The 62,219-nt window shown below is 35.8% G+C and overlaps 3 protein-coding genes across 15 annotated transcripts in view; all 3 read right to left on the reverse strand.

Annotated features, from left to right (window-relative positions):
* The window catches only part of LOC121220376 (uncharacterized), a 4,601-nt gene extending 3,000 nt beyond the window's left edge, over positions 1–1,601 (reverse strand). The window contains exons 1-2 of the mRNA XM_041100074.1: positions 1,109–1,601; positions 25–988 (exon numbers count right to left, since the gene is read on the reverse strand). Coding sequence (XP_040956008.1) covers positions 25–988; positions 1,109–1,601 — 1,457 coding nt within the window. The remainder of the gene's footprint in view (positions 1–24; positions 989–1,108) is intronic.
* Positions 1,602–14,301: 12,700 nt separating this feature from the next.
* LOC121219947 (E3 ubiquitin-protein ligase WAV3) lies at positions 14,302–19,107 on the reverse strand. 4 transcript variants are annotated; one of them, XM_041098783.1, is made up of 3 exons: positions 18,557–19,081; positions 16,950–17,003; positions 14,302–16,564 (listed from the first exon to the last, which is right to left on the reverse strand). In XM_041098783.1, the coding sequence occupies exons 1-3, from the start codon at positions 18,818–18,820 to the stop codon at positions 14,663–14,665; spliced, it is 2,220 nt and encodes a 739-aa protein (XP_040954717.1). In that variant the 5' UTR covers positions 18,821–19,081; the 3' UTR covers positions 14,302–14,662. The 4 variants fall into 4 exon arrangements, with proteins under 4 accessions (XP_040954717.1, XP_040954718.1, XP_040954720.1 ...); XM_041098784.1 differs by lacking the exon at positions 16,950–17,003 and having other exon boundaries at positions 18,557–19,107; XM_041098786.1 differs by lacking the exon at positions 18,557–19,081 and having other exon boundaries at positions 16,779–17,003.
* Positions 19,108–28,186: 9,079 nt separating this feature from the next.
* On the reverse strand, positions 28,187–45,626 carry LOC107962768 (helicase protein MOM1). Of its 10 annotated transcripts, none has more exons than XM_041098789.1 (21): positions 45,515–45,626; positions 44,339–44,802; positions 43,825–44,116; positions 42,828–42,903; positions 42,029–42,174; positions 40,800–40,990; positions 40,433–40,563; positions 40,078–40,350; positions 39,376–39,513; positions 38,735–38,989; positions 38,294–38,434; positions 37,921–38,220; positions 37,227–37,400; positions 35,412–36,312; positions 35,095–35,318; positions 34,317–34,421; positions 30,577–32,676; positions 29,770–30,318; positions 29,469–29,694; positions 28,870–29,070; positions 28,187–28,792 (listed from the first exon to the last, which is right to left on the reverse strand). In XM_041098789.1, exons 2-21 carry the CDS (start codon positions 44,658–44,660, stop codon positions 28,347–28,349), a joined length of 7,191 nt encoding a protein of 2,396 aa, XP_040954723.1. In that variant the 5' UTR covers positions 44,661–44,802; positions 45,515–45,626; the 3' UTR covers positions 28,187–28,346. The 10 variants fall into 10 exon arrangements, with proteins under 10 accessions (XP_040954723.1, XP_040954722.1, XP_040954721.1 ...); XM_041098788.1 differs by lacking the exon at positions 45,515–45,626 and adding an exon at positions 45,214–45,468; XM_041098787.1 differs by lacking the exon at positions 45,515–45,626 and adding an exon at positions 45,265–45,438.
* Between the last annotated feature and the right edge of the window lie 16,593 nt (positions 45,627–62,219).

Genomic DNA, 62,219 nt, shown 5'->3' on the forward strand with positions numbered 1-62,219 from the left:
AGTGCTCTCATGTCATCAACTGACCCTGCCCAATCGCTATCAGAATAGCCTACGAGTTTCAGCTCCTTTGCCCTCCAAAACTTCACACCAGTATCGATGGTTCCTTTGACATACCTTAATACTCTTTTTGCTGCCTTCAGATGTGCCACATTACTGCAGTGCATAAACCTTGAAAGTAGACTAACAGCATAGACAATGTCTGGTCTAGTTGCTGTTAAATAAAGCAAACAACCAATTAAGCTTCTATATGCCTTCTCATCTACTCGATCATGTTCACTGGCACTTGATAATTTTTCTCCCAATGCAACTGGTGTAGTGACTGGTTTGCATTTCAACATGCAAAATTTTTCAAACACCTTGGAAGCAAATGTTTGCTGACTTATGAAAATGCCATCACTTCCTTGTTTTATCTCCATGCCAAGAAAGTAGGTCATCAGACCAAGGTCAGTCATCTCAAAGACATGTTGCATCTGTTTCTTGAAGTCTTCAATAAGTTGATCTTTGCAGCCAATAACCAACAGATCATCAACATACAAGGAAACAATTAACAAGGTCTCCTCCTGATCCTTCTTAACATAGAGTGTAGGCTCACTGATACTCTTTATGAACCCGAGCCTTGCTAAGTAGCCATCAATCCTCTCATACCAGGCCCTTGGAGCCTGTTTTAGACCATACAAAGCCTTTTTCAGCTTGTAGACCTTCTGTTCTTCACCAGTGACCTTAAAACCCTCAGGTTGCTCAATGAATATTTCTTCATTAAGAAAGCCATTTAGAAAGGCTGACTTAACATCCAGATGATGTACTTTCAAATGCTTTTGAGCTGCCAAAGCTAGCAGCAATCTGATAGTATCCAACCTTGCAACAGGTGCAAAGGTTTCAGAAAAATCAACCCCTTGCTGCTGACTATAACCTTTAACAACCAGTCTGGCCTTATGTCTATTAAGGGAGCCATTTGCATTGTTCTTAATTCTATAAACCCACTTTACACCTATAATTTTTCTGTTTTCAGGTCTGTTTACAAGCTCTCATGTATCATTTTTCTGAATCATTTTAAATTCAGCTTCCATAGCATCCTGCCAGCATTTTTCTTTTTCAGCTTCTTCAAAACATGAAGGCTCTAATATAGTTACTGCACATCTCTCATAGATGTCAGTTAATGTCCTGGTGCCTCGAACAGGTTGATCATCATAGCCATTTTCAGTTACTTCTTCATTTTCAGCTTGCTGCAGATCAACATCAATCTCTTCTCCATCAGGCAAATTTGCTTCAATTCCATCCCATTTCCAGCTACTTGCTTCACTGAATTTTACATCTCTGCTCACTACAACCTTCTTGGTCAGTGGATCAAAGACTCTGTATCCTTTCTTCACGTTGCTGTAGCCAACAAACACCCCAGGCATGGACCTCCTGTCCAACTTAGTTCTTCTCTCCTCAGGTACCAACACATAACATAGACAGCCAAATACCTTCAAATGAGAGACAGATGGTTTCTGTGCAAACCAGGCTTCAAAGGGAGTTTTTCCTTTGACTGCATTAGTTGGCAACCTATTCAACAGGTAAATAGCTGTATTCACAGCTTCAGCCCAAAAAACATTAGGCATTTTAGCCTCAAATAACAAACACCTAGCCATATCAAGGACTGTTCTGTTTTTCCTTTCACAAACACCATTTTACTGTGGTGTGTACACAGTAGTCAATTGGTGTTGAATTCCAGCATCATCACACAATTTTTGAAACTTCTGAGATACATACTCAGAACTATTGTCAGACCTCAAACATTTTAGTTTGCAATTTGCTTGGTTTTCAACCAAGGCTTTAAATTTGCAGAAGGAGTCATAAACATCTGACTTATGCTTCAAAAAATTTACCCAACAGAACCTTGAATAATCATCAATGAAGAGTACAAAGTACCTGCTGCCATTTAAGGAGGTAGTCTTCATTGGTCCACAGATGTCTGTATGAATAAGCTGAAGCTTCCCTTGTGCTCTCCATGCCTTGTTGACTGGAAAGGGTAATCTGGTTTGTTTGCCTAGCTGACAGACCTCACATACAGCATCCTTTGGCTCAATTTTGGACATATCACTGACCAAATCCATTTTGTGCAGCATGTTCAGTGAATTGTAGTTCACATGCCCCATCCTCCTGTGCCACAAGTCTGTCTCATCAGACTGAGATGCATATGCCTTGGCTTGCAGTTGATTCACATCCACAATGAAGGTTCTGTCTTGCATAGCCACTGTAGTCAACACTTCACCAGCAGCATTTTTGATCAAACAGTTTTTGCCTTCAAAAATCAGAGAGTAACCCTTCTCCAATAGCTGGCCAACACTTAGCAAATTTTGGTCAATGTCAGGTACATAGAGAACCTCTGAAATGGTTTTAGTACCTGACTTGGTGCTTATCAAGGCCTTGCCTTTCCCTTTTGCCTCCAGCAGCTCACCATTGCCAATTTTAACTTTAGACTTGAAGGTGGTGTCAAGCTCCTTAAATATACTCTTCTCAGAAGCCATATGGTGGGTACATCCACTGTCAATCAACCATATTTTACTAACTTTGCTCGAGCTTGCAAAGCATGATGCTGAAAAGACATGCTCTTCAGGTGATTCAACCTCTTCTGCAGCTTGAGCTTGGTTTTGAAATTGTGGTTGTGGTTTTGGCTTGCTCTTACAGACCTTTTCGATGTGGCCAAATTGCTTGCAGGCTCTACATTGAATGTCTGGTCTGTACCAGCAGTATTTCTCAAGATGAGTAGTCTTCTTGCAATGGACACAAGGTGGGAACTTCCTTTTGACAGGTTCTTTCTTCTTCTTCTCAGTCCAGGGCTTCTTGCCTTTGGCATTTAAGTTTGCACTTGAGCTTTCTCTGCTTCTAGCCTGAAAAGCTCCTTCATAGTGGTCCTCCTGCCTATTTGCCCTTCTCTGCTCTTGAGCATAAAGAGCATTTATAAGCTCTGTCAAAGGGATTATTGACAAGTCCCTTGAATCTTCCAGAGAAAAAATTTTTGCTTCATACTTCTCTGGCAAGGTTGTTATGACCTTCTTAACCACTCTTTGGTCACTGAATTCCTCCCCAAGCAGCCTTATATTGTTGACAGTAGTCATGATTCTGTCAGCATACTGCTTGATGGTTTCTGAGTCCTTCATTTTGAGATTTTCAAAATCTCTTCTCATGTTGATCAGTTGCTGTTGTCTGGTCTTGTCAGACCCCTGAAACTCCTCCTTGAGTTTGTCCCAGGCCTGCTTTGGAGTGTCACAAGCCATTATTCTTGTGAAAATAACATCAGAAACTCCACTTTGAAGGCACGACATAGCCTTATACTTCTTGGCACAGTCTTCATTGTGCTGCCTAATCTGGGCTATGGTCGGGTTGGCTCTTAATGGTGGTGGCTCAGTGTCATTGAGAACAACATTCCACAGGTCGTGTGCTTGCAGGTATGTTCTCATTTTCACTGCCCAGATGTTGTAATTTTCTCCAGCAAAGACAGGTGGAGGAGGTGGTGTAAAACTCATTTTTCAGCAAGCAAAACAACCTCTTCTTCTTTTGTTTCAAACACAATTTGCTTAGTGACAGTGTACAACCAAGGCCCTCAAAGACTGAAAGCTCTTGATACCATTTGTTGGATAAATGGCAGTAGCAAAGAAAGCAAAAACGAATGAAAGAAAAACAAAAGAAAAGAACTCAGCAAGAAAATTTGTAACTGAGAAGTCATCATAATTTCATTCAAACTTTGAATATATGATGGTTACAAAAGTATTTGACAGTTACCTACTAATTTAACTGCTCTTACTTACCAAAAAAAATATAGCAACTTGTATACAAAAGAAAGCTGGCATACCAGCTATTACATCAGTCAATCTTTCCTACTAACTTAGCTAACTCATTACAAAGATTTAGGCTAAGTTCCATAGGAACAAATATTCAAAAAAGTAATTTTATAACTGAACCAACTCTATTTCTTTGCTACAAAACAGTATAGCAGCTAAAATTGTACAATTTGCTGCTGTTGGTCTTTTGACCAATTTGTTGCTGTTGGTTCTTTGTTGCGATGCAGGCCACGGCTTCAACACATTTGTATCCTTTGTGAACAGGACTATAGCCAAGAAACACACAAGGCCTAGAACAGTATTGTAACTTATGAGTATTAAAGGGTCTGAGGTATGGATAGCACCTACAGCCAAACACCTTTAAATGCATGTAGCTAGGTATAGATTTATGTAACACATCATAGGGTGACCTACCAGTGAGAACAAGTGTGGGAAGTCTGTTGATAAGATAAACAACACTGATAAAAGCATGAGCCCAAAAGATGCATAGGCATACTAGCCTAAGCCAGTAATGTTAGACCAGTATCAACTATATGTCTGTGTTTCCTCTCCACCAAGCCATTTTGTTCAGAGGTATAAGGACAAGAGAGCCAATGATGAATCCCCAACTGAGAGAGTACCTTTGGAAAAGAACGAAATTCTCCACCCCAATCAGTTTGAAGAACCTTTATTTGACATCCAAATTGAACTTCAACAAATTTCTGTAGATGAAGAAATTTGTCCAAGGCCTTAGACTTGTATTTTATAAGATACATCCAAGTGTACCTAAAATATACATCAATAAAAGAGACATAATAAAAATTGCCTTCAGATGCCACAGGAAAAAAACCCCACAGATCAGGAACAATGAGTTCAAAAGGAGCTGAATAAACAATAGTAGAGGTAAAAAAATGGAAGCTTATGAAACTTTCCAAGTTGACATGCTGGACAAACTGAATTCAACTTACAATTTTTTGAAACAACATTACACTTTTGAAGAACTACAGTGACAGTTTTATTACAAGGGTGACCAAAGCGTTTGTGCCACAAATCAAAGACCGAACTAGTAGAAATAGGAGACCCTAGACAAGTAGTGTGAGCAGTAGTTGGAGAAGAAAAAGTGTTGAAACTTTAAGTGCCTGACAGGTCAAACTGGTACAAGCCATTATGAATGCGGCTCACCAACAAGATGGTCTTTGTCTTGATATCCTTCACAAAGCAATGGAAAGGATGAAATTCAAAATAAACTTGATTGTCATTAGCAAATTATGCAACAGACATTAAGTTTTTTGCAGATTCGTGGAACATGCAACATATTTTTCAAATGAAAAACTCTATTTGAACTTGTAAAGAAGGAGGAGCCAATATGAGCCACTGGTACAGACACATCATTTTTCATGAAAAGCCTATAATTACTTATATATTGTGCTGCCTCCTGCAAGTTATCCAGGTTATTGGTAACATGGTTGGATGCTCCTGAGTCCGGATGCCATACTTTTATGTTCAGGGAACTTATGGGAAACTGTCCTTTTGTGGAGACAGTATTAGCTTGCAAACCAAGACTTTGCACGGTATTCCTTTGGGAACAAAAATGAGAACTTCCACATGATAAATTTGAAGAATCTTGAAAATGATGACAGTGCACCTGCATTGTCTGATTAGAAACCCCTTCAAAGGACCCATCAAATCGATAGTAACAGTTCTATACCATGTGACCAATCCTACCACACAACTGGCATTGAGGTTTGTTATGGAAAAACCTTCTCCCCCAGCCTCGGCCTCGAAATGCCCTAGAACCACCACCTATGTAGGGTGGTCTAAAACCTCTGTCAAACTGGTTAACACTTCTATCATCAGTACCACTTTGTTGAGCAATATTAGCTTGTAACGGCATACTAGAAACAAAATCTTGTTGTCGAGCTTCACAATCAGTAAGTATCTCAGGAAGAAGATTAAGAGGAACACTCATTGCTGAAGCCATAACTCAAATTGACTCATACTCCACTGGCAGACCAGCAAGAATGATGATAATCTATTCTTGCTCAGAAATAGCATTACCTGTAGCCATTAAGGTGTCACATAAACCCTTAATTTTGCCAAGTATTCTTTAATAGTTAATTACCCTTTCTTTTGATAATACAAAGAATGCCTCTGAGTAGAAACTGTCATAGTGGATTTGGTAGCAAACCGCCAGACAACTGTGTTCTACACATCAAAACTTGATCGAGCACCAGTAAGATGCAGCAAGATATCATCACAAATAGTGGATAATAACCAAAAAGCTAACAACTTGTCTTGTTGCTTATGAAACAAGAAATCAGGGTTAGCAACAAAGTTTCCATCTCTGTCAACAATAGACTGTGGAGGAACACTAATAGTTCCAAGAAAAAATTCATGTAGCCCATACCCCTCAAGAATTAACAGAACATGTTGTTTTCATAAAAGAAAGTTGTTCTCACCTAATTTCACCGTATCATGTTTGGGAAATTTTTGAATCTTTCTTAAAGAATCACGACCAGGATCGGGAGAAGAACCAGCTACAGGTGTAGCCGTGTTAATTGACTGATGATTCTCGTCATCATTGCTAGAAATCGCTTCTGTCGCTATGGTAGAAACACAAAGAAGACTAAAAAAAGACTTAAGGCTTAGATACCATAATGAGAAATATATAATACATTTAAGTGAACAAAACTGATTGAATATTATTGATAATGCAGAGTACAAAACCATAATATTTATCACACAATGTATTAACAGATAACTAATTATAACTACCTTAACTACCAAGCTCTAACTACTAACTGTCATAACAGTTTTCATTCATTAACAGAAATATTAACGAAATTCCTGTAACTTATCATGTCTTATCAATTGGCTCTACAATCCCGCTACCGGCAGGTATTTCCGTAAACCATGGTCAGCATCTTCAATCGAGTTACCACATTGGGTACACGATGGATCAGTTGTTAAATGGCGTCGTACCCTCACAGCATTGGTAAGCAACTTATCCTTGGCAACGAACCAAAGAAAAGTCTTAATTCGTTGTAAACCACTATATTTCCATATTATTCTCCAAGCTATATTCTGCTTAGACATAGCCTCTCCACTTAGCGTTTCATAAGTTGATTTAGTTGAAAAATGTCTTCTTTTTTTCTAGCGCCAACCAGGGATATCATCGATGTCATCCTTAATTGGCGGCCTTATTGTAGTAATACGCATTACTGCTTCCTCAGGGAGCAATTGCCGAATTTTAGACAAATTCTATTTCCCATTAGCATTTAGCATTTGTACCATTGACACATGAATATTTTCCAATAAATGCGATTACAAGCAAAGGTTCCTCAGTTCACCTTGATCCGAGACCCAATAATCTCTCCAGAAATCTATAATCCTTCCATTGCCTATATTCAATACGACCCATTCTTTAATAAATCCCCAAACATGACCCAATCATCTCTATAATCGTGAACAATTAGCCCTGCGCAACACAGTAGGAATAGTCCTTGCCCACTTATGTTTACTATAGAGTACATGCACCCACAATTGATCGGGCTTGAGAGTTAAATTAAAACTGATTCTAGTCAAGAAAGCTTCATTTTTTCAACACATTCTTTTCACTCCAAGGCCACCACATAAAATAGGTCGACAAACATCCTCACATTTAACCAAACTAAGTTTTCGTTTATCATCTGTGTTGCCCTAAATAAATTGACGAATGACTTTTTCTTTTTCCAAACACACCTCTTTAGGAAAATGAGTCGTTTGCAAGGTATAAATGGGAATAGCCGACAAAATAGCTTTAGCCAATGTAATTCTACCTACAAGAGGAAGGGCTTTAGCCTTTCACCCTAATAACTTTTGCCTCATCATAGTAATAACATGCTAAAAAGTAGGCTTCATAACTTGTCAATGAAATAGAAGAACTCCCAAGTACTTCTCCAAATCCATAACTAAAGTATATCCTATCTCAATACAGATGGCGCCTTTCAAACGTAAAGGGACATTCTTTGATAAATAAATCCTTGTTTTTTCATTACTAATCATGTGACCAGAATATTTACAAAACATTCCAAGCACCCTCTTCAAAATATCCATTTGCTCTATTGTTGCTTTAGCAAAAAGAATCAAACCATCGACACAAAAATAGATGCAATAGGCCCTGCCCATTTTGCGCAAGCTTAATCGGCCTTCATGCCCCATCATTCACTAATCTCTCTATACATAAGAAAAAAATATAAGGAGAAAGAGGGTCATCTTGTTGAATACCTCTTGTTGGCTTCAACCCGTTAGATTGTCATTCCACAGAAGTCGCATGGTCGAAGAGCTAATGCAATGCATAATCGCATGACGTAACGATGAAGGTATGCTAATATCTCTCAAAAGTGCCTTCAATCAAGCATATCATATGTTTAATATTATCTTTAATGCTACGCCTCCAAGCAAAACTTGATCGATTCAAAAGAACCCAGCTTGACAAAAATGGTTTCAATCTATGTACAATAACCTTCGTTACAATCTTATATAACATTGTACAGAGGCAAATAGTTCGGAATCATCTTTCTTGGGAATTAATACTAATAAATTCTGACCATCCAAATTACCACCCGCAGTAATATTTCGTACAAAGTGTCACACACTTTTGCCCACCACATCCCTGTTCTTTTGATAAAAGAAAGCCTGAAAACCATCTATTATTGGAGCCTTCAAAGGAATCATATCAAAAATAGCCTGTTTAATCTTGTCATTCGATATAGTAGTGCACAACCCCTCTAGATTTTCATGGGAGAAATGATAAAATTTCCCATACACTGGATACTGACAAATAGCATTCTGATACTTTATGAAGAGCCGGTAAAAATAATCAATAGCATGTTGTTGTAAAAGTAATTGATCATAACACCACCGACCATCCTCTAACTTCAAAGCATTTATCCTATTAAATCATCTCCTGTTAATGGTAGTAAGATGAAAAAAACTGGTGTTACAATCCCCATCAGTTAGCCATTTACTTTTGGACTTTTGGTACCATAAACTCTCTTTTTGCGCAAGAAGAGAGTTTTGGTACTCAAAACCTATACGCCGCACAACTCCATCTGCTTTGAGACCATTTACTCGAGTTTCTAACAACGCAACAACATTTCGCCCTAGCCCAACATTAGCAGCACATTGAACATTTCAAATCATATATGTAACACCCCAAACCTGGCCTAGACGTTATGGTCGAATCTGGTAATGTTACGATAAAAGATTTTGAAAACGGAGCCATTACGATAAATCATACCAACTTATAACTCATGTTTGCTTATGTTTGTTGTCAAAAACATTATGAATTATTTCTTTTGCCAAAACACAATTATGAATTATTTCTTTTGCCAAAACACAATTTACAGCGAAAGTCTAATAAAACCGTTATATTTTTTGGAAATCCAATTCGTAATTTTCAGAAAAACCTTTTCTTTGAGTAAAACCGTTGTTTCCATAAACGTTTTCTTAAACCATGCGAATAAACAAGCAAACAAAACCAAAACCAAAAGTTTAAAAATCGTCCAGTCTAGAAAGTCCCAGAAATTACAAAATCTCAATTAAGTCCGAAATTTAAATAAAAAACCATAATTACTAAGTATAATCAGTTCTTGAACGAGTGGTCACCGCTGAGTCTCCGTCGCACCAATCCGCCTAAGTCTGAGGATTACCTGAACAGAACAAACAAACAGATGTGAGTTTTCCTAAACTCAATGTGTAACCCAACAGACATAGAAATGCTATACATACAGAAATCACATGCACAGTTAAATTCAGATTCAGATTCGAACTCATGTCCATTTTAGATACAGATAATAGTTACAGATTTGTAGATAAGATATACAGAATCCTACCCCCATCCTCTACACATCATGTGGGGTTAAAAACACTCACCCATCCCTACACACTATATCGTGCCATTACGACACATATCAAATAAAGTGCAGCCAAGCTACCAAAATATAGGCGAAGGTTGTCTTTTAGAACACTTCCTCCATATATGCAATCCCACCCCAAAAAAAGATATAGAACACGGATACAGATATAACATGTTTATCATGCTTGTGTACAGATATCAGATATACACATATAGCAGAATAGCCAGATATGCATAGAAGTGTCCTACTCAGAGCATACTATCAGAAAATCAGATCACAAAACCTAGGATTTGGTTAGCCCTTACCGACCTTACGGTAGGCCCACAATCGATCAGAGTGATCCGTAAGACCCTAAGGAAAATTTTAAAAATATGGGCTCATATGCCTGTGTCGCTTGCTCGTGTGGGCCCACACGCCCAGATTTGACCTTACCCGTGTGGCCCACACAGCCTGGCCCAAAATCCACACGATCGTGTGGTATGTCTGTGTGGGCCCACACGCCCAATTTGGCCTAACCCGTGTGGCCCACACGGCCACACCCACATTACCACAAGGTCGTGTCTTGCGCACGGTCGTGTCTTGCACACTGTCACCCACATGGCCTGCCACACGCCCGCGTGGCGTCAACAATAGACAATTTCGGCTCTCGTCAAAGCCTCGTTTTTTGCAATTTGGGAACACACCTGTTACGGTTTTATTGTGAAACTAGCCTCGAGACCACAACACCTAAAAACAGAATCCCAAAGTCCTATTAACATCCGATTTACAAAAACAACCAAAACTAAATCGAGCAACGTTCCACACTTACCATCGCAAAACGACTACACACGAAAGTTAAACCATCGGAGCGCAAACTAAAGATTCACCGTCTTCACCTACACAATCGATCGCAGAGTTTAGATTTCCTACAACAACCGTACGCTACTACAACGAAGAGAATTGAGAGGCTTACCGAAATCGCGCGAAGAACAATAATAGTGAACAAGAAAATTGAAAGGAACGGAGAAACAGGGATTTCGCCAAAAAAAGGAATAACAAAAATAAAATTACAGAAAGATAGAGAGGAAACAAAAATTGACATTAATTTTGGAAGAATGGAGAAACTAATTAAAATTCAGAAAAAAAGAACAGAAAATAAGAAGATATGCCAACATAATCCCTATATTATCTCCCTCAGAATTTTAACTCAACCGAAACTCTATCAGACAACCAAGCAAAAATATCAATCACGCTTGCACCAGGATTCAAACACAAGACCCCTAACCCACCAACTCCCTTACCACTCGAACCAACAAACTCATTCTTATATAAAATAGCATTCAACCTTATATAAGCCCACTCAACAAGAGTAAAGCTAGAATTAAAAAAAATAACAAAATTTGACAAGGTGATACTTGAACCCAAGACCTCACACACAGCTAACCACTAAAATAAATATCCATTTGTGTTAGATATTTACAAAAACAGTAAGCTGGGCTTTAAAATCTACTTCACTAAAACAAGCAGAAAGAGAAAAGGAAAAAAACCTTTCACTGATCACTACTAATCCCCCATCCCCAATTTCGGTTCACCCTCTATAACAGGAGCGATACCCTCGACCACCTGATTCTCCTTAGTACTGGAATAGTTGGCCGACTTTTGCACAGCCACCTCCTCTAAATTAGCCGTCTCACGATTTACTTACGAAGCCTGGACTTCCAGATGTCGAGTCATAGCATCCACCCAGTCAGCAAGCATGGGTCTAGCTGGACTTGCACTCTCCGATCTTTTACGCACCTTCACTTCCTTTTTTGTTATCTCTTTCATGCTCATGCCACGAGTTCTGTTCTGGGGACTGAAATTTTGTCTTTCAATTTCCACGTGCCTATTTCCCATTATCTCCTCATCACTCTCAATTATATTTCATTGCCCCGATCCTTAACTAAGTGACCCAATGAATTCTTAGCTTTTGACCCTCCTGCTTTAAATTCCAATGGCCTAGCCATGGCCCCCACCACCATTGATTCCTTACTGATATTAGAAACTGATCCATGCATAGGTTCTTTCTCCTAGTTAAAACTCGACTTATTACGTAAATCATGCATGGAAGCCACATTTTGTTAGTTCTTTTTTCTATTTTTGGTGATACTCTTTTGTTTTTGGTAAATTTGTTGCTTTGACTGTTAACTATTTCTGTGCCATGAACGAGAAGGGTGAAGAACTGAATTATAGAGGGTTTTTTATTTTCAATCAACATCTATACCTATATTTTAAAAGAATGTCCAAATAACCTTCCTGTGGCACACACCCACCCTTTATTCTTTTCATTTTATAAAAAATGATTAATTTTTAGTCTTATTTTTTTAATTTGCTTTCTAATATAATTTTGTTTTTATATTTTTATAATTTTATGAATTAATTCAAATAATTAATATCATTAGCTTTTCAACTAAACTATTACATGGTTATATATATTTGAAAGCGGATTTTTAAATATATAAAGTTGAGAGATTAAATTCTTAAAAATAAAAGTTGGAGGACTAAGTTACATGTGTAAAGATTTAGAGTCATGGATATTTGAACCAGTTAGGATACGAAGAAAAGCATCAGACTAATTGAACTACAAACCAATACGAGTTGGTAAAATTAGGCTAAAAAATTGATTAAATTGTTTTCAAAATATTTTTATTTTTTATGGTTTTAATGATTCATTTAATCAAATCATATGAACCAGGTCTAATCTGTATTAATATATATTACTTTTATTGCTATTCTATTTGAAGCTCTCTTTTTTCCTTTTTTGAAGCTTTGGTTAGGCAAGAAATGGGACACCAAGCAAATTGCATGGTCCATGCGGGCATATCATGGAAAGAAAACATTAACACTTACATAGACGTGGCCTAAATACATGGCTGTGAACCTGTTGTTTACCATGTGGCTAACTATAATACGTATGCGACCGCACTCATGTGTTTGCCTCTTCGCTTAAGGTGTAGATGATCACTTATTATGGTAATTCATATTTTATAATATTAGGTCCAAATAGAACAATAGATTTCAAATCGTTGGAGGAATTGTAGAATTTGTGATAAAATATTGGAAAATATTTGATATATTGTGAGTGAAGATTTTAAATTTCAAGATTAAGAGTTTGATATATATTTTATAAAAATATAATATTTTTTAAGGTTGTTTCTGGAAATGAAAAAAATATATTAAATATTAATTTTACTATTATTAAAATATCGATACTCTAATTGAATTTTTAAAAACGCTATATAAAATCATGTTAACATTATAAAAATATATATATTTAAAACTTATAAAAAGAAATGTAAATTTTGTAAAAATGAGTAGTAAATTTTAATTTCCAAATAACTTATATACTATTCTATTTTATAATTTTTTTAAAAACTTTTTATAGTATTTTAATAATTTATAAAAATTTCAATAACCTTTTAATAACAAAATCACTATTTTTTTAAGATGTTCATAGATCGAACTGGATTGGATTCAAGCCAAGCTTAAGCATGGCATCTCATACAAGTTCAACCATCATTATACTTCAAACTCAAACCAAAACTAAAGACTCCAAATTTCAAAATAACAAATATTTTCTATAAAAAATTTATATTTATAATAATTTTATGTATTTTTATTATTTTAATAATTTCATATAATTTTCTAGATTTTTTTCTATAATTTCTAAAATTCTTTCAATTTTTTCATAATATATTATAAATTTTGTAACTTTTTATATTCTTTTTGTAATTTTCTTAATTTCTAAAATTTTATAATATATTAGTTTTTTCATAATATATTAATAAATTTTTATAAGCTATATAATTTCTAATTAGTTTTTCTATAATTTTTCTATATTTTATGTTTATTATAATATTACTAATGTTTAGGCTTTAATAACTAAAAATTTATTAAACTCTTTTAAAATAATTAAAAAATTTAAATCATCCATGTCCGTTATCAAGCTAGTTGCTATATCATCATTTTTCCTACATCAGCCACCACTTGACAGCTCGTCGGAGCTTCAACGGGCTCAATTAATTGTTAATTTTTCATTAAGATCTTAACTAATTTTTAATATTCTATAAGAAAATCCTTTTTTTCATTTAAAATTTTGACTTCGTTCAAAATAAGGTGGAATGTTTTAAAAAAATAAGACTAAAGATGTAAAAATAATTTTTTTATATAATTTAAAATTTGTATTTATCAAAGAGTAATATACTAAACAAATTCTATAACTCAAATTTAGCACTCCTATTTGTTAGTTAATTTTTATTGATTTATCAAATAATTTTCTAATATTAATTTAATACTTAAAAAAAATCTTTCGATTTACATGTTTTATCGTCCAATGCCTGAAGATACAACATAAGAGTAAATAAGGAAAAGTATAATCATTTGATTGAGGATTTGAACTTGGGGGTTATCAACTTACATAAAATCAGTTCTAGTATGTAGTTAGATGATTTCATCAACAGGTTTGAAACTTGGGAATTGGGATAACAGAAACTTTATATTGAGCACATAATTAGGAATCAGAATGAGTAATATCAATGCCAAGTTCACCTAATAATCTCAAGAATTAACCAAACCCTATATGCTTCAAAAGCAGGATTATACCATTCCATTATCATATATTTAAGTGAAGAATTCATCCCAAGTTTTCCACAATTACATGCCTATACCTTCTTTAACAATGCCCCCATTATCAACATATGTAAACACCTAACTCCTTTCTCTCACCTGCATTTTATCTCCTCTTTGATCAGACATTTCAATTACCTCCAGTTTTTATTAATTTACATCTCAGAACAACAACATATACCCACCACTATCTCTTACTCCCCTTTTATACCTTACTACCCCATGCCATAAAAATGAAAAACAAAAAAGTTCACAAAAGCAAAAAGATATTGAATGTAGGGTCGAGGGATGGTTTTTGAACATTTTGCTGATGATTTACCTTGCCTCTGGATGGGCTGGAAATGACTGAGTTTGTCGAAGCTTTCGTTGTGGAGGGTTGCCAAAGAACATGGTCTGAGAACGCGTCACCATGTCTGTCATTGTAGGGGTCTGATATGCTTGAACAAGGCTTGTACTATTGGTGGAATCACCACGTGCAGTTGCTCTTTGCCAGGAATGCGAGCTCAAACCCGACAACACATAAGCCCTACCAGATGACTCGTAAACTCGACGGTTTGCCATCCTGTCTTGCATCTCCTTTAGTTCAGCACATAGTGCAATGCATAACCTGTCACCAGCATGTGCAGAAATGGTTTCGGATAAAGCCCTGCGGCAACTCTCTAGTAGTGAGACAGCAGCAGTTAGATCACCATGTTCAGCAGCAGATCTAGCCTCAGCCATAGCCTCAGCAGCGCGGAGCCTGTTTCGTTGCCTGTCTACTTCCATTGACACTACTGTTTGTCCAATTATTGTGGGCCTCTGGATCTTTACTTCATTGGCTTCTTCCAAGGACACTATTTCTTTTGATATGGGGTCTCTGTAAATACATTGAACTTCCAGCAATGACATCTCATCACAGGATTCGTCAATTGGAACATTGACCGTCACCAAAAAATCTCTTTCTTCTTCAGCATACAAGTCTCCTGCATCAATAGAACCTGTTTTGGCATCAGCTGCCATGCTAGTTCGATAACTCCCTGCCTTTATCGAATTAATTACCAAATTTGGGTGAGTGCACTGGAATTTAAGACACGCCTCCTGCACTACCACACTTAGAAGCCCTCCAATGCATTGTGCAAAAGCATCTTGGATCACACCTTCAGCTTCAATAAAAGAAAATGTACCCCCAGATATATCAGAAATCGAATGCATTGAAGAAGCATCGTGATCAGCACCAAACCCAAAGGCATGCACAGGGATACAGGGACCTTCAGGGAGAAGTGATCTGTAATCTGTTCGGGAATGAGCTCCGCTAGGACTTGTAACAGTATAGGTATCCTGCCCATCCGATAACAAAATAATGCTTCCAACTGGGTTCTTCCACTTTCGATCTCCTATTACCTTGGCAGCTTTCCTAAGCCCTTCAGCAATATTTGTCCCACCATTTGAAGTAAGAGAGTTAACAGCCTGCAATGCTTCCTGTCGGCCTGTTTCAGTCATCCGGCGAAGAGGAAAGAGGCGACGGGCTGTGGCGGAGAATGCAATAACAGACAGCCGGTCAGAGGGCCCAAGATGCTGTATAACAAACCCCATAGCTCGTTTTAGTAACGCAATCTTGGTACCAGCCATGCTTCCACTAACATCAAGAACTGTGACAAGGTCAACTTGTGCCCGAGAATTTTGAGTTGTAGGGGAAAACATAGTTTCACTTCTTCCCCCACTTGGATGGGGAGCCTTCAGATGGATTAATATGGCAAAATTATTATGACAGGTTGCTCTTGGAATGGCAGAAACTTCAGGATATGTTTTAACTTCTATTGCTCCAATAGAGTTGTTCTTAGTAGCATCATTGGCAAAGACATTTTCTTCAGTTGTCTCATGCTGCAGATCTAGTACTTCGTCATCATCAAAAGTACCTGGCTCAGAAGTATGAAAGAGTGAAGAAATCTGCCTAGTTGGATCCAACCGAGGGGAAGGTAGCCGCCGTACCACAGTTGTCCACGCATCATCCCGGGGCCAGTCTGCTGGGTTGATTCTAGACCTTCCATTGGGAAGATCTGAAGCAGGACTCTGAAAGGGGATTTCCTTCCATTTTCCTCTGCAAACCGGACAAATCTGATTCCCATGTTTTACATTCGAAGTTATACAGTGGAAGTGGAAAGAATGGGAGCATTCTGCAGTGAAAATTGCATGACCTTGGCCTGGTTTCATGGCTGTCAAGCATATCGAACAGGTTCTCTGCAGTTTCGAAGAACAGGCAAGTGAGAAAACAACACGACCAAGTCTGAAATACATTTCAGTAGCTAAAACACCTGCTATATTAAAATGACAGATACAACTTTAACATGTACGCTCTTAATAACATTTAATTCACCATAATGTGTGTTAAACCTGGAAGCTGGATTAACAACCAAAAACTAAAGGAATAGTCAAAGATCAAATATTGCCTCACATGAAACATAATCACAGCAGCAGCTGCAAGCAGTATATAAGAAAATCAAACATCTCCAGTATTCAAGGTAAAATAAATCAAGTGCCTGACAGCACAAAGATGTTTGTGAATTTAGTATAAAGGGTGCAGAGAAAATGAAAAATTCCCAGGATATCACTTCAAGTCCTTAACTAATAACCATAGGCACTCATCAAAAGCAGAATTCTTATTCCCCGAAGTGCTACACTGCAAGGAAAAGGACAAAAGAGAGCAAGTTGCAATTCAGAGGCATCAAAGTTGGCGTACATTTTCTAGTTTTAAAAGGAATTTAATTTCTCTATTAGGGTTTAAATCCATATCACTTCCAAACTAGCATCTAACAATTAGTATTGTCATTGCATGGTATAATATACCTATTGTTTCTGAAAAAAAAAATTTAATTGTCAGTACAGTGCACATCACTAACTCTTTCTGTCATCGTACAGCACTATTATTGAGATTGGAGCATGAGAAGAAGAAATATAATGCTACCTATCTACCTGATAAAGCCTACTTGATTTTAATAGGGTTAACTGCAATAAAATGGCTGAGAAACTAAAGACAAGAATTCACAAAAGTAGGTCAATGTTAAATGGTCAAAGCACTATAAAGGACAGTTTCACAAAAACCAAAGGGATGTCTTTTGAGAAACATGCAATTAATGAATAATTTTTCTTGAATTTAGTACAAATAATCTATTAAATCCAAAAGAAAGTTACTGCCAGTTAAGCAAGCTCAACGATCCCCTCAAACTAATGATGACCCTTTCAATAAAATAACCCAAAAAGAAAAAAAATCCAAAGTTCATCAAAAGATGTGGAAATGATGGGGTTTGCCCCAGAATTTTCACTATTAAATTTTTTATTTCCCACTAGTCTTTTTTTTTTTTTTCTTGTTGAAGCTTAAATAGAGCAAAAGCTCAGAATTGAATTAATCCACTGCCTGCTTTCATTAACATGAAAAGGAGAGAAGGGAACGTTTTTTGTGGAGTAGTGCAGTTATGATGTTATGATGACCAGACAAAGCACTTACCCATCAAGGTGAAGGAGAAAGAAAAAGAAAGAGTACAGCTTACAGTAGGGTATTGTATTCACTTTTCTAATAAGCCAAAGGGCAATGGTCCTCAAAGAGACTAGTCCACTTACCCCACATGGCCTCTATATGGACTTATGGGAGAGTTGAAAACAACACAACAACAAATACCCATCTTCAGAAATTTCAGAATCTTCACACTATCAGACACTCCTCCCCCCCCCCCTTCCCTACCACTCCAACCCCACATGATAACAAGCCTTGGAAGTTGAAACCAGGTAGATAGATTATAATTTTTTTAATATATATAGGTAAAAATGAAACATATACAGTCTGTAAAAATAAATTGAAACTAGTCAACATAGATAGTAGTTCTTAATATTGTACATACTTTCATAGTTCATATATTGAATCAATAAAAAAAAAGGGAATACAACTGAGAGTAGGACTAATTTCTGTATTAAAAAAAATGTAAGCACATAATCATTTCAAATAAATCCCACTACCAAGGATTAAAAAGGATGAAGTATTAAGATTAAGACCATCCAGGGAAAACCAAATAAGCTAATCACTAGCAACCAGAATATCCTCTAAGATCCATCCAGGGAAAAAAGCATTAAGACCAACCAAGTTCAGAAGATGGGAAAATTTGTAACTTTATCCTCATTCAGAAGTTTTTTTATAAAAAAAAAGTCAAATTTAGTAAAAAAGAAAGTAAAAATGCAAACCTTGGAAGATTTTGGGCTGGATTTAGAAACCCGGAAGCCAGAAGAGGAAGGGGTGGGAGTTGTAGGGCGGCAATCGTTGCCTGAAGGAGAAACTGGAGATAGAGGAACGGCATCTGTAGAAAACCTAGAAGCAACATTAGCAATGGATGTTGAAGACGCAGATGATGATGATGATGGTAATGAATCTTCAAGCTTTTGATGAGGTACATATAAACACATGTTCATGCCAAGAGCCAACTTTGCTTTCCTCCATTTACTTCCCATGATAGGAAGATTAAAAACCAAAAAAGAAAAAAAATATTGGGTTTTGTTCTTGTTTTTAAGGCTCGGAAAACCCAGAGATATGGTTAAGAAGGCAAAAACAGAATATTTTTTTGGCTAAATTTGCAACAAGGAACATAAAAGAAACATTTATTTGAAACCGTGACCTATGAGGTGTAAATAGATAAGGTTTGCAGTGAAGTGCAACCAAGCTAACAGAGATGAGAGAGAAATCCCTTTTTTTTCCTTCGGGGATGGAAGGGTTATTGATTTTTTTAAATATCAATTAAATATACCTGGGGTTTTTTTAACTATATTTAATTAAGTTTTTCTTTCTCCACTATAAAATAATTATATTTTAAATTGATAATTCTTTTAAAAAATTTAATATGTTAACCATTTTTCTAAGAATGTATTTAGCAGTTATGATATATGGTGAGAGTTAGATTTTATTTTGTCTTTTTTATTAAAAAAGTTGATAAATTAGTGTTTATACAATAGATCAAAAAGTATTATTAAAATTTATTTGTCTTGTTGAAAACTAGTGTGGCTGACGGAAGTGACATATGACGTGTCACATGTGTCTCATTGTGACATATAATGATTAATTTTTAATAGTAGAAATTGATGTAATTTTGAATAGAAAAATTAGTTTACCTTTTTATCTAATGTATATAATTCAATTAACCTATTTTGTAAGTAGGGAGGGAAAATGCAATTTAACTCCTGAGAGGACTTCATAATATTTTTATTAATTTTTTATATTATATAACTATATCCTGTACTACAGTGATATTCTTTAATGGTCCAATAAGCAGTCATTTTCAAATAAAGAAGAAATGGTGTTTTACTGCTTTGTCTTTGGTTGAATTCACCATTGAAGAGAGGTAGATGATTAGTCAAAACACCATTGCCACACTTCTAAAATCAGTGTATTTGACCAATTCATTTATTTTCAGCAAATCATTTTTTTAAAAAGGAAGTTTAAATGTTGAGTATTTAACATTTCCTTCTAGTTGGAGATTATCATATATAATTATGCAATCCTAATCCATAATTTAAATGGAAGTAATGCGAAAATTGAAGAAAGGAACCTAAATGCTTAGAAAAAGTTGATTTGAGGAAAGGGTCATTATCATGAATGAATATCCAAATAGACTTTGGACCCTCACTCCAACTGCAAATCACAGGGCATAACCCTAGGTTTGACATCAAGTTGGGTTTTATGGACCCTATTTTCCACCTATATGTATTTTTCTCAAATAACTTAGAATTAAAAACTTTCACTTCCAGCATATTTAAAACTTAATTTATACAATTATTTTTAAAAATTGAAATATTTAGAATATTGCGATTAAAGTGGTGAGTGAGAGACCCCACCAGCTTAGCCGACCGAGTAACATCTGAGCTCTCATTACCATTGTTGCAAATTTTTACAAGTTTAAGTAAGCAATTTCTTTTAGAGGTGAATATAATTAATTAAGAGGTTTGGGAGCTTAAGTGTAGTTTACAATAAATATCAAATTTATATATGGATTTTATTTTAACGTGTAATTTGATACATAAATTTTAATTTTTTTATTCAATTATACATATTTTAATATATAAATACATACATTTTTCATGGTAGATTAATATAATAGTTTGTATATGTAATATATAAATATAAAATAGTATTAATTTAATAATGTTGTTAGTGATTTCAAAATTTATATATCATATTACACATTACAACAACAACAACGTCCTTCTATGCCAATATTTTAATATAAGAAAGTACGGTTGAATTTTATTGTCAAACTTTCTGTTGCAGCATAAACCTTTAACAAGTTGTTATGACAAACAAAGTAATTTATTGTGTGGTAAATTATAAAATTAGTCCTCAATTATTAACATGTTTCTATTATGGTCGTTCAATTATAAAAATTTTTAACTTAGCCACTAATAGTTTTTATCATTTCTATTTTGGTCACTCTCCATTAAATAGTTAATGAAAGTGATGATGTGGTCTTTTTCTAACTTCTATAATACCACATTTAGTCATCAATACTTGCACATTCTATGAATTTGATCCTGATTCTAAATAATTCAATAATTTTAACTATCTACATTTATAAATTCTATCAATTTAATCGTTACGCACATATAATTATATTTAAAAACATATAATTCATTCTCTAAGTGTGCATAGATTGGCTTAAATGAATAGTTGTACTAGGAAGATTGTTTAATAAACTCATTCTTTGAGCTAGGCTTGTAGATGTAGGATTGTTTAATCTGAATTGCGTCAAAAAACTTGGTCTCTCACTATCCTCAACTCTCTTAGCATATCACTTTAGTCAAAGACTCTGTTACAACATCTAATTCGACAAAAAACTTTAATAAAAAAATCATGTGATTTTCCAATTGGTATCAAAGCAAACTTTAAACGCACTTGAAGAAGATCCTAAGCTTAGTTAGTATTATGAAAGCTATGAAGGAAGGTAGCTCAATTACTCGCACATTGTTACTAATCGGTTCGTCAAATTACACATATTGGAAGGCTAGTATGAAGGCTTTCAACATATAGGTGAAAGGACTTGGATTGCTGTATAAGAAGGGTGGACTCACCCAACTGTCACTACTACTAATTATACCATACTTCCCAAAAAAAAAAAGCAAGAAAAGCGAAATGCAATATTCAATTGAGTGAATATTGAATAGTTTAAGATCATCTCTATATGTGAGCCAACTAAAGAAGTTTGGACAATCTTTCAAAATCAACATGAAAGAAATATTGTTATTTATATAAGTTATACTATACATTGATCATAGTAATAGGAATGATCATAAAGCAATAAAAAAGAAAAATAAGAACACGTAGATTTTACATAAAAAAAATTTTATTGGAAAAACCATTAGTAGAGGAGAAAAAATTCATTAATGCTGAAACACAACAATATAAAAGGTTTGTGGCTATACACAATTTTTAAAAGGCTAAACAACCCGTCTAATAAAAGAAGTATAGTTTTATACGGATTCAACTTATGTGGCAAGATTTGTATCGTGGGAGCGGACCCCCGATCGAGTTTAGTGGTGGATGGGGATCTATGGTGGGCTACGGCTTCAGACTTTCACCCCCACAGATCCCCAATTTTGCCTCTCTATTTTATTTTTTTAACAAATAAGTTATACTTGTAACTTTTTAAACTAGATCAAACGGAATCCGAGTCACACATTTACTCCTTTTTACTTTGTTAGATGATTTTTTTTTTCTTTTGCTGATAATTATCTTGAGATATAATCTGGTTTCCTTTACTTATTTGATGATGTATGGGTTTGCGTGTGCTCTCATTCACTGTAGGGTTTTGTCAAACTTTCTGTTATAACATAAACCTTAACAAGTTATAACAGTCAAAAGTATTTTATCGTGACTTGCAATTTTTTAAACATGTTAATTAAATGTCGAGTTACATATGGGACTGGTGTCAAGTGGTAAGAACTAAGAAGGCTGCAGACAATTGTGGTCATAATATTTTTAATGATGGCTTTGGAGAGTGGGAGTGTGGATGAAGTAGATGAAAATGTCAGTGCTAATATTCTTTGAGTGTTTGATTGTGACAGATTTTCCAATACTGGACGGGGTAATCAATTGAGGAAATAGAAAATCAAGTTTTGACTTCCAGGGAAAGAAATCAAAGAAAGGTGTTGTTTCAACCTCCAAATCTGATCGCACTGTGAACCGTTTTTTTACTCAAAATAATCCAAAAAATAATTTATTATATAAATGACCCTAATTTAAAAATAATTATTTAAATAATTTAAAATGAACAATAAAATTAAATTATGAGGACTAAATTGTCAGCACCACTATTTTTTTTGTTAAAAAAATAATTTTTGAAGTTTTGGGCACTAAATGGCCAACACTTATATTTTTTTTTGTACTGACACACTAATGTCGGTACCTCCTTATCTGATTAAAAAAAAAATTTGGGTGTTAGGTGCCAGCCAACAAAAGCCCAAACACACCCAACAAAAGGGATGAGAATATTACAACATTAACCCTTCCTTGTTTTCTCATCTTTTTTATTTCCCAAGTTTAATTACATATTTTATATTTTAAAATAATATTAGACTGCTTATATAAAATATGTAATCAAGCTTGGGAAATAAAAAAAAGATGGGAAAACAAGGAGGGGTTAATGTTGCAATATTTCTATCTCTTTTTGTTGGGTGAGTTTGGGCTTTTATTGGCCGCACCTGATACCCTAAAAAATATAATTTTTTTAATTAGATAAATGTGTGCCAGTTATTAGTGTGCCAACACTCAAAAAATTTTGAAAAAAAATAAATAGGTGTCGGTCATCTAGTGTCTAAAACCTCAAAAATTATTTTTTAATAGAAAAAATAGTGGTGTCGGCCATCTAGTCCCTATAATCTAATTTTATTATTTATTTCAGGTTATTTAAGCGATTATTTTTTAATCAGGGTTATTTATGTAATTAATTATTATTTTGGTTATTTGGGTAAAATAACCCATTGTGAACAGATGGTTGACTGATTCTGACATAAGAAATAGGTAGAAAATCATATTAAAAGAAGCGAAAAGAACTTTGGAGTTAGGTCTTGGTGATGAAGATGAGGTAATTCAGGAGCTGGTAAGAATTGAAAAGGCACATGTTAAGGATAGGCGAGATGATTCATTCCAATATTCTGCTGTTTTTGAGATGGTTTCTTGTTTGAGTGTTTGGTGGAAGACGATATTTTGGGTGTTTATTTGTCCAAATTTCGGATGGCTGTCTTTTTCTAAGACTTCGTTAAGGTTGTCACATAAGTTGTTCTTTCCTGATTAAATGGTTTTGCTATTGATGTTGATAGAGACTTCTGGTTTGTGTGGTTATGAGTTATTTTTCTTCTTTTTATCTGGCTAGGGACCTGGAGTGTGCAAGGTTGGTTATACTAAGGGCGGGAATTTTCTTTCATGGCATACTAAGGGTGCTGGAATTTGGCATGGTCTTTTCATAGAGTCGTTCAAATTGGTGCCACCGTCGGTGATATACATGGATTCCATGTTTTAAATGTGTTGGTTATGTTAATGAATCTTTTGTGATGTGTTTTGCGGATTGTTTACTTTCTGGTGTACCTTTTCTGCTGCCTTTTTTTACTGTCTATGCCAACTGATTTTATTTAAATAAAATCACATGTCCGGCAAAAGAAAATTTGACAGAAAGGAAACCCTACGTGTTCTATTTTAGAAACAAGTATTCTAGACTTTACTCTACTACATAATGCCGCGACCAATTTAATATCTTTTACTATTCGAAAGGAAGATAATTTAAAATTAGAGGCGATTTCAAAAAAAATTTTAAACAGGATCGAAATTAAATTGTATATTTTTATAATAATATAAGTGAAATTTTATTATTTTAATAGTTTATATTTTTATAAATTTTAAAAGATTAAATCAATTTCTCCTTATTTTTGAGGGGGTTAAATTATAATTTTTAAAATTATAAAAAAAATTAAAGGTGAAAATTCCCATTTTAGGGAGGTCAGGCTCTACCAGCCCTCTTGGCTCTGCCCTATTCAAAATAATGTTAAACAATTTTTGTTAATAATTTATTAGGTCATTAGCAATCTAGTCATTCTCAAAATAAATAAGGGATTTTAATCTCCGAACTACAAAAAAAAATGAGATAATTAAATGTAGGTTAACATGTTATTTGTAAAATTTAATGTAAGAGAAAGAAAAAAAGAAGAAGAAGAAAGAAGATAAATACAACAATGAAATCACGGATACATGTAAATCTCTAATTGGTTGAATTTTAAAAATTAAAAATGAAAAAAAATTAAACACTACCACAAAATTAAAAATATTGCTACAAAATTAAAAATATTTAAAAATCTTAAAATATGATTTGGTTTTTTAGATTTTTTCTTTGATAGATTTTTTTGTGTGTTTTAATTTTTACAAAATTTTAAATTTTTATAAATTTTTTTTTACTTTTACAGAATCTTTTATGAATATTAAATTTTTAAAATTTTAAATTTTGAGTTTATTAAATTTATTATTACGAGAATTTTGTTAGTATTTTTTTCTTGAAATTTTAGACTTTCTATTTTTTATTTTTACTGATCATGGACTGACATTAAGGTCTGGTTTTTCATGTTTTTTATTACTTTTGAAAATTTTGATTTAAGATTTAAGTGTTAAGTATTGATGTCAAAAAGTGTTTTTGAAAACTAAAAAAATGTTCATTACACGTGATATTGTGGAGAAAAAATATGCATTTAAATAATTTTTAAATTCAATAACATTATGGTATTTTAATAAAAATATAAAAAAATAATTTATTGTAACCTATTTTTAATATTTTGATATATGAAATATAAAATTTAAGTATTTCTAAGTAATTAATATCAATTATCTATAAATTTTAAATTTAAATATATAAAAGTTATATTTGAATAATAAAATATAAATAAATTTTAATAGGAAAATAATTATATACCCAATATAAATAATTAAAACAATGCTTATAAAAACACTTTTAAATTTAAAAATACTTTTGAAAAATAATATAAAACAAAGCCTTACTATATTTTTCACAGCTCCATTTTAGTGAGATCAGCTTTTATTGAAGAAAATGAGGAGCACCATCTTATTTTTTTCTTTGTCCTTATAATTTATTCATGAAAATAGTTGGTTTTATTTGCATAATTCGTAATAGTATAGAAGGATCTTCACAAACTTTTTTCCTTTAACCCTAATAATAATAATATCAGATGCTCAATTTTGCCTCTCCTTGTAGCGTGCTTGCATCTATAACTTGTCAATAATATGTCAATTAACCATAAAACCAAGATTAGGGACAGCATTAGGGGCTGCTGTTCCCATGGAAAAGCTTGCTTTTGGTATCTTGTTTAAATTTGTTGTAAATTTAGGTCTATAAAAGAGAGTCCAAAACCCTACAAAAGCAGGCTCACTCACTCTTTACTGATACTGTAATTAAAACCCTCTCTTTCTACACGGGAAAAGAGTTGGACTCTTAAAAGGGGGATGGTGTTGGGTCCAGGGTGGGTGGAAGAACCTCTCTTAATTTTACATCTCAAACATAGGTTACACCACTCTTTCTCTCTCTTTTGTTAAAGGCCCCTCACAATTAATACATATATAGAGCAATCTATCATCTCCTGCTTGTTTTCCTATACATCTTACATAATTTTCATCTGTGTTTTTCCTACTTAATTAGATCATTCTTCTTGACTTCTACTTCTTTATTAGCAGAGTTGTCGGTTTGACATTTTGACTTCCACCATAGGGATGAAATTTAAAAAAAATGTGCAATTGAGGTTGAAATAAAATTTTTAAAATTTAAAAAAATAAGCAAAGATAATTTGAATTCAACACAAAACTGTATTTTTTATTTAATAAAGAAGCTAAAATTTATTAAATTAAACTATTAATATTTGAAATAGATTAAAGTTACAACCGTATCATTTAATTAAAGGATCATGACTCTAGTCGACTTTAACTGACCTTAAATTTGGGATTATGCTAACATATGCTTAAGTTAGCTTCGAGACTTAGGCTTGAGATTTACACCTCACTTATCCCTTGCTAACCTTGTTGTGTATGTTGATATAGATATCCTTTATTGCATCTTATTGTGTATATTGATTTTGAGTCCAAAATTGATTTAAGTTAATAAGTGACATACATGTTAGTATTGTTGAATTTTTAATTTCACTGATTAAATGTAGCGATAAAATTAGATAGTTAACTATGATTGAAAATGGAAACATAGAATGAGGTGAGGATGGATGGAACTTTGAAACATCAAAGACCAAACCATTTTAAGTGAATTAGGGAAATGGAAGAGGAAAAGCAAAAGTTAGCAAAGGAAATTTGCCCAGAAGCTGACCAACATCAATAGCCTTGCTGATGAAGGCATCCATTGGTCCATAACCCTAGTGGATATGCAGTTGTCAAATAGATTGCTTCCATTTACAAACACCAAAAAACAATAGTAAAGGCACCCAAGTCAATGGTATGACATCAATGAAAATGATATCCAATGCCACTTTTTTTATTCTTTTTTAGGGTAGAAAGCGATAATAAGAAATTTTGTATTGAGAGTCCATAAAAACGTTAAAAGAACCTTAAATTAAATTGTTATTATTATCTTTTAGAATGGCCAAAAATATAGTTTTATTTCACTAAGGGGCTAAAGGGCTTAAATTAAATTAATAATTTTTTGAGGAGGCTAAAAGTGCAATTTGTTCATTTAGTTAAGGGGACTAAAGCCCTTGTCTGCCCTTAGCTTTATCCTTGGACCATTTGAAATTTCAACTTAATGAATATCACTTTTTATACATCATGTGATGCCAAAGTTGATAGATTTTAGTTGTAGTTCAAGTTGATTATATGAATAATATTGTGAGTTATTAACTTAATTGAAAATAATGTGCTAGTATATACAGCACAACCAGTACACCAAAAAAATAGTAGAAGCTCTAACAAAATTTCAAAAATTATTTAAGCAATTCAATAACACACTTGTATCTACGAATGCTTATCCAATGAAAAATTCATCGGTAACAATGACTTAAATTAAATTTATCCAAAACCATGTACAATTGCAAAGACTAAAATTCTCAAAATGTTCTTGATTGAACAACATAAAAGCTCTCAATTTCGTATCACACAAATATGAATTATAAATGCACTCAACAATAGTTCCTCACTATAATTATATGCATTTACTGAATTCCCCTATTTTCTCTTAAAGGTAGGTCTTCGTAAATAAACTTAGAAGCATGTTGGTTAAGCTTAAAATTATCTCCATATAAAATGGGATAAACATGTATCTTATACATAAAAAGTAATAAATGATAATATAATATAATACTAAATTTCATAATTACAATTGTTAAATTTTATATGATTTATTAAGCACAAATTATAAATCTTTTTATAAATGTCTATAATACCTAATTGAAATATATATATCTATATTAAAAAACTGTAATTTTAAAAAAATCAAGTTTAAATTAAATTTTCAATTATTGTTACTGAAATTACCACATCAAATTAATTAATATAAAATATTATTTATATAATTCAATATAAATACATATAGAAAAAATAAAATAAAAATATATTATTCTGCTCATATTAAACTTTTGAATAATTACTTATATTTTGAATTTAAATTGAAAATAATAATATATAATTAATACAATGAAAATTAATTATATTTTTATCAAAATTATTAGATTAATTTACTATATTATAATTGGATAAAATATAGTTCACATAGCACGTCATTCATATCCCCAGGAATAGCCTAGGCTAGAATTTCAGAAAGATTTGAAGACACAAGTAAATAGACGAAAAATATATATATTTCAAAGTTCAAAGAACTATCAAGTACAAACAATGCTGGTTCATATACAACCAAGACAACTGCTAATTCCGCAGCAAAGTCAGGCCCCATTTTCCGACCTTGCACTGGTAATTTAGAACCCAGCCCCATTTTCAAGGGAGTTAGTCATCATCTGACAAGCAAACAATGTCAGTTGCTCCTCCGCCTTGTTGAGCTGGGTTCGACCGAATACTTAGGGCCAAGCTTGAACTAACACCTGGCAGCAAGTTGCTTGGGGGATTGGGATTGGCACCGGATACTTGATTGTGCATTCCCATTAGAACATCCATTGAACGTAAAGATGAGTTAGGTAGAGCTGCTAACCCTCCGGCAATTTCATGCCGGATCCTACCAGCTTGGCCAGTAGTTGATAGCTGCCTGTATGCAAGGTTGTGTGACAGCTGACTTGACATTCCACGAGACTGCGATGGAACACTGCTCAAGGAAATAGAAGCTGAAGGTCTATATGCATGTAAATGAGGGGCTGGAGCACGAATTTCACTGCCCATTTGAAAGTTTCCTGTAACGCGAGAGACGGAACTGATACAGGGAGGTCTAGTTGTAGTGCCTGAGAAAATTTCTAAAGGGTTAACAACCTGCAAATTTGTGCATTGACTACAGGAGAAACAGTTCGCATGCTAGTACCTGAGCTAGTTGAAGGGAGACCAGAAGCACCGGAAGGCCACAAAGATGGACCCATGGTTTGTGTATTGACTACAGCTGGTGAAACAGTTTGCATGCTAGTGGCTGACCCAGTTGAAGGGAGACCAGAAGCAGTGGAAGGCTGTTGAACCATCCGTTGTGATGAAAGTTGAAGTAGCTGCTGCATGAAACTGGAATTTGCCTCTGTCAGAATGACAATGGTTAGGCGGTCAGTATAGTGAAAGCAAAAAATAGCTAGAACAATATATTATGGTTGTTGGGTTGGGTGTTAGCTTCTTTATGCACATACACATATTTATATGCCAGCAAGTTCACACAAACAGTTACCAAGCATACTCTTTCTTTAAACTTTCAACATAAAAATTTGTGGTAACCCAAACAATCAATATAAACAAATTCTAAATTTTCGGTAGTGAATAGAACTATACTGTGTCAAAAGGTTGACCACAACAAATCTGGGATTCAGTAGGTAAACCCTAAACCCACCAAGGCATAGAATTTTCATCAAGTGGACGAATCAAAGCATCACTCTGATTCTCTATTCTTTCATTACCATGTTAAAATAACCAAGTAAGATTCACCTTGCTGTATTCCTGCTGAGCCAGATGCCCCACTATCCATACATTTAGACCTGAAGGCCTCAGCCAATATATTATTCAAGAGAACTTTGTTATAATTTACATCAAGCTCCTCCTTCCGGATCAGAAATTCTGTCTCTTTCTCCTGAAGTTTAACTTCATACTTTCTACGAACCTGAGCCACAACTTCCTCAATTTCCTTCTCACACTCGAATTTCAGCTGCAGCTTCTGTTCAAAGAAGAAGTCTTCAGCAGAAAGTAAACCATATATGATTGTTTACCAAGCAAGCAAGAGGAAACTAACCGTATCTTCATGAACCTTAATGGTCTGGTCTCTTTCTTGGGATATTCTTTCCATTTCATTTTTAAGGGGGTCAGGATATAATGGCAAAGGCATCCGGGATGATACAGGAGGTGCAGTCTGCAAGGGATGGCCTCTGGAAACAGAAGGAACTGAAGCTGTACTTGTTTCTGAAACCTGCCTCAAATGCCGACCAATGGTTCCATTGATGGGTGAATGAAGGGGCTGCAAAACATCTTGACTGGACAGGTCAATATGGTTGGTTATCGATTGCCTTTGAGCCTGAGAAATTAGGTTAGCATGTTGACCATCATTGCTTGGTTGATGTTCAGTTGCACTAACTGAAGGTAGATCCGGAGAGAGGTTCAAAATTGATTCTGTGGACCTCAACTGCTGTGTATCAGGATTGGACACATTGCAAGTCACATCAACAGCACCATTAGATGGTAAAGTTTCAGCTACCTGAGAAGCATTTTGCATTTCATTGTTTGCAGCATCTCTAGTTTGTATTCCTGAGGAAGCATAAGGAAGAGAACCCACATTTGGGGATACCTGTCCATATAAGAATTGTAATCAAATTGTGAGCTGGCCAGTAGCAGAGTATTGATAGCATAATCTCTCCAATTTATACCACAAGGGTATATTAAATAAATCCACAATAGAGCAGCCAAAGCCATGCAAATTATCTGCATTACCTTCTAATCTATGTTGTTACTACTTTGCTTTAGTTTTTAGGTGTGAAATATCAACATAAGAAATGTCTTAGCAGAAAAAAGTTTAATAGAAAAGACCAAAAAGAATCCTACATACCAAATCTGCCACAGCCTGTAATGAAGATGGATCTGCCAGAGACCGTTCTTGGAATTCAGGTTCTAAGTTCATAAAGCATAGTATGCCATCAAGCCGATCAATTTCGATGGCACATGTTCCATCATTTTCTCTATGAGCACTACCACCTTCGAGGAGTTCACTACAAGCAGTTTCAGGTTCAGCCAAAGAGATCTCTTCAGCAGGCATTGAAAGTGCAGCTGTATCAGGTATTTGCTCTTGTTCTTTAGATGTAGAGGGATTCGTGCAGACAACATTATTCATGTCATCACTGGAACTTGCAATCTCTGATGAGATGTTTGGAACTTCTCCGTCAAGCACATTCAGTGTAGCCCCACCAAGGATCTCTTTCTCAGATGAAGTGTTAGCAGAAATGATATTTCCCTGACCAACTTCAGATGCATTCAAGGCAAGCTCCCCTTCAACCATGGTTAATGTGGTCCCACAAGAAATTTTTTCAGATGAAGGTGCCACCAAAGATGGCAAATTCTCATGATCTTCCCTAGAACTGACAGTCTCAGCTGCTCTTAAATGAACCTCGCCATCAAGATTGCTTAATGTGGTTCTAACAGGATTTTCTCCAGGTGATGGTGCTTCCAACAAGAGAACATTCTCCTGACCACCACTAGAATTGACAATCTTAGTTGTTCTAAAGCAGATATCCCCAACAGCCTTTCCTAATGCAGCTCCATCAGGAATTTTTTCAGAGGAAGGTGCTTCTGCTGAGACATGGGTTTCTTGATCTGCATTGAAATTGGCAACCACAGATTCTTTTAAGGGAACCTCCCCATCAACCTTTGTTAATTTATATATATCAGAATTAATTTCAGATGATGGTACTTGCACTGAGGCAAGATTATTCTGCCCTTCACAGATAATTACACTCTTAGCTGTTTTCAAGGGAACCTCCGTGTTAGGCTTGCTCAAAGTGGTTCCATCAGGAATTTCCTCATGTGAGCATGCTTCAATAGGAACAGCATTCTCCAGAGCATCAGTAGGAGAAACAGTCTCAGGATTACCATTTGACATTTTCAATTTATATTCATCAGAAATCTGGTCTTCATTCAACCGTCTAAGAGAAAGGACACTCTCGGTAACATCACCTGAACTGACAGTTGGTGGCACTTGAACCCCTACATTTGGAAGTTCTCCTACAGAAACCAGTTCTTTGGGACACGAATCTTTGTTGATGGCCTGTTCTTCACCAACACCCAAACAGACAGTTTTATTGCCCTCCTCAATTAATGCTACCTTAGAATTCTCCTTGCAGGGTCCAGCCATATAAATGGGATCAACTTTGTCAGGAAGAACTTCGGACAATCTTACCTCACTTCCTTCGGCAGATTGAACAGAACTGGAAGAACTTCCTTCAGGAAGATTAGCCTTGCTAATAGGTGGCTTCACTAATTCAACCCTAGCCCAGGACTTAACTGCTTCCACCCAACGAGTCTTTCTTTCTAAAACATTGCTTCTTGCTGCCCCCTGCGATGCCTCAAGGTTCTTAAGGTCTGTATCCATCCTCTGTTTTAGTTCATCAAACTTACTAGCATATTCAATATCCAAATTTTTTATCTTATTAGTCCTCATCAAGAAATTACTGTGCAAACGGATAACAGCTGCTTCTGTTTGTTTCTTGTTCTCCAGCAGAGCTTTTTCTTCCTCGTACTTCTTTTTAAGTTGCTTCATTTCCTCCTTTTGCTTCTCAGTTAGTTTTGTCAACTGCTTATCAAATTTTTTCTCACTTTCGTTGATGCTTTTTGCAAGATCTCTCTGTGCCAATTGAAATTCTCGGGACACTCCAGACTCTGCAATGACCCGTGCATCAGAAGCCTCTTGAAACCTCAATGAATCTTTATCCTCTGTGTTTCCATCAGCTTTAATTGATAATTCAGAACCTTTGGAAGGATTTGAAACCTTCAAACATCCTGTACGATATACAAACATTCTCTTCAGACACCGCAGCAATGAATTAACATAGGCTGCCTCTTCTTTCTTGCAGGTAAAGCCAAGATGCTGCTTTGCAAGTGCAAGTGATTCTTTATGATCAATTTTCTGCTTCAACAAAGAAGCTGTACACCAACACTGAACGTACAGAAAACAAAAGATAAACATGTTGAAGTACCATTACATAATTAATACCTGCTTAAATTCTTATAAACTACATGCAACAGAAGGTTTTAGAAATCTCAAACATTCATAACATATACACAAAAATACAGCAGCTATACACCTTAATAGAATGTTCGAAGTTACCTGAATATTTTTATGGGTAAACTACACTCAAGGTCACTAAACTATTAGTAAATTTACATTTTGGTCACTTAACTTCAAAAGGTTACACAATGATCACTGAACTATTCAAAAATTTTCATTCAAGTCCCTAGACTGTTAAGTTTTTTTTTTTCTAAAAGTGCAGCTAAAAAACTCCAAGCGTCGATTCAACAATTGGTACGGTGAATCAATACCTATCAACAAGTAGTAAAACATACATTAGATCCAAGCCAATCTGTCAATCAGTGTTGGAAATTCGTAACCTTCAAAGCTATTTCAGGAAAAAAAACCAAACTGTAGAAGAGAAAAGAGCTTCTAATTGGTGCAGACGATGCAAATTGAGAAGGCCATACAGAAGTGATTTTAACTTTCGTATAGTTCAGTGACCATTTTGTAACCTTTTGAAGTTGAGTGACCAAAATGTAAATCTACTAATAGTTTAGTGACCTTGGTTGTAGTTTACCCTATTTTTATTCATCAAAGTAAAATAGGTAGACAAATCTAAGCACATATATTAATAAATAAATCCAAAAAAGGGTTTATATCAAAGAACAACAAGAGGAGAATACAAACAAAAACAAAGATGGGCTCCTTTGACTATTTTCTAGACCTAAGAACTAGACATGACCTACTTAGTTCTTTACCTCTCTCTCCATGCAAGAAGAGTAATTCTAGCTGAACTCAACCTTCACTTGCCTATAGATGAAAGACGTCTCTATATAAAACTACTCTACCCGATCAAGGTTGAAGGTTAAAGTTTCAACCCATTCCATCTAAATTAAATAATGTGTCCTACTGTATTGAGTGGACCATTAGAAAGATAGCCAACTTAAGCATCAAAAACTCAGTAGAATATTTTGAGTGCAAGCTCTAACAAAATAAGACATGCAAATTTCCCAACGCGATGGTAAGAGTATTCACCTTTCACTCCTCACCATTTGGAACCAAGATTAAACATCAAAAACCTTTTCAACAAGAAGTTGCAAACATTATAAAGAAAGAAACACAGCTTGACTATGCCAAGTACGAACTTATGAACAAAATATACCATCACAAGATTCGGCACACGGATCTAAAACTGATTGGAATACATATTGCTAAAAAAGAGATGAAATATAGCACAATTGGCACAAAAAGCTAGGCCTGAAAAGTGCAAGTTCCTGAGTCCTACCAAGGGGAATTCCATATAACATAATTTCCATCATATCCATTTGCTTACAAAGGCAAAACTGCAAATAATACAGCAGCTGTCTATGAGAAAGGGTAAAATGAGTAGACATTTGGTGTCAAATTTAACAGCATTTAAAAAAAAAAGTTAAGTATAATAAAAGCCTAACTTCATTCTCTCAAACATAAAGGACAAACTAATGGATACAATCAGAGCATATGAAAGACATCCTAGTCCAATTGCATAATAAATTTAAGAAAATAAAAGCGAATAAAGGTCTAACCAGAGAAATCTGAAATGCCTGCAAAATGGTCTCTGGTTCCCTATTGACCAGATGGTTATTCATGACATATTCAAGAAACTTTCCAGCTAAATCCCTCACACCCTCCTACAACACAAACAAGAAGCACCACAAAATAAGCTGTTATAATACAAGGCTGATAGAATGGAAAGGCTTTGATGCTGAACCATTACAGAGAAAAAGAGATTTCAAGGCCCACCGTTACAGAAAATACATGAAAAGTATTTATAATAAAAAGCTCAAAACCCCCTATATTAGTAAATAGATGAAAAAGATCCTTCTTTTCCATCTTATCTCCGGAGGAAAATTTTCAGAAGTGAAATAAATGACAAACCAGGCAGCATTTCTACAAAACAACATCCTAAACTGGCCCATTTTCAAAAACCCTATTGAAGCAACTTTTCCACTTTTAGTCATATTAACATAAAAATGATATAACAGAACTCCAGTAATCTGCAACAGCCAGCCAGAAATGGTTGCATAAGAAAATAATAGTCAATAAGAAGTGCAATTCAAGATTGGAGTGTTCTAGAGAACTATATTTATGAACCATATTTTTCCCTCTACTCTACCTCCCTCTTTACTTTCAGAACTGAGAAACAAAAAGCATTCTGAAATCTCTAATGAAGTTAAATATCCCCCTCCCACAAAATATTTTTCAATGGTATGTTTTTGATTTTAACAAAATTAAGAACTAAAAGCAAAGCCCACACTGAGCACGTCTAATTTTAGTTCTTCCACTGGTGATCAAGGCACATACTGAGAGATGTAGAACTTCACATAGTTTTGCTATCTGTGGCCACAAAATAACATGGAGGGTCTTCTGAGAATCAAGCTGTTTTCTTCTTCTGTCCCATTCTACCATGTTAAGAGATGGTGTTTCTGAGATATCATTGGCCAGATCAATTGAGTTGGTTGCATGAATTTTATCACTCACAGGCTCAGCCAATTTACTCAAAGGAGATATTGAGGTTCCTGTGCTTCCTGCAAATAGTAAGAGAGAGTATTCAGGACAGACCAAATGAGAGAACTATCTTCTACCAAAACTCAATTCATTGCATTTTAATTGCCCATTACCTTGTCTGTCCTCTTGTAGCCCATGTCTTGGAGAGGGATGATCGTTTCCATCATTGACCACCTTGCGTCTCTTTACAACTTCAGCACTTTCAACCTCAGATTTCTTTTGGATAGCATCGAGGTATTGACCCCTTTTCCGGTTCCTCTGAAACGAAGAACAATAGTTCCACCTCGGACTCTTTCCCTCCAAAAGTTTTGTCCAAAATATATGAGGTGGATCTTCATTCATCACTTGGATTTTCTGCTCGCCAAACAATGGCATTTCTGTCCTATACATTCCTTGATTTTGTTTGGCTTGTAAAATTAGGGATAATTTGCTTGCATCATTGTCTATCCCAGTTTGACTCAGTAAGATAAAGAACTCTTGAATCACGTCTTTCAGAAGTGATTGCTCAGGCAAGTTACTTGCATCCAAGGCTGGGATACCATGAATTTTTTCCAACTGGCTGAGTAGGTACGGAGCCCCCCATTTAAGCAGCATGTGACTACTACTAGGGCTTATGTTCACTATGTTGCTATCAAGTGTCTTGTCTTGTTTTGAAAGCATCAAAATCTTTTCCTCCACAGTAAATGCTGAATATAAACGAAATACTTTTATTTCTTCAAAGTGAGAATCAAGTGTTATCTTCTGCAATGCTCTTAGATCATTCACTGGGCTCCAATCACTTCCAAATATTACGACGGTACTGATTGCAGATAATTTGATGCTGGAAAGACAAGCACGAGTTTCCAATAAGAAGACAAATCTCTTCCTCTCATTATTGAATTTATTCAAAGCAGATTGCTTCCTTGAAGGGGTGACACCACCATCTACGCGTTCATAAGAATCTGCACCAAATCTTTGGCGCAGAAAGTCATCCAAAATGTCTCCCATTAAATCCCTTCCAGAACCACCAGTGTACTGTCAATCAAACCATCTACATGAGAAACATAAAATAGCCAAAACCTTGTTTTGCGGGAGTAATTACTATTTAGAAGTTATATGCAAGCACATTCATAATAAAGAAGTAATTACTATTTAGACAAGGGTTTGTTAAAGTAGTTCAAGACACAAAACAACAATATTCATACAAGCAGTAAAGTTACCATTGCATGTTGAATTTTAATCCCAAAATGCTACTTTAAGACATTGAAACATCAAAAGGCAGAGGCTAAACATTAATTGACACAACGACCTATTGAACTAGTCTATTCAAGTTAACCAACATTACTGTCATGTAACAACCAGTTCAGCATGGCTGGATTTTCCATCAGAAATCAGTTGAAAATATAATTAGAACATTTTAAAGAGCTCTCACCTAGAATTTATCAGAAATCAGTAATATATATTTTGTTCATTACAAGTTCTCACAATATGTATCAACCAGTTTCTCATGGCAGCTTTTTGAAAGGTCAAGTTAGCATTTTCGACTTTAGCTCAACTTTTGCAAAAGTTGAAAGTTTCATGTAGAGACCCAATTGGTCAATTCAGCTTCTCGAGAAATAAAGCTGTCCCAAGAGCAAGACCAAACAGGTACTGAGCTACACATTCATTTTTACATGACAAGCACCAGAGCCTTTTTATTTCTGCCACCAGTCAAAACATCAAAATGGCGTATGGCAGGTAAAGTGCTTTAACAAAAGCACGGTAGAACCCCGGAAATGTAACTTTATTTGCTTTTAACAAACTCATAAACAATAATGTACAGGGGAAAATACATACAAGCTTCTTATGTACATTAATCGCTTCAGCATCATCTGCTAAAGAATATCAATAACATAAAACGTGCATAATGCTATATACTGGTTCAGAACCCCTTGTCAAGACAAGTGTACCTGGAAAAGAACAAGCACTTTTAACTCTTGTTTCTTGATCTCCAAAAGAATTGCATCAAGTAGTTGTAATTTGCCACTTGCTTTTATGCCAACATCCAAAAACTCAACATCCTTAAGGCCTTTAGTGAGCCGCATTTGAAGGGATTCATCCACAACATAAGGATGATCACAACACTGTCAACAATTACCATGAAACACAATATTAACTCATCATAAAAGTAAACTTTTACAAATCCTCATTCTAATGCATATATCATGAGAAAAAAAAAATCAACTCAAATACATATACTATAATTATGATAATAATAAAAAGATAAAACAGGGCATTTGGAAATCCAAAATAAATAAAAGGAATTCAAACAAGTGGGGGATGATTAGAGATTCTAAGTTTGAGCTGTAACGATTTATTCCATCCTAAAGATATAAATAAATAAATTTGCATTTCAAGATTTTCTACAAGCACTATCAGCTTACTAAAACCAAATAGCAAAACTTATGATAATGCAACAGAAATTTTCTAACTTATCTTTGAAATGTAACCTAACCTTAATTTCTAAAGTCCATACAGCAGGCTAACACACAACAACCAGAAATTGGCTAGAATATTTTGATATATTAGATTATTTGAAAATAAAAAGGGGAGGAGGGGGAGTCCAAACCATGTAGATGATGCAAAAAGTTCAGTAAACTCAACCTTTCTGCTGGTGATAAGAATGTTACGGAGAGCTCCTACAGGATCAGTCTTTGAAGGTGAACACAGCGAGAGAGAGTTTGAAAGTAGAGTAAAGCAATACTGGTCCAGCTGTGGAATGGATAAGAGTACAGGAACCCAGTACTCTACAAACCTAGATGATTCATAAGCGACGTACTTTGCCAACCTCTCCTTCAAAATAGCAATATTATCACTTGAAGTCATTTGCAAGCTGTCACTACCATTTGAATCGCTCTCAGAATCAAGCAGAGAAAGAAGATTAAGGTACTCAACCACATTATCCTGCAGATACCATGTAGCATACATCAATCAACCTGCAGAAAACAATAACAAGTGAAAAGTAGAATTGCCAAACCTTCAGTTGACTGCTGATAATCAGAAGCCTCTTACTAGCAGTAAACATCTTAATTTGTTCAAAACATGAAGCAATTGTTGGACGTTGGCACTCATCGAGTATTATTACCTCCCATCCTATGCAATCAAGCACATTCAAGTCCTGCAGAACCACAATAAAATTAACAGGAAAACTAATATCAGGTGAATAAAAATGTGGCAATTTTTTTCCTCAATTGAAAATTGGATAGTTAATTCAAGAAAACTCATTAAACTAATAACAAATAGTGATGCAGCACTGCATCCTAATAACTTTGAAATCTGGATACAAATTGATCAAAAGGTGCAGAGAAGTATAAATTCTCGCACAAAACAAGTATACCTTATTTGATACTTGCACTTCTTGTCAAACTTAAACAGAACAATTTTCAAACTATAATTTATCACAGAAGATGGCATATACCTCGCTGACAACTTCAGGTGAGGTTATAAGTACTTGAAACATTACACAACCTCCTTCTTCATAAAACTCCAGGTTCCTAATGCTATTCCGAATTTCTTTACTGCCACTGTAAACCACAACATCGGTAGCTGGTTCCAAACGCAAGAACTCCTCATCCCATAGATATAGTAAAGTGGAAGTTGAGATAATGAGAAAAGGCCTTGACTTGTCAGATGGAAAAGACATAATGAAAGAAATAACATTTGGAATCCTTTCCTGCAAAAAATAGAAACAATTCAGAACTATTGCACATGAAGCTTTGCAGCTCACTACTGTAATGTAATGGTGTATGCAGGTAAGGTGTATATTACGGATCTTGTGCGTATTGTATCTTTTTATAAGCTTACACATGTATGATTGCCAGTAGGTCAGCTTTCCGCATAGGCAAAATGAGAAAAAAAAATTCATGGGCATCTATTGGGTTGTTTTTCACATATTATGCTACATCTGGCATTTCACAATGTTAATGAGCATGTGTGCACGTACCCACATGTATGTAAGTAGACCCATGATTTAGACCCATGATTTAACTCAAAATGCTTGATCAGATCATCTTCAGATACAGTACAGACCCAAGTAACAACATATTTGATCAAGCGTACCTGATTATCAAAAATTACAGCATTCTGGCTCCTAGGCCAATGGTTGCTTAGTTTGCTAACAGAATCAAGATTAGCATCTATTCCAGATGAAACACCAGCTGGTAATTGAGAAAACTTTAGAGATGTACCTGCTCTGTCCTGTGCAAGCTCCTAGTTAGTTAGAAACAAGCCCTTCAAATAAAAGGGGAATAGAACATACATATTATAACTGTTAAATCGCGATAGTGGTGGCGTAACAGGTAAATGAAGCCCAAACCAAATCTTGCCAAACAAAAATGTCCACATAATTCATAAGGCTCAATAGTGGTACAACATAATGATTTAACAAATACAAATCTCATGGTTAACATCAAATCAAGTGGTGGTAGCTTTTAAAAATCACAAGTTCAAATATAAAAAGATATTAGGGCTTGAACCAATAGTTATTATTTGGGGTTTTAAACCTGAATGTTACATGTTCACACAAGGGATCCGGCAAAGGGTTGATGATGTGGCAGTGCTATACCCTCCTTGTGGCCTCCCAGAATAGCCAAGCAACAAATGCTATGCAAAACATAGGTTATTTGTCCACTAGTCCAAGCATGTAAATACATATTAAACAAATTATAGACAGATGCATCTTAACCACTACGAAATTCCAACATATTAAGTTGGACCAAATCTTGTTAGAATATAAATTATTTCACACTTTTCTTTAGGCACCTTAAATTTAGAAGATTTCTTTCCCTTCTTGAAACAAGTTTCATAATCTCGTATAAGGCTCTGGCCTTCTGGACAACGGAAAAAGGAAGCATTATCCAACTCCCATGAAGCATGCTCATAACCAAGACCACACCATTTCACAAGCCACTCAACATGACAACATAACTTATCATCATCATGCCCGTTACAATGACGATCACACTCCTTGGTAATCAACAATCTTTTCTGTAGCAAATGATGTGGCACTGCCCAGTGTTGCTTCCACACAGAACCCTGAACAATAAACATATCTGAATGACTATCTCGAGTAACATTTTACAAAATAATCCTCCACTGAAAGAATATGACTGTGAACCTGATTTTTTCTGTTATATTTAGCTACAAGTGATGGAGCTTCAAGCAACACCTGGTTCTCCGGTAACCAACAATTATGAACATGAGCAAGACCTTTGTATTTCACAAAATATTGCTTCTGTCCTCGCAATCCTAAAACCAAACACCAAATGCAAAGTATTATCATTAACAGCTCATTCATCCTATATGTTATTGTTACGAAGTACAGCAATTATCAAACAAAACAAATCAAGATAGCATTACTAAAAACTTTGGCAACATAATCTACCAAAGCAGTCAGAAAACATCAATGGCACAATTATAGAAATATGTTGCAATGAGGGGGAAAAAAGCTATGGAAATAAGAAGATAATTGATTGTTCCCATACCATCCTCCAAAGCCTCCAGTACTCTAGAATCCCAAATTGCTTCTATTCCCTCTGAAACCGAATACACCCCTGATTCTAATTTTTTCCTCACACATGATAGACAGTACCAAACTCCAAGATGGAACTCCTCAAGGGGAGGTTCTAGACACGGAAGATGATAACTTCTTTGACAACCTTTTCCATGACAGCGTCTAAAATAGGATGACAGAGTGTAAGATAAAATACATCCAAAATTTACTCACAGAGTAGTCATCAAATATAACCAAGAATATGCTGAACAATCTAAAAAGATTAAAATTAACACAAAGTTATGTAGGACATGCTAAAGACCTGTGAAAGCCCTTAATTGTCCAAATGTCTCCTATCTAATTGACTGAAATTTCTTTTAAACATTAAGTCATAGAAGAACAAATTAAGTTAACATTACAAAATTATAATAGGGATGGTTATCAACTATGTTAACAGGACTCAGGACACGGATAAGGATCCAAGTGTCAGATTCATTGTTGTAACAAAAGTTTGGACACGGATACTTAGTGTGGATTTTTTATAATACCATTTTTAATTAAAAAGATGAAATTAATGATTTTAGTGTGGAATTTTTAAAATATCAACTCTTTTTAATGGTTTTTAAAAAAAATAATGATATTATATCCCCTTTCCACTTTCCTTTTTTACCTTTTTTCCCCTCTCAAACTCTCCACCTTCCCCAAAAATTGTGCCTGACATTATTTTTATATATTACTCTCTTATAAAGACAAAAATCCAATGCAAATATAGGGTATGACATTTATTATGCCCTATTTTTTTATCATTTATTTCAAACGTTTTTTTCTCTTTCTTTTATCATCGTCTTCCTTCTACCATGTCTATCTCTTCTCTTTCATCTCTGCAAATCAAAGTTCTCCATTTTTCTCTTCTCAGTTATCACCCACAGCCATGTCCACCATTTTCTGCCAGAACTGACCCACTGACCCGTATCCCGTGTCAGGATCCATATTGGATCGTGTCAACCCGGGTACGGCACCCCAAACAGAAGAGTCCAGGTAACAAAGGTTATCAAGATACATAAAAAGGGCAACCCAAAATATTTATAAGAATAGTGAATCTAAATCTCTTATTAATCAAAGCATCTAATGCAGAATAAAACTACTCATTAGCTCCACATATTCACCTATCAACCATATAAAATTATAATATACGTAAACCGATGAAAAAGGGTTACCCACAAGAGCTTCCCATCAAGTTTGCATACAATGCAAGTATTTTGATCATTGCATGTTTGAAGATCTGCAGAGGAGATGCATTGTTGCATATAACTACAGGGCTTTTCAGCATGTCCCGTGCTAATACCAACATCAGGTTCCCCTCTATCCTAATACAATGCAGCAAAACAAAGGAAACAGTTATGAAAAGGTCAAATAAAAATCAAATAAAATCATTAGATAAGGGTTAGAAAAAAAATCATTATCATGAGACCTTAGTAGAAAACTAGATCCTTACTCCACTAGTACAACAAAGTAAGTAAGCATTTGCTACAAAAGTTACTAATCAACCAAAGACATCTACTGTTGGTTTCTTGGATTTTGACATCCATCTTTTTTTCAACAAAAGATAATAAAAGGCATACCACATAAGAGGCTAAGACAAACTCAGGCAACCAAAACCTTGCCTATCAAAGACATCACATTTTTAAACTTAGCAAACTTCATTCGATAAAAATTAATAAATCAACAAAAAAGATTGAATTTCCCTTTTCCACAACAGATGAAAAGTAAAAGGATTGAAAACCTGCTCGACACTATCCAATTAAGAAAAAATCAGAAAAGGAAAGGCATGCAAATCCCAATTAATTCTTATTTTATTTATAACCTTCCTCGGTTTTCTTTTAGTAAAGAGTATCTAGGAAAGTAAAAACAACCTTAATATCGGAGGATCCAAACACCCAACCTTCCTCAGCTTTCTTTTATTCATAAGTACATATATATAGGAAAAAGGGTTCAAAAGAAATGAAAGAAGAAAAACAACCTTAGTATCGGAGGATCCAAATAACTGGTTTGCATTAAAAGAGCAAGTCTCCTGCTTTTTTGAACCACAGTTGACCCTGCAAAATATGAATCCATATTTCTTTAAAAAAGAAAAGAATATACTTCATCCGTTTCATGATAAGGCATTCCCAAAATTCGAAAAGAAAAGCTAAAACTGCTCATAAACAAAGGCTGTACCATTATTACAAATTCATTTATTTTTTATTATAACCACAGGCAGCATTGAGAGACAGTTCAATTTGTAACACAATAAAATTGTTGGTATCTCAATCCATAAATGTAAGGTAGTGAGTGTGGTGAATTTAATTTGGTTGAATTAATTAACAATCTAATTTTGTTATAAGGAGCATTATTAAAAAAGTAAAAATTCTTAGCAAAAGATTCAGTTTTAGTGAACTAGAACTGGGTCCAACAAAATCATCCACTGGAGGTTTCACGAATATTCTCGTGGTTGGTGAGTCATGATATCTATTGAAATGCTAACATCATAAAACAACATACATCATAATCTAGTTTACTGTCCTATTTTTGTATTTAACAAAGGCCAAAAATGCACCCTGACCAATTAGAACCTAAATAAGCATCCTAGCACTATTATTCTTAGTACGTCTACATGCACCCATCACAAACACCAACAGCCCTCAACTAAGCATTTACATATATCACATTTCAACACCAAATATTCCCCTTTATCTTACAAACTAAACATAGAAATAGATGCAATCATTTCCCTCTTGCTCAGAAATAAGCCTCGCAATGACAAAAATCTAGCTTATATCCTCTCCAAGATGTACATCATGCCATCACATTCAAAATTAATCTCAAGCTTAAGGACCTCAACCTACATATTAGAAAAAAGAAGAAAAAATAGAATGACTAGCAAAAAGATCTAATTTGGTAGGACTTTAGGGGAATTTAAAAAAGAAAGTATAATATCACGATCAAGGACCAGCCCAAGCAGGATGGAAGTTACCAACTTTGGACTTCGCAGATTTTCCTGCATGGCCTTTCCAGCATCATCATTAACTTCTCCATGTACCAAACGGTTCTTAACAATTTGTGGAACATCTTTCGTTGAAGACATATCCTTGCAACTATCCTTTTGGCAAGTAGAAAATGATTTATGCTCATCATTTTTTTCAAATGCTTCCTTTACAGATTGATTTGTACTTGCCACCACAGACCTTTCATGAGTTCTCTCGGTGAGTTTTTCTAAAAGCTCCACCTCCATGTTTCGACAATCAGTTCTGTTCAGATCACCACAATGATCTACAACACAAGCAGGCAAGCATAAGAATAATATATTTAATCAAATAAAACCACTGAAAAGAAGAGTAACACATATTTTAGATCAACATAATATGTCCTAGAAAAGGAGGTTCATATACAGATGAAAGAAGCAAATCAGAGGTACACGCATAGACCGTCAGAGTTACACTTATGAGCAATTATAATCTGAAAAATGAGGGAGGAAGAATGAAAAGAAGCTACCAGCTCTATCAACTTGCTGAGGTGTTTTCCTTAACAATGCTCTATAGGCACGAGCATCCATCCTCTTCTTCTGTGCCTCACCTTGCCCATCTTCTTGCTCATTCTGTTTAACTTCTACACTTCGCGTAGTCAATGGTTTCACACTGTTCTCTTCTTTCTCTTTCTTCCTTTTTCTATCCAAGGACCCAGGACTCGTATCAGACTTCTTTGATCCCAAAGAACCAGATGAGGAGAGCATCTTATCCCTCTCAGACCTCCTCAGAGGACTCAAATTCTTCTGCTTTTCAATTTGCTCAGATTTCCTCTTAACTGGGGAAGTCATTGAATTGAAATTTTTTATCTGCTTCTCAAATCGCTCTGACTTTTGAGTACTACAATTCACTGATGTTTTTCCACCAGTTTGACTTTGGAATCACCATCTTCACCACCCTTAGCTTTACTAGACCTAATAGCAAGCGTCGTGCCTTCAAAATGAACAAAAAGAATCTTAAAACAATGCATAGAGAACGCAATTAATTCACATCTAAAAAAGCCTAGTTGTGGACAAAATAAAGGGATGATTTATTGCTATAAATTATGATTCAATAATATCTGCATAAATTCTCATGAACAAGAAAGCAACCATATATGCAGAGTGTCAAATAACATCACAATCTGCACAATGCCACAGCTCCAAACCCTAAAAAACCTAACTCAAGCCACCAATACAGTCAATAAACATTGTTACCACCAGTTATACACAAGTTAAGTTATTTCAATATAATCGCATACGGCTCAAACTAAAACCCTAACTAACTTGAAAAAAAAAGTAAAAATAAAAATAAAAATAAAGACTCATGAAGTATCGTGATTTCCATGCTTAAGTATGGCCTTACCTTCATGCAAATCCGATGAATAAAAATTTTTCCCGTTTAAGATTCGATTACCTTTTTATTTCAAAGCTCAGTTATGTTTCCTAATAAAACAATCTTTGATTAACAAATGCGAGCAAACGTCCTTTTTTTTTTTTTTCTACCCGAGAAAACGAGGGAATATGAAGGAAAATTTTAACTAGGTTTTTTGGAAACTTAACTTTTACACAGTTTTCAATTGAAACGTCTCTACACCTTTGTAGATGCTAAAGATTTTATAGAACAACAAACACGAAATTACTGAAAAGGCCTTAACAAGGCTTACGATATTCCGTTCCCTTTGCGCGCGAATCTGGAAAAAATTAATTGCATTTTCCCTCTGTTCATTCTGTTGACCGTTCAAGACTTTTGAGTCCACCTATTATCGCACATCTCAATTCTCAAGCCCAACCAAAAATTAAATGAAATTCTCAGCTATAAAATCAATTCAATTATATTTAGCATAATGATTTATTTAGTGTTGTAATTTTAGGGCATTTTACTAAAAAAAACCCTTTTTTTAAAAAAAATTATCGAAATGGGCCCATTATTTAATTATTTACCGGAATGGTTTATTTTCCGAAAAATCGCGTCTACGTCAGCGCAATGTCAGGGGACGCGCCAGGAAATCGTGTCCACGTCAGCAAATCGCGCTGACATGGACGCGATTTCCTGCCATATGGCGCGGTCCGGGGACACGATTTTGCCGTTTTTCCCACATTAGGTTTTTTTAGCTTTTAGGGCTTAGGGTTCAGGCTTTTTAGGGTTTTTAGGTCCTGGAAGAAATAATTTCGAGTTAACGTTTCTGATCAAATAGTATAAAATCGCTTCTAGCAGGATGCTATTTGAGAAAATTTTGTGAAATCACGCCCTAGTGGACGCGCTTTTGCTACAGTAGGTCATGGAAGAAATAATTTTTTTTGACATTTCTGAGCAAATAGTATAAAATCGCTTCTAGCAGGATGCTATTTGAGAAGAATTTGTGAAAATCGCGCCCTCGTGGACGCACTTTTGCTACAGTAGCATGTTTGGGCTGAGGCTATAAATTAGGCAGAAAATGTTCTCAGAATGCATAAGTCACAGCAGAAACAATTTAAAGAGACTAAGAAGATAAGAGTTCCAAATATGAGTGAATGTATTAGTGCTGTTATTTACTACGATGGTGAGGTTTGCCACACCGAGAATGGTGTTATTTTTTTGTCGGAGAATACGGTGCGACTGGTTTTTAACCAGAACATAGATTTGACAGAACTTCGTAAAAGAATTAGGCGTAAAATTTTCAGAACGACGCCAATGAAAGTTCTGTCTATCACATATCGATTTTGTTCTTCTGTTGATCCGGTGACATATGACTCGTTCGACATAAAAGGTGTTCGTAGCTTGGAGGCAATGGTGCAGACTCATCTTGCTAGTGGAGTACCTTATATTGAGTTATATGTGCAATTTACATAACTAACTGATGTACTTGCGACCGGTGTTCGAGATGTATACACGACCCCAGGCCGATACTCAGTTAGCGGGTTACAAAATACGGAACAGCCCATGTTCGGTAGCGGTGTCGAATGCACATCCCCTGCAAGACACTCTATCGGTGGATGGGACATGTACGTCGGTGGCTCGACGTTTGATGCTGGAAATACGTACTGGGGAACGGCATCAAGTTCTAGTGGGTGGCAATCTACATCCAAATGGGGACGTTATCAAATGCCCAGAAGAAGGGATGACGTACTCCCTAAGACGTCAACCGGTGAGGGGACCTCGTACGCTACAGATGATTGTGGGTTAGAAGATGACTCCGATGTGGATCCACCTCGAGAGCCCGGGCCGGATGATGCAGAAGTTGGCTTATTTTCTGAATTGGAGCCTATTCCAACAGAACCTGAAGATGCTGAAAGGAGTTCAGATAAAGAAGAAAATCCACGATTCAGAGCATACTCACCTCCAGCCCACATGCATAATGTCGATCTGTCTGCAGATGATGCGTTAGAGTTTCCAGATCTACCACACCGGTTGCATGATCGTACAAGTTCGGGGGTAGATTCCAGTGAATTTGAAGTTGGTAATCAGTTTACCAACAAGGATAGTTTTATTGGTGCTTTGAAACAACATAGCATAAAAAACGGCGTTAACTACCACGTCGTTAAATCCAAATCTGATAAGTTTGAGGCGAAGTGTGCGATCCAAGACTGCACATGTTCATGGAAAATCTACGCCTCGTTAAGGAAAATGACAGGGTTGTGGGAGATTAAAAAGTATAAAGGTCCACATACATGTGCTGCAGGTATAGTATTGACGGTTTCTGAATAATACTTTTATTATGCAATGGTGCATTATTTAATGTACTCGGTTTATAGGTGTTTCACAAGATCATCCCAAGATGGATTCAGCTATGTTAGCTAGCTTGATACTGTCCACGGTAAAAGTAGATCCCAGGACTTCAGTGCCGGTGTTAATTGCCAACATCCGTAGCCAAATGGGGTACATGCCCTCTTACCGCAAGGCTTGGATAGCTAAGCAAAAGGCATTGGAGAAGATACATGGTGGGTGGGACGCCTCATATAATGAAATATGACAGTGGTGTCAGGTGCTAGAGAGATACGTCCCAGGTGTCATCACAGACCTTGAAACGGAACATGCGTACTACAACGGTCGATTGCTATGTGGATGCCAAGTGTTCAAACACCTGTTTTGGACCTTTAAGCAATGCCGAGACACATTTCCATACTGCAAGCCATTGGTACAAATTGACGGTACTTTTATGTTCGGTAGATATACTCATCGGCTATTGCTTGCAGTGGCACAGGATGGCGGTGGGAGAATTATTCCAATTGCATTTGCAATAACACCGGGGGAGTCGTCTGATGACTGTGATTTCTTTCTCTCTAGGTTAAGGGGGCATGTGTGCCCCCAACCTGATATCTGTGTTGTTTTAGATCGGGGCGCCGGTATACTAGCTACATTTGATCGACAAGGAAGCTTATGGCAACGCACACACCATAGATATTGCCTAAGACACGTTGCTTCGAACTACTACAAGCAATATCCATCTAAGAGCGAACGACGACAAGTAACCAACATGAGTATTTAGTCTGTATCTGTGTTATTTCGTTTATCAATTTGAATTAGTTTTATTGGTAGAACTGGTATAAATTATTCGCTATGATCTTATATTGGTAGGGTATGAAATAAATAAAGATTGTTTTCACGAGATGTTGGCAATTTTACGTTCAATTAACGGAGAAGGAGCGGACTACCTTTGTAACATACATTTCAAACAGTGGGCACAAGCATACGACGGCGGCCTACGATATGGCCATATGACGTCGAACCTGGCTGAATGCATAAATTCTGTTCTTAAAGGAACGCGCCATCTACCGATAACATCGGTTGTACGAGGGACATATTTTCGTTTGGCGGCGCTATTTCCAAAGCGAGCAGCAAGTTATGCAGGCCAGATGCAAGGAGGACATGTATGGTGCAGTGAGGTAGTTCAATAAATTAACAAGGCCAAGGCGAGGGCAAACACCATGCACATAGCGTGTCACGATCGAGACAATTTATGGTTTCGGGTGATAGAGTTTGACAGACCGCACCAAGGTGTTGTTGGTGGGCAATATCGTGTACACTTGCGAAATAGGACTTGTGACTGTGGGATGTTTGATGCACTTCGTTATCCATGCGCGCATGTTATTGCAGCTTGTCAGAATCTCCGTCTAGATCCGATGAGTTATGTGGACGAAGTGTACAAATTAGAAAGCATGTACAACATCAGGAGACACGTTTTCCCACCGGTCCCAGATGAACGTAAGTGGCTGCCCGTATCTCTTGCTCCTTTTAAGTTGTTACCAGGTAAAGAATTACATCGCAAACCAAAGGGTCGACCTTGCTCGACTAGAATACGTAACAATATGGATATCCGAGAAACAGCCAGTCAAACGAAGTTGTGCGGATGGTGTAGGAATCTAGGCCATACAAGTCGATCATCCCCTAATCGCAATAGTTGAATGTAATTGTAAAAAAATTAAGTTTGTGAAATTATTAATTGATAAATTGTATTAATAGTTAGTAAAATTATCAAATTATATAAAATTATTAATTGTTAGTACCAGTCAAAACATTTTTCCAAATCTAACATTATGTGAATGTAAAATTATTAATTGATAAATTGTATTAATGATTAGTAAAATTATCAAATTATATAAAATTATTAATTGTTAGTACCAGTCAAAACATTTTTCCAAATCTAACATTATGTGAATGTAAAATTATTAATTGATAAATTGTATTAATGATTAGTAAAATTATCAAATTATATAAAATTATTAATTGTTAGTACCAGTCAAAACATTTTTCCAAATCTAACATTATGTGAATAAAATTATTAATTGATAAATTGTATTAATGATTAGTAAAATTATCAAATTATATAAAATTATTAATTGTTAGTACCAGTCAAAATATTTTTCCAAATCTAACATTATGTGAATGTAAAATTATTAATTGATAAATTGTATTAATGATTAGTAAAATTATCAAATTATATAAAATCATTAATTGTTAGTACCAGTTAAAACATTTTTTCAAATCTAACATTATGTGAATGTAAAATTATTAATTGATAAATTGTATTAATGATTAGTAAAATTATCAAATTATATAAAATTATTAATTGTTAGTACCAGTCAAAACATTTTTCCAAATCTAACATTATGTGAATAAAATTATTAATTGATAAATTGTATTAATGATTAGTAAAATTATCAAATTATATAAAATTATTAATTGTTAGTACCAGTCAAAACATTTTTCCAAATCTAACATTATGTGAATGTAAAATTATTAATTGATAAATTGTATTAATGATTAGTAAAATCATCAAATTATATAAAATTATTAATTGTTAGTACCAGGAAAAAACATTTTTCCAAATCTAACATTATGTGAAAGTAAAATTATTAATTTCGTTTAGGGTTTTTTTTAATTAGGTTAGGGTTTTTAAGTTAAGAGTTAGGGTTTTTAAGTTAAGGGTTTAGTGTTTTTAAGTTAAGGGTTAGGGTTTTTAATTTAATTAGGTTCGGGTTTTTAATTTAATTAGGTTAGAGTTTTTAAGTTAATTAGGTTAGGGTTTTTAAGTTAAGGGTTAGGGTTTTTAAGTTAATTAGGTTAGGGTTTTTAATTTAATTAGGTTAGGGTTTTTAATTAAATTAGGTTAGAGATTTTAAGTTAAGGGTATTAATGGTTAGTAGAATTCTCAAATAATATCAAAATATTCAAAATATTCAAAATATTCAAAAATTTCTACTTTATTACATCAAATAAACTTCTATTTTATTACATCAAATAATATCAAAATAACTAAAAAAAATTCTATTTTATTACATCAAATAAACTTCTATTTTATTATATCAAATAATATCAAAATATTCAAAATATTTGTACAAATAAATTTAAATACGGCAATCAATGTCTATGCGCAGGGGATTCAGTGCCACATGGCGGCCGTCGACGGTTACGCGCTGGATTCCTCCTTTCTCTAGCTTCCGACGGCGGTTGTTGTTCCTCCGGCGGGGATTCTGGTTCTTCCGGTACGGCATTTGGTTGTCGGACTTGGGACGATAATCCACCTTCAAAGAATTGTGTATGTGGAGGTGTTTGCATCAGGAACGGTGACGGTGTTTGAAACTCATACGTTGGTGGGGATTAGTAAAAAGGAGAGCTCCCCGACAGCCCCTCTTGCGATCCCTCGTGCGCCGCTGGCCTATACATCGGCGGTCCACTAGGTATAACAGGAAATGGAGTTGAACCGGGCATTTGGCTCCAACCTATCATAGGACTTGGAAAAAGAAACATATAAGGGTTAGGATATATATAAGGGCTAGGAAATGCATCTGACATCATCTGAAAAGGCAGTTGCGTGGGTATTATCGGTTGAACTGCTGTGTCGGGTGACTATGTCGGTGCTCTCATTGGGCCTGATGTTTGTATGGCCGCTGATGATAAGCCGGGTGAATGTCTGGGCCTCGTTGAGGGGCTGCCTTCGTCGTCTTGTTGTCTTGGATTTAGAGGCCCGTGCCTTTCCCTTTCGACACGTATTTGCCGTTGCCTCTCCTCTGACGTCAATAAATACGGCTTGCCATGGATCCTAAACGATGGCATGTATTCTGGAACGCACGCTAACTCCAGAACGATGATTGGTTCCCGAGTAGGTATATATTCATACCGATCTTCCTACATTTCCATGTACTCGGACCAGTATCTCGTCCAATCCGTATTCAATTGCCGAAGGTCGACTTTGTGTTGATCGTCAAACACCTCAGGATCTACGGGAATTGTTGACACCATTTTTTTGGATAAAAACGGGGTCGACTTGGGTTTTGAAAAAAATGAAACAGGAGTCGCCACCAATCCTTTTTATAAGGTGTGATTGGATCACCTCGAAAAGCGGTTGTTTTTAATAAGCGGTTTGAGTTTATTAAAATAACAAGTTTGGTCCGCGAAATTCAGAAAACGGGTTCGGGAGTCGGTTACGCACGAGGAAGGATTAGCACCCTCGATACGCCCAAAATTGGTACCTTAGTTGATTACTTAATGTCTTAATGTCGAAAATTGAAAACTTAGAAGAATTTAAAAAATACGATCCTTGTATTAAAACGTTGAAATTTTAGGAAAATGGGCATATTTCACATTATTCGAGAAAGAGAATCATATCCAGTAAGTTAGAATACAATGTCTCAAATTCCCAATACGTGAATGAATGCCAGAATTTTACTTATTTAAAAGATATTTTATTATCTCGGGTTTAGGAAAGGGATCATGCCCAGTAAGTTGGGACACGATCTTTTCTTAATTCCCGAGATCGTTTCAAAACTTGAGTTTGAAAAGATTAGTGTGTTTAGATTTATTGTGGAAATCGAAACCCAGTAAGTTAGGGTACGATCCTCTCGAATCTAAACACAAAATATCATTTTTTAAACAAATTTTATTATCGAGTGAAATAAAACATGAAGTCGTAGTAAAAAATGTGAAAGCAAATTACATTGTTATACATGACAAAATCATAATGAATACAGAAGTGTAAAAATGATACGAGCAATAGCAACAATATAAAATAAATAAAAGTCAAACCTACAATCATATAAAATAACAATGTATATAAACAAATAAATTAAACATTCGTTCAAAATAATAATGAAAGTGAAATAAATAAATAGTGAATATAATTAAAATGTAAAGGATATATATATTATATGTATAGACAAAAAATAAAATCTGTGTGTATTCATAAATTACAATATAGATATAAAGTATATTTTAAAATAAAGAAGAAAAATATGCATATATATAAAATATGTATATATATAGGTGTATAAAATTATGGAATATGAAAATAATGAAATGCTATATAAAGTAGGCGCATAAAAATGTATGTACAAATTAAAGTTTAAGAATAATGAAAATATACATACGTATACAAATAAATACGTTAATTTATATATATATGTTTAAAATATATTGAAAATATGTATGTATATGTCTATGCAAATTAAGATATACAAAAATATATAAATACATACATATAAATATATATTTATAAAAATAAAATATGTATATGTATATAGATATATATAAAAAAGAAATATGAGTATACGTATATATATTAAACAAATTTATGTAAAATATGTACATGTATATATACAAGCACTTATATGATAATAATAAGACATATATATTTAAAGATACATAAGTAAATATGAATGGAGATATAAAAGAAACAACAATAATACCAATACTAATAATAGTAAAGATGATAATAATAATAATAATAATAATAATAATAATAATAGCAAAGTACTAAAAAGAGGACTAAATCGAAGTAAAATAAAAAATACTGGGTAGATTCGAAATAAAAAAGGACTAAAAAGACTAAATTGCAACACGCACGGAAAGGAGAGGGACCAAAATGGAAAATAGACCAAAATCTCAAAACGCGGCGCTTCAGGGGACTAAAATGAAACAGAAATAAAAATTTGTGGTCAAATTAAAAACAAAGAAATAGCGAAATAGGACCAAATTGAAACACGCCACAAGTTAGAGGGACTGCGCACGTAAATAGCCCAAAAATTAAAAACACGCGGATCCTTCGGGTCGGGTCGGGTCGACGCGCGGATCCCCTTTGCTAAAACGGCGTCGTTTCATTTTGAATATAAATAATAGAAAAAAACTAAAAAAACAAATCAGATTCATTTTTTAAAAAAAAAGCTGAGAGAGAGTCTCTCTCTCGTTCTTTCAGGCCCGGCGCTGGTCATCGGCCGAACAGGCCTCCGGCGATTCTCCGCCCTAGCGCCGCCGCGTATGGTGGCCGGAGTCTCCAAAATCGAATCTTTTTTCATCCTTTTCGAAGTTAAGTGCATCTTAAGCACGAATCGAAGGGCTAAATCCGAAAAAGGAGGTCCGAAACTTGAAGAACGAGGAGAGACCGCTCGTCCTTCCCCTTTCGATGTAGCACAGGTAACGCCCTATTTCTATTTTGTTTCGTTAAAAGAGTTGTAGAAAATAAAAAAAAAAAATAGAAGACAGTAAATAAAACGCAAGATCTGAGAAAATAATTTGAAATCAACCTTTTCTTTTGCTTTTTAATCTTCTTAATTCACTGATTGTTGTTAATTCCTTGTTTGATACCCAAAATTGGAACCCCTTTACATTTTCTTTCCCCTTTATATAACCGATTACAATACCTATTTATCTATTTCTATTATTTTTTGTTTTTGCCTCTGCCTTGCGTGTTTGTTTCTCTCCTTGCAGGTGGAGCAGGTAGAGCGACGTCAGAAGGGCAGGTGATCGGCGGAGTTGGTGGCGGTGGCAGAGGGTAGGTGATGGGTGCGGCGGCTAGAGTTAGGGGTTAGGTTTTTCTGAAAGTGTTTGGGTTATTGGGCTAGTAGTTGGGCTTTGGGTCTGTTTTGGGTCTTGGGTTTGGGCTGGTGGGTTGTTTTGTAATGGGTTTGGGAAGGGTTCAGATTGGGCTTGTACAGCTGCCCCTCTTTGCTCGTTGTCGTGTAACGATAACAGAGCAAAGACTAAGAAAGCCCAATTTCGCCCGGTCTCGTCGAGTCTCGACTTCTTGGTGCTTTTCTTCTTCAGGTAGCTTCATTTCAATCCACTTTGTCTTGTTGCGTCGATCCTCTCCTCTGCAATTTCAAGAAGAGATATGACTTGTGGCTTCAATCCATTCTGTTGTAACTTCAGGGGTAAGGTCCATCATTTGACCCGCTCCACTGCAACTTCAGGGAGATCGGACTCATATCTTCAACTTGCCCCACTACAACTTCAGGGGGATAAGTTTCGTGACTCCAACTTGCTTTACTGCAACTTCAGAGAGACAAGGTTTGTGACTTCGCTTCCATCTATTCCACTACAACTTTAGGGGAATAAGATTAGACATGATAAGGATCACTATCTTCTGTCCGCTCCGCTACAACTTTAGGGAGACACGCCTTATTGTTTTCAGTCTGTTCCACTGCATCTTAGGGAAATAAGACTTGAAGCGATCTACTCTGCTGTAACCTCAGAGAGATAAGATCCTTTAATCCGCTCCACTGTAACTTCGGGGAGATAAGATAGTGTCTTCGATCTGCTCCGCTTAATCTCAGGGAGATAAGATCTCTTATTTTAATCCGCTCCACTGTAACTTCAGGGAGATAGGATAGTGTCTTCGATCTGCTCCGCTGTAATCTCAGGGAGATAAGATCTGAAATTCTTTGGTCTGTTCCACTGTAATCTCAGGGAGATAAGACCTGATGTGATCTTCTCTACTGTAACTTCAGAGAGATAAGATCCTTTAATCCGCTCCATTGTAATCTCAAGGAGATAGGATTACTATCCTTGATCTGCTCCGCTGTAATCTCAGGGAGATAAGATCTGAAATTCTTTGGTCTGTTCCACTGTAATCTCAGGGAGATAAGACCTGTATAATAAACCTAATTATGCCTAATGATTAGGATGACATGATCAAAATGAAACAAATGCTCCTAACTAGACATATGTGAATGGTGTTTGCATGAATGCAGAATTTTATTTTTCCGAGAATGATCTCGCTTAGGTTATCACTACTCGAAGTTTATCAAGGTTTTGTGACTGATGTGCTACAATGCCTTCTCGCTTGACTGATTTTTCTGAAGAAACATTTAGCCAGACTGTCCCCATTGTAAACCTCAAAGTTATATCCACTGGGACGCCAAAATTTGTACCATCATTCTCTCACAGTAATCTAAGGGTAGAAATATGTGGCTTTTCCTCTGTCCTCTTTTATCACAATTCGGGGATATAGGATCTGAACCGTTTTGGTTTCCTACACCATTCTCGAGGTGTCGTACCAAAGCCTTATGCGCAAGTGAAGGCTCTCTTCTCCGAGGTAACCTATTGCCTGATGATCATTGCTTGCTTGTTCATTTAAGCTTTGTAATTAACACGACAGCTTGTCATTTTGTTCAATCAATGTTTAGACGACAAAACCTGAAAGGATAGTCTTTAACTTAGACTCTTCCTTCTTAGCTATTTCACCCTTTAAACTTGTTATCTTCTAAACAATAGTCATGTTTCAGGTCCCTATATTATTTAGAAATTTTCAGAGTAATATGCAAAACCTCTTTCCTGAAAGTTTTATTAGTTCGTTAATCATTATTCCTATGCAACATGTTTGCAAAAAGACCATAACAATGGATAAGAATAAGGCTCGTTTCTGATCATAACTCAAATAAAACATCGAAGATAGCGAAAGAAAGGTAACAAAGAAGTGGATTGAGAATGTGCGTTTTCACAAAAGGAAAGGAAGAAAGAAAGAAAATAAAAGAAATGTATTTTATAATAAGAACTAGGTGCCCCAATTATCGCCGCTTGAGTTTCTCTGTACAAACTTTCCGAAGACCCTTCTAAGTTTGGCATGTGTTCAGGAGATTGCAATACTCTGTCAATGTTCCAAGACGTTACATATCCTTTCTTATTGGTTCAAGTAAAGGAAGATCATCATATCCCCCCGATCAAAATTTGATCCGCTCAAGTCCTGATGTTCCAATCCTGCCCAATACTTGAGTCGCCCTTTTCAGGTTTTCGACTCAAGCCCTCTTTGGTCTCAAAGTGCCCTTTACGGGTTTTCACCTTAGCCTCTCCAAAGTTTTTTTTTTTTTAGGAAGCAAAGCGCCTTTTACGGGTTTTCACTTTGGTTCCCCTTTCTTTCATGTGAAGTATTTCTTGACGGAGTCTGCGTTTACCGGATTTGGTAAACTTTTGCCATCCATCTCGCATAGGATCAAAGCTCCACCAGAAAAGGCTTTCTTTACAACATAAGGGCCTTCCCAATTTGGCATCCATTTTCCTCTAAAATCTTTTTGCATAGGAAGAATCTTTTTTAGTACCAAGTCCCCTTCACGAAATTCTCGGGGGCGAACCTTTTTATTATAGGCTCGCATCATTCGTTTCTGGTACATTTGCCCATGGTGAATAGCTCTTAGCCTCTTTTCTCTATTAGGTTCAACTGATCGTACCGAGATTGGATCCAATCGGCTTCATCCAACTGTAGCTCAGATAACACCCGTAGAGAAGGGATTTCAACTTCAATGGGTAATACTGCCTCCATTCCATAAACCAGAGAAAAAGGCGTTGCCCCAGTAGAAGTTCTAACAGATGTTCGATAGGCAAGGAGAGCAAATGATAACTTCTCATGCCAATCCTTGTAGGTTTCAGTCATTTTCCCCACATCCTTTTAATGTTTTTATTGGCCGCCTCCACTGCACCATTCATTTTGGGACGATACGGCGATGAGTTATGATGCTTAATTTTAAATTTGCTACAAACTTCAGCTATTGTGCTATTATTCAAGTTCGTCGCATTGTCGGATATGATCCTCTCAGGCATTCCATATCGACAAATGATCTCCTTCTTCAAGAATTTGCTGACTACTGCTTTCGTGACATTTGCATATGAAGCAGCCTCCACCCACTTGGTAAAGTAATCAATTACTACGAAGATGAAGCGATGCCCATTAGAAGCCTTTGGTGATATTGGCCCAATAACATCCATACCCCACATGGAAAACGGCCAAGGAGAGTCATGACGTGAAGAGGTGAAGGAGGCGCGTGTATTTGTCTCCGTAAATTTGGCATTTGTGGCACTTCCTGGCATGATCAATACAATCTCCTTCCATGGTGGGCCAATAGTACCCAAATCTCATGATCTGTCTGGCCATCGTGAAACCACTGGCGTGCGTCCCACAAATACCCTCATGGACTTCTTCCAAAATTTTCTTGGCTTCCACAGCATCCACACATCTTAACAGTACTTGATCCTTCCTTCTTTTATATAACACTTCTCCATCTAAGACATATTCAATGGCTATCTTTCTCAGAGTTCTTTTGTCATTCTCTGTCGCTTGATCAGGGTATTCCCGATTCTTCACATATTGTAAGATACTCCGATACCAAGGACAATCATCTTTTCCCTCCTCCTCAATATTGCACAATTAGCCGGGGTCTCAGAGATACTCATCTGAACAGGCCTCATTGCCTCAAGTCTATTCACCTGAATCATCGAAGCTAGAGTAGCTAATGCATCAGCCATTTGGTTTTCCTCCCGTGGGAGGTAATAGAAGGTGATATCGTCAAACTCCTCAGCCAATTCAAGAACTAGTTTTCTATAACCGATTAGCTTAGGATCTCTAGTCTCCCACTCCCCTTTGAGTTGGTATATCACCAACGCTGAATCCCCGTATACTCTCAGTACTTTGATGTTCCGTTCAATGGCTGCACGAATGCCCATAATACATGCTTCATATTCTGCCATGTTATTTGTACAATCGAAGTCCAACTTGCTAGCAACAGGATAATGATCTCCACTTGGGGATACCAAGACTGCCCCAACTCCATTACCCGTAGCATTTGAGCTCCATCAAAATTTAACTTCCATACGTGATCCATTTGAGGATTTTCTTCAGTATTCGCCACATACATCAAGTCCTCGTTTGGAAAATCGAAATTCAAAGATTCATAGTCCTCCAAGGCTCTACTAGCTAGGAAATCGGCTATTGCACTTCCCTTTATGGCCTTCTGACTGACATATACTATATCAAATTCTGAGAGCAAGATCTGCCATCTAGCCATTCTCCCGTTCAAAGCAGTCGATTCCATCATATATTTTAAAGGATCTAACTTTGAAATCAACCAAGTCGTGTGATACAACATATACTGCCTCAGTCTTCGGGTTGCCCAGATTAGAGCACAACACAACTTCTCAATTGATGAGTACCTCATTTCGCAATCGGTAAATTTCTTACTGAGATAGTATATTGCCTTTTCTTTCTTTCCCGTCTCATCATGTTGGCCCAATACGCATCCCATGGAATTCTCCAACACTGTTAGATACAATATCAATGGCCTATCTGGACTTGGAGGTGATAAGACTGGAGTATTAGCCAAGTACTGCTTTATCTATCGAAAGCCTCTGACACTCTTCATCCCATTCGCCCGGATTATGTTCTTTAAGAGTCGGAATACTGGATCACATTTCTCTGTCAGTTGTGAGATGAACCGAGCAATGTAATTCAGCCTCCCTAGGAAACCTCGAACCTCCTTCTGAGTGCGCGGGGAGGTAAATCTCGTATTGCCTTTACTTTGTCTGGGTCAACCTCGATCCCCTTTTTGCTAACTATGAAGCCTAATAACTTCCCTGATCTGGCTCCAAACGTGCATTTGGCCGGGTTAAGCTTGAGCTGAAATTTCTTTAATCTCAAAAATAACCTTTTCAAGACCTGAACATGCTCTTCTTCCGTTCTAGACTTCGCGATCATATCGTCAACATAGACTTCGATCTCTTGTGCATCATGTCGTGAAACAAAGTCACCATAGCTCTTTGATACGTTGCTCCCGCATTCTTCAACCGAAGGGCATTACCTTGTAACAGAATGTTCCCCATAAGGTAATGAATGTGGTTTTTCTCATGTCTCCAGGATGCATCTTTATTTGATTGTATCCAGAGAAACCGTCCATGAAAGAAAACAATGAATAGCCGCCGTGTTATCTACCAAAGTATCAATGTGAGGCAGTGGAAAGTTGTCCTTTGGACTAGCCTTGTTCAAATCCCTATAATCCACACACATTCGTACCTTTCCATCTTTTTTGGGAACAGGGACGATGTTGGCTACCCAATCCGAATACTTGACCTCTTGTAAGAAACCAGCGTCGAATTGTCTTTTGACTTCTTCTCTTATTTTCAACACAATGTCAGGTCTCATTCTCCTAAGCTTCTGTTGAACGGGTTTACAATCCTCTTTATGGGCAGACGATGCACCACAATGTTAGTACTTAGCCCAGGCATATCTTGGTACGACCACGCGAAAACATCCTTGAACTCTCGGAGCAAATTAATGAGGTCTTGCCTTGTCTTTGCGGTGATTTCAGTTCCAATTTTCACCTCCTTTCCATCCTCTAGGCTCATATTTCTAACGATTCCCTATGAGGTAGGATATGCTTATCCTCTTGTTCCATCATTCTTAACAAGTCCGGAGATGCATCATAATCTTCGTCATTTTCAAAGTCGTGGGATCCCTCTGAACACACTCTTGCTCAAAAATAGGCTCCGTGTTTGAGGCAGCGTCACTCATGTCATTGATATCTGAAGACCTATGAAGGATATCAAAGAATATACCAAGAATATAAATTTATGAATATGTTTGTGCAAAAGAATTACAAATGAAAGAATTATTTGTAAGACAATCAACCAAATGAAAAATATAAAGAAAAAAAATGACTGATCAGATGAACGTGACACGTATTTCATTAAAATAATGATATTTAGGCCCAATGCCTATTTCACAAAAATTTCATATGTTTCTAGGCCAACAAACAACAGGAATGTTTGAGCATTACTCTGAATAAGCCTAAAGACTACAGGGATTTCTTCAGCAGTCCAATTGTTTAGCTCGCTTCCAGGCTCATAAGGGCAGATCTCAACAAAGCCCTCCTTTCCGTTGCTTCTATGGCGTTGGTATAAACTTTTCCAACATTCCTCCCATGCGCTACCGGACACTCCACATTCAGAATGAATAAATCCTCCCGACACAAAAGATGTAGATATGTGGGGAAAGGTTAAAGGCTCACACTTAGCTTCATGTCCATTCAAACGGCCCTTCTTCTCTCTTGTCTCTTCTCTACTTCTTTCTTCTTCTGCTTCATGTCTGGCTTGTACCCTAAACCAAATCTATCAAACTTTTCCTTCGGATTGGTGCCTCATCCTTCCCTGAAGATATTTTCCCAATCCTTTCCCGGTAAGCTCCTCTTCCTACCATCAATGCAATCCCATCTCAGTGGTCCTGGATATTTCGGTACTGGATTCTATTTCCCTCGCAATAAACATGCGTTCACAAATTCTAACGACCGAAAGAACATTCTAGTGCCTCATCGTTGATGTCCACATAAGGTGCATCGTAGTCATCATTGCGATAATATCCTCCTCTGCATCTATTTTACCAACCGATCCTCGATACCAACTCACCTTCTGATGTAATGATGAAGGTACTGCCCTGCTGAGTGTATCCACGGTCTCCCCAATAGACAGTTGTAGGAGGGTTTAATATCCATCACCAAGAAATCCACCTCATAATGACTGGGCCAATCCTTAATGGTACCTCAATTCTCCCCATAACCTCCTTTTTTGTTCCATCAAATGCTCTTACTATGCCTGGCATGCTTTCATGTGCGAACTGTCTATTGGTAATCGACTAAGAGTGGACAAAGGAATACATTTAGTGCAGATCCATTATCAACCAAGGCCCCGGGAGTGTGTACCCTTTGCACGACAGTAACATGAGGGCTTTAGTAGAACCTCTTCCTCCGGATGGTATTTCATCATCATGAAGAAGATAAAATTGTCAGCACCAATATGTTGATCAGCCGATCCAGCTTTTTACCGAAATATCGTCAGCCACATATGTTTCGTTTAGCACCTTTAATAGTGCATTCGATGTACTTCTGAGTTTAAGAGTAAAGCTAATACAGAAATGCGGCTGGCTGTTTGTGAGTTGCTCCACAACACTGTTTTCACTGTGTTTCAAAAACTTCAAAACTCCTTTGCCTCCTCTTCTTTTATTGGTTCATTTACCAATGGTTCAACTTCTACTGCTTTCCCTTTCCTCTGTTCTTTCTTCCAATTCTCTTCCTGGACGACTCTGCTTGAGCGTCATATCTTTTCCATTGCGCGTGTAAGAACCTTTTCCTGATTTCTTTCTGCTTCTTTTCCCAAATGGTCACATTACACCCGTAATTCCACGCACCATTTTGTTATCCCTATAAGAGAAATTTGATGGTTTCTGGATTACAATTTCGGTGTTACCTGAGCCCTAACCTCATTACCCTTAGGGCGTGAGATAATGACCACATGATGATTTGGGCCTTGTTCCCAACTCTGTCGCGCATACTCCTCATTTCTTTCGCATCTTCGTAAACCTCATCTCCTTGTTATCCATCATGCTTTGAACCAAAGCCTTAAATCCTTCACATTCTTGGATTCGTACCCTGTTTTATGGTGAAATTCACAATAATTTCCCATCTCATGCCCTTCTCAGAATCTGAAATAACCAAACCTCTTTTCGCCATTTCTTTCCAGACCGTTTCAATGGAGTTTTTACTTCAGCAATGTCAGTCTTGACTTCTTTCCCGTACCTTCGCTAACCATATTCACCCCTTTATCTGCGTGATTAGGTAACGGATTCTTTGCGTTAGGTGAGTCGTCAAGTTTGACGACACCAAATTGATAAGTCCTTCTACTACCTTCTTGAAGGCAGTACAATTTCTATCGAGTGCCCAGAAATTCCCGCATGATAATCACATTGCGCTTCAGTCATACCATTTGGATACGGGGTTAGAGACTCAAGTACGAGACAAAACATGTGCATCGAATAAAGTCTATACAATTTATACAGGATCGTGACTCAGTAGCCTATCTGCTTG

Source organism: Gossypium hirsutum, chromosome D08, assembly GCF_007990345.1.
Source record: "Gossypium hirsutum isolate 1008001.06 chromosome D08, Gossypium_hirsutum_v2.1, whole genome shotgun sequence".
NCBI lineage: Eukaryota > Viridiplantae > Streptophyta > Magnoliopsida > Malvales > Malvaceae > Gossypium > Gossypium hirsutum.

What these genes read in the sequence shown, in the direction of transcription:
- LOC121219947 (XM_041098783.1), bottom strand. Translation starts at nt 18,820, where the DNA reads ATGGGAAGTAAATGGAGGAAAGCAAAGTTGGCTCTTGGCATGAACATG. An exon ending in CCAGCCCAAAATCTTCCAAG is followed by an intron (nt 17,004 to 18,556) that starts GTTTGCATTTTT and finishes TTTTCCTTGCAG; the next exon opens with TGTAGCACTTCGGGGAATAA. An exon ending in ATGAGTGCCTATGGTTATTA is followed by an intron (nt 16,565 to 16,949) that starts GTTAAGGACTTG and finishes TCGAAACTGCAG; the next exon opens with AGAACCTGTTCGATATGCTT.
- LOC107962768 (XM_041098789.1), bottom strand. Translation starts at nt 44,660, where the DNA reads ATGACTTCCCCAGTTAAGAGGAAATCTGAGCAAATTGAAAAGCAGAAG. An exon ending in AGGCATTTCAGATTTCTCTG is followed by an intron (nt 32,677 to 34,316) that starts GTTAGACCTTTA and finishes CTGTACGTTCAG; the next exon opens with TGTTGGTGTACAGCTTCTTT. An exon ending in CTCAGCAGGAATACAGCAAG is followed by an intron (nt 29,071 to 29,468) that starts GTGAATCTTACT and finishes TCATTCTGACAG; the next exon opens with AGGCAAATTCCAGTTTCATG.